Below are 72,089 nucleotides of genomic sequence, written 5' to 3' on the forward strand. Positions count from 1 at the left end.
TTTCACATGATGATTTCCATTCCTTTGAGTATGTATCCAGTAGTGGTATTGCTGGATCATATGGTATTTCTACCCATAGTTGTTTGAGAAACCTCCATACTGTTTTCTGTAATGGCTGTACTAACTTACAATCCCACTGACAGTGTAGAAGAGTTCACTTTTCTCCACATCCTCACCAGCATTTGTTATTCTCAGTGTTTTTGATAATAGCCAGTCTAACTGGTTTGATATCTAACTGATATCTCAAAGTGGCTTTGATTTACATTTCCTTGATGATTAGTGATGTTAAGCATTTTTTTGTGTACCTGTTGGTCATTTGTATGTCTTCCTTTGAGAAATGTCTATTTAGCTCCTTTGTCCATTTTTTAATTGGATTGTTTTTTACAGTGAAGTTGAGTTCTTTGTATATTTTGGATATTAATTTTTTGTCAGATGTATAGTTTGCAAATATTTTCTCCCATTCTGTATGTTGCCTATTCACTCTGTTGATTGTTTCCTTTGCTGTACAGAAGCTTTTTAGTTTGATATAATCCCATTGAAACAGAACTCTTTTAGATTAAAGAGATTTAAAACAAATAACAAGCAAGTATAATACATGGTCCTCGATTATGTCCTGGTTTGTACAAACCATCTATAAATATAAGGACAATAGAGGAAATTTGAAGATGGACTGGGTATTAGAAGATATTAGAAAAATATTATTCATCTTTTATAATTGTTAATGGTATTGTAGTTAGGTTGGAAATATCCTAATTGTTTATAATAATGAGTTGGTGAAAAGTCATGATGTCTTATTTTACTTTAAAATAAATACAGCAGCAAAAAATGAACAAAGAGAACACAGCAAATAAGTTAACATTGATAAAATGATGTGATAAATATATGGGTGTTTAGTTATGCTATTCTTTCTAATTTTCTATGTGTCTGAAAATTTTCGTAATATAGAGTGAAAAATAAAATATAAAAAGTAAATGAGATAATGTATGGGAAATCACTTTGTAAACTCTAAAAGGATAGACAAAAAAGAGATAACAAAGTGTTGGAGAAAGAAAGAAATGGTGCTTTTTCAAGCATGTGTACTATTTTGGACCACACTGCTGGAAGTCAGGCCTGGCCACAACAGAGAGGCCACCAAATGCCTCTAGAAATAGAAACCAGGAGCACCATTATAGATTACCAGATCCTGATCTTTTAACATCTCCCCTCAGACCAAGGTGACCTTTACCAAAATTGAAGACAGATGTCTTCTTGCTGGGAAAAGCAGAATAGAGCAACTTGAACTTATCCAAGGAGAACCAGAAAACCAATAACCCTACAATATTAGAGTACCTAGTGGACTATCCTTTTTGCAGAACAAGAGGATTTGGCTCCAGAAGCAGAGATCTGAAGCCATGGATGACCGCCCTTCTTGTTGTGCTGTTACTGTCCGTGGTGGTGGTAACCATCGCTCTTCTGGCTCACTTCTTAATCCCTGGTAGGTAAAAGGAGTGATCATGCTTAGTTTGATTTCATTTTTCTGCAAAGCTTCATTTGCATATGTAAATGTAATTTAACCCAAAAATATGTGTACTTTTACCTTTGAATGTCCACATCAGAATATTTTAAAATTTATTCAGTCATTTCATCAAGAAATAATTACTGAATGCCTATTATATACAATACTTTTCTGGGTACTCAGGATACAGTATTAAGCAAAGAAGACAAATTTCTTATCTCCTTGAAGTTCCCAATCCTTTATTCTTTTGAGAATCTTGACAAAAGATCGAAAATAATAATTGTCTGAAATGTACTATTAGTCATAATTAACAACTTTCATTATTCATTACATATTGAAGTGAAAATTGTGATAAATTAGTTATTAAAACTGGGTCTTTTATTCATGACCATCATTTCTGTCCACCAACATTTCTAGGGCAAAAGAAAATCACATGTCTAAAGAAATAATGAGTTTCAAAATGACTGATAAACTATAGGTATGACACTATTATCATTTATTTTTAAAGAGAAAAAATTACTTTTCCCAAAACAATATTCAGGAATTGTTTTTATTGCCTAATATATTCATAATCACACAATGCATTTCAGAATTCTCTCTTTTTATATTGCATCTCTCTGTGCAGAGTACAAATCATTTACTTATTTGACAAATCTTCACAATGTCACTCTCACATGGATGTATGTGATAAAATGACTAACTCAGGCTGCTAACTCGAATGGTCTTATCTGTTGTCACCTTCCATAGACTTGATGGGGGAGTGAAGATTCTATTAGGAGCTTTAAAGGGCTTAAGATCATAGTCCTAGTCTGCATATGACAACATCAGTTGTAGTATATGCCAATGGCAAAAGATTCTCAGGTCAGTGAATACAGTTGCACAAAAACCCCTTTAAAATGAGATTAAGGTTTGATAACAGTATGGATAATACAGATAAGCAATTGAGGGACCAAAAAGCGTCAGAGGTGTTCCGCTTAGGAACTACGCAGTTCTGAGCTCCCTCTTTCTCTCTTAGGTCCACAGTTGGGAAACCCATTGCTTCCTCCCTGAGTCAGCCTTCCAAAACATGATGATTGTTTTGTGGTTGCTCCATTCTCTACTGTTAACTCTGTGTAGCTTTCTTTCCCCCTCTGAGCCGTATTCCTAAGATTACCAAATTCTCAGGAGTCTCCACTGCTAACTTTTTTCCTATCTTTCCTGATAGCCAGCCAGATACCTTGTTGACTTGTCTCTGTGGCATGCTATTCACACCTTCAACCCCAGGCAGCTTTTCCCCTAGACTTTCTTTCATGGTTTTTAGTGTATCTTACTTTCTCATTACAAATAAAAATTTACGAGGACGTATATTTACCTCTCCTTCCAGTAGAGTATATGGTGGTAAACATTTCAACTCAGCAAGGGGCAATGTAGTAATGAAATGTTTAAGCTCTAGGACTGGAGTGTCTGGGTTTAAAACTTGGATAGGTTACCTATTTGTTGTATAACATAGAGAAAGTTAGTTAACACCTCTGTGCCTTACTTTCCTCATCTGTACAATGGAGGCAAGGCCAGTCTAGGAGAACTTTTGTGAGGGTCAAATGGGTTAATGTATATAAACTGCATAGAACAGTTCCCGGTATATAGTAGGCACTCAATAAATGCCAGCTACTATTATAAATGTAAAACATTTGTTATTTTTTTATAAAATTCAATTAGATAGAAGCTCAGTGATATAGTCAAGACTTCATATTAACTCCATTATAACTAGGTCTTAGATCCTGAAATCTTTTTCCATATCAATTTCCTACTTTTCATTTTTCATCACAGGCCAGAAAATGGAGTATTATCATGGCACCTTCAAAATTTCAGATGTACGAATCAATAGCAATTCTGGACAAAACAGCACATATCAACTTAAGGGCTTAAGGGAGATAAGTGAAAATTTGGTAAGTTGGCAAATTTATTTTTATTGTACAATAATGCAGGTGGAAGGGATTTTCTGGATCATTACTCTCATTTCTAAAAACATGGTTTTCGGACCACCTAGATTGGAATCATCTTGCAGATTCCTAGACTCCACTCCAGACCTGCTTAAACAGTTTCTGATGGAATGGGTTGGTGGGAAAAGGGGAGTAAGAAAATCTGCCTAACAACTGAATGTTTCTGATAAGCCACTCTTTCTAACTCAAACATCTCATTTAAAGGTGAGAGAACTGAGGCCATGATACCTTAGCCGATTGCTCCCCCAATTTCAGAACAATATTTCCCTAATGGAAAAGCCTAACCATACCAGAACTGGTTATTTATAAGACCACATGCTTTTTTTTAAGACCACATTTTAAGATTTTGAGTATTTTTAGAGTATGTGAGAAAAGAACGACCAAAAATGTTATTTTTATCTTGCAAATGTATTAATAAAAACAAAAACTTCAGACCTATTATATAATATTCAAGTTAAAATGCTAACAATTTTGTTCAAGCTAAAATACAAGACTGCCCCCCTCAGTTGTGTAATAGTTCTGCCCATAAACTCTCATTCAAAAACTAAGTTCAGATTAACTTCCCTGACAAGGAAGCACAGAGGTATGGTTATTTTAAAATGGAAAAACTGACAGGTGCATTGGTTTATTTTATTTTATTTTTTTCCTTTAAATTTTTATTTTGTCAATATACAATGTGGTTGATTATTATGGCCCGTCACCGACACCTCCCTCCCTCCTCCCTCTCCCCCCTCCCACCCAGTAATGTCCTTTCCGTTTGCTTGTTGTAACAACTTCAAAAAAAAATTGTAGTTGTTATATCTTCCCCACCCCCCGGTTATTTTTTGTGTGTGTGAGTGAATTTATTTATTTATTTTTAGCTCCCACCAATAAGTGAGAACATGTGGTATTTCTCTTCTGTGCCTGACTTGTTTCACTTAATATAATTCTCTCAAGGTCCATCCATGTTGTTGCAAATGGCAGTATTTCATTCATTTTTATAGCTGAGTAGTATTCCATTGTGTAGATATACCATATTTTCCATATCCACTCATCCGATGATGGACATTTGGGCTGATTCCAGCTCTTGGCTATTGTAAAGAGTGCTTGCATTGGTTTATTTTAGTCAAAGAACCATTTTTTTCCAAACCATTATTTTTTTCTCAAATCAATTATCATTTTTTCATGTCACCATTTGCTTTTATACATAGCATACTCAATTGCAATATATAGATGGTGTTTATAATCTATATTTTTAATTAACATTAAATCATTTACATTTTATCTTGCATTCTCATCCATCCCAACAAATAATTAATGTTTACAGATGGATATGCACCCTCTCATTCTTTAATATTCAGAGAATCTTAGAAAATAGCATATGCAGTCAATTCTTGAGGAATGCCAGAATGAACCTGGAGCCTGCAGATATACCCCAATATCTCCTCTACCTTGACCTTAAGTGACTCCACATAACCTCCTCAAAGTAAAAAAAAAAAAATCTAAACCTGTCTTAGTTAAAAAGATAAACAAATTCTTTGAACAATGAAAAATGTTAAAATTTATTGTGAAGGTTGAATTCTGATAACATTATTGTTGTTTTAAGTTAAATAAGAAATTCTTTCTTTACCTAAGTAAATGGACAGGAATGCAATCGGTCTTAAAAGAAGTGAGAAAAATGCAGAGGTGCATCTGTAGCAGAAACTGTTTGAAAGTGGGCTTTTGGGCCGGCCCGGTGGCGCACTGCTACAGTGCGCCGCTTGGGAGCGTGGCGGCGCTCCTGCCGAGGGTTCGGATCCCACATACAGACTGGTTCCCGCTCACTGGCTGAGCGAGGTGCGGGCGCAACACCAAGGGTTGCGATCCGTTGCCTGACACGAAAAACAAAAAAGAAAGTGGGCTTTTAAGTTTTAAGTTTCAGTTAAGCATGTGTTTCTAGGAGTGAAGGAACCTCTGATACAGAGGCTGAGTTAATCAGTGACACATTATCATCATGGGTCAAGGTCTTTCTCTGGTTGTCATTGTTTATTTATTCTCCTTTATACTCATAACATTAGCCCATACCCCACTGCCTTCAGGCAACCATTCTTTTTCATGCATATTATTTTGTTTGTATTTACTACTTCAAAAATATAGTTTGTTGTTTTACGTACACAAGCTTATGACTTATCTTTTGTGTTATAAATCTCTTTTGTTTCATCCTTTTTTACTCAGAACTTAAAGATCTGTCCATTTTGCTAAATGCACATCTAATTCATTGCTATTAAATGCTACATGATGATTCATAGTGTATATGTACCATGTTTTACCTGCGTACCAGCCAGTCACCCCAATAAATGCTACACTAAACAGATTCCTACTTTTCCCCTGATGAACCCATACAAATACTTCTGGGAGCAGAATTACTGTGTCACTGGGCATACATATACTTAATTTGACTAATTGGTATAGGATTGCTATTTCGAATGGCTGAATCAGTGTGCACTCCTATCGGAGTGCATGAGGGTTCCTATGTCCCCACATCTTTGCCAGCATATGGTGTCTTAGTCTGTTAAGGATGCTATAACAAAAATACCATAGACTGGGTGGTTTAAACAGCAAACATTAATTTCTCACAGTTCTGTAGGCTTGCAAGTCCAAGATCAAGGCACAGCAGATTCCATGTCTGGTGAGGGCCTGCTTCCTGGCTCATATAAGACCATCTTCTTGCTGTGTCCTCAGATGACAGACATCATGAGAGAACTCTCTTTTATAAAGATTCTAATCTCTTTCATGAAGCCTCCACCCTCATGACCTAATATACCTCCCAAAGTCTCCATCTCCTAATACTATCATCTTGGGGTTAGGATCTCAAAATATGAATTTGGGGAAAACACAAACATTCAGTCCACAGCCCTTGGTATTATTTCACTTTCTAAGTTTTGCCAGCCTAATAGACATAAAGTAGTATCTTATCCATGATTTAATTTGCACTTTTCTAGTTACAAATGTGTTTTTGCATCATTACATATACTTATTAGCCTTTTGAGATTTCATTTCTATAAATTTCTTGTACATATTCTTTTTCTGTTTTTCTATGAAGAGTTGCTTTTTTATTTTATTTTTATTGCTTTACAGGAACTCCTTATGTTTTCAAGATATTAATATGTATTGGTTGTAGACATTGTACTTAGCTATTCCGTCTTCTATTAATTTTGACCATGTTGTCCTTCATAAAACAGAAATTCATAATTTTCAAGTAATCATATTCATCAATTTCCTTTGCTGTATGATAGTGTTTTGAAGGGTTTTTTTTAAGTCCTTCTCTCTATCTAAGTCACAAAAATATTTTACTTCTATTAATTTTATAGTTTTACCTATTACATGAGGTCTTTAATGCATTTGGAATCCACCTTTGAACGTGATGCTAGGCAAGGATCCAGTGTTTATACTCCATATAGTTAGCTGGGGTTTTTTTTAATATAACCAACTAGACAATTGGAGCTTTTCCCAATATATGGTGTGAGTATTGAACTTATTGCATTTCTCAGCACCTGCATCTTGCAGAAGAGGAAACCTGATCTGTCTCCTCAAATTGCTCCCGATCACTTTGGTGAGATATGAGTAATGCATGAAATTGAACAGCATGACATGATATAATTAAGGACTAAATTGTATGTTGAGGACAGTAAGTATGGAAGAACTTCAAATAAAATGAAGATCAACAAGGGTTCCCATGGTCAGGAAAGGCTTTGTATTATTTTACCCCTGTTTAAATGAAGCAGGCATTCTTCACTCTCCATCTCCCACCAAATTAGCTTTGGAAGAATTACAGGAAGGGTTCGTGCCTCTTCCTGAGCCACTCCTGTTTATCATTGCCAAGTCCCAGTGAAAAACCAGATTCTTCTCTCCGTTCTCTATGGGTGCTAATTAGACAGAAGAAAGACAGGTTGTAGGTCCTGTTCTTCCTCATAACTTGGGCTTAACAGATTTGAATGCAAACGGAGATGCAAAAGTAAAATGAGTTTATGCTCAGATACTGCTGAAACTCTTCCCAGTTCCCTGAGGCAGTGGGACAGATCTCATTTTTCATATCATCCTTCAGAGAAGATTCCAGTAACCATACACCTATAATTCATGATACTCCCAAATAGGTAGATCACTTTTATTATTATTCAGATTTTATAAATTTGACTAGAATCACTGACTGAGGAAGTGCTTCACCTGGAGAATACATTTTAGAAATAACAAAAATATTTTAAATCCCAAAGATCGTTACAAATATGAAAGTTCTAAATTTGTAATACCATAATAGTAATAGCTAACGTATATTGAATGCCAAGCACGACACTAAGCACCTTATATGTATTATTTTAGTTAATCCTCAATAACAACCTTATGAGGTAGGTGCAATTACTATCCCAGTTTTACAGATGAGAAAATCAAGGTACAAAAAGGTTAATTTGCTCAAGGTCACAGAGCTAGTAAATGATACAGTTAGCATTTGAATGATAACATTCTGATTTTAGCATCTCTGTTTTTAATAAACTTCTGTCCCCCATAACGCTTGTCATCCAAAGGAATCAACTATGTGATTTTACTTTTCATCTACTATCTCACAAAATACCAGAAGTCAAGTATTTATCCCTGGTACATTATTCTCTTTCAATTTATACTATTAACATGGGCCAGTGACCCCCATCTACCTTAACAGTGGTACCAGCTGGGAATTTACTAAGAGTTTTCTCCCCCCACTAAAAAAACACTGCTCCTGTGCCCAAGGCATTCTAAATTTTATCTTCTTTGTATCAGAAACACCAGAAACAAGACCCAAAATAATCCTCAAAATATTCTTGAGACTATTTGTCTAAACTTGTAGAGACAAAGAATTTGGAAACAGGAAGTTATGCAAAGAGATAAATGTAGTTTAGGAACACTCTCGAAGAAAGTTAGAAGGCAATCACAAGTGATTTGGCTCTGATGGACTCTGCAACAGGAAAGTCAACTGAGAAAAATCAGCTGGGTCAAGGTGAACTTAAACTTAGCAAAGCTGTTAAAGACTACCTGAAATTTGGAATTGCACATGGGAAGAGAAGTAAAAGGTGCCAATGCTTGGAGTCAAGCTATGGCCCTATGCCTAGAGAGAAGAGATTGAATTTGGAAGCTTTGAGGGAGGGAAAAAATAAGCAGAGATTAGCAAGAAACTTCATGTTCAGAGTTTTAAAAAATTGGATATAGAACACGGCTGAGTTCTTACTCAAGCGCTCAGAGTTCTGTTCATTCTGTAATTGAAGATTAGGTATGACTGAAAGGAGATGTGTATCACCACCTCTGCCTTCAACATGTTTACTCTGAATCCTGAAAGGAAGCGCTAATTGTTGTGTATTTCATGTCTAATTTGCCATGTAACACTGCGAGGAAGGCACTGTTGTCCCTACTTTACACATAAGAGAACCAAGCCTCTGAAGTTCAGGTCCACGGCTAGTAAATGATGGAGGGGAAGTTTGAAGCTCTATAGGGAACTCCAAACATGTGCTCTTTCCACTAAATGCTCTACCTGTCAGGAAGGGACCCTGAAAGATAGTATAAATTTATCAAAACCTATACTAATTTTTCTTCCATTTAACTTTTTAACACCATAAAGATTGCAAATCCCGTATGCTGTGCTAGATCGTGTTTTTTAACCAATACATTGGGCATACTTACTATCTAAAGTTCTCATCTTCATTTCCCCATATCAGTTTTTGATGAGGAAGGCACCAGTAGAAGCAACTGCAATAGACAGAGGAAGAGGGATGTTGATTTGCAAATATACGCCACGCATAGCAATCTATACTTGGAGGAAAGATGTGAGGGGTATGCTTTTTGAGGGAAGTTTTTATTTCCTTTTATTTAGTTAAACATAATTGATAGTACATAACTGTGGGGTACAGCACTGAATATCAGTAACTGCATGCAACGAGATGCTGCAATCAGGATAATTAGTATATTCAACACTACACAATGCAATCTTTCTTGTGGCACTTCACAATTTCTCACTAACCTCCCATCCTCCTTCTCCTTACTCACCTCTGGGGGCTCAATTCTCTTCTCTCATTTTGAAAGGTCAACAAATTATTGTGACTGTTGTATCTTTCTTGTTATTATTTATTTGTTTGTTTTTTTAGCTACCACTTATGAGTGAAGACATGCAGTATTTGTCTTTCTGTGCCTGGCTTATTTACTTAACATGATTTTCTCTAAGTTCATCAATGTTGCTGTAAATGAGAGCATTTCATTCTTCTAATGGCAGAGTAGTAGTCCATTGTGTGTAGTTACCACATTTTCCTTATCCAGTCACCAGTCGATAGACATTTAGGTTGGTTTCATATCTTGGCTATTACAAATAGAACTAAGATAAACATATGAGTGCAGGTATCCCTTTCACATGATGATTTCCATTCTTTTGGATATATACCTGGTAGTGGGATGGCTGGATCATATGGCAGTTCTATCTGTAGTTGTCTGAGGAATTTCCATACTATTTTACATAATGGCTGCACTAATTTACAGTCCCACCAACAGTTCGGAGGATTCCCCTTTCTCTGCATCCTCTTCAGCATTTGTTATTCTCTGTCTTTTTCATACTGGCCAGTGTATCTGGCATGAGATGCTATCTCAGTTGATTTGGGTTCACATTTCCCTGATGCTGAGTGATGCCAAGCATTTTTTCAAGTGTCTGTTGGCCATTCACACATCTTCCTATGAAAAATGCCTATTCAGTTTCTTTGCCCACTTTTTAGTCAGGTTATTTGTTTTCTTAAACTTGAGTTGTTTGAGTTCCTTGTATATTCTGTATATTAGTCCTTGTCAGATGCATAGTTTGAAATATTTTCTATCATTCTGTAGGTTGTCTTTTCTCTCTGCTAATTGTTTATTTTGCTGTGCAGAAGCTTTTTGGTCTAATGCAATCCCATTTGTTTTTCTATTTTTTCTATTGTTGCCTGTTCTTTTGTGTCTTATTCATAAAGTCTTTGTCCAGTCCTACTTCCTAAAGGGTTTCCCCTATGTTTTTTTTGTTTTGTTTTGTTTTTAGGAATTTTATAGTTTCAGGTCTTACATTTAAATCTTTAATCTATTTTGAGCTGATTTCAGTATATGGAGAGAGATGCAGGTCTAGTTTCACTCTTCTGCATATGGATGACCAGTTTTTTCCAGCACCATTTATTGAAGAGGCAGTCATTTCCCCAACAATGTATGTTCTTGTTGCCTTTGACAAAGATCAGTTGGCTATGAGTACTTGGGTTGATTTCTGAGTTTTCTATTCTGTTCCATTGGTCCAAGTGTTTGTTTTTATGCCACTACCATGTTGTTTTTGGTTACTACAGCTTTGTAGTATAAATGGGGTTTTTTTATTTTTTATTTTTATTGAAACATAGTTGATTGTACATATCCATGGCATACAGAGTTCAATATAAACATCTGTATGCTATATGTGATGCTCAAATCAGGATAATTAACATATTCAACATTATACAAAGCAATCAGTTTTCATGGCTGTTTACCAATTCCCCCCTTATGTCCCCTCCCCCTCCCCATTTCCCACATTTGGTAGCTTCAGTTCTGTTCTCTTCTTTTGAAAGTTCAACTTATAATTGTGATTGCTATTTCTTTCCTTCTTTCTTATTTATTTGTTTATATTTTAGCTGCCACATATGAGTGAGGACATGCAGTATTTCTCTTTCCATGACTGGCTTTTTGCACTTAACATAATTTGCTCTAAGTTATCCACGTTGCTGTGAATGGCAGTATTTCATTACTTTTTATGGCAGAGTAGTATTCCATTATGTAAATATATCACATTTTCCTTATCCAGTCATCTAATGATGAACATTTAGGTCAGTTACAACTCTTGCCTATTGTAAACAGAGCTTTGATAAGCACAGGAGTGCAGATATCCCTTTGGCTTGATGATTTCCATTCCTTTGGGTGTACAACCAACAGTGAAATTTCTGGATCATATGACAGTTCTATCTATAATTGTTTGAGGAACTTCCATACCATTTTCCATAAATTGGCTACACCAATTTACAGTCCCACCAACAGTATTGGAGGGTTCCCCTTTCTCTCCATTCTTGCCAGCATTTGTTATTCTCTGTCTTTTTGATAATGGCCAGTCTAATTGAGGTGAGATGATATCTCAATGTGGCTTTGGTTTGCTTTTCCCTGATGCTGAGTGATATTGAGCATTTTTTCATTTGTTTATCTGTTGGCCATTTATATATCTTGCTTTGAGAAATGCCTATTCAGCTCCTTTACCCACTTTTTAATCAGATTACTTTTTTTCTTTTAGAGTTAAATTGTTTGAGTTCCTTGTGTATTCTGGACATTAATCCGTTGATGGATGCATAGTTTGCAAATATTTTCTCCCACTCTGTAGATTGCATTTTTGCTTTGTTAATTGTTTCTTTTACTGAGCAGAAGCTTTTTAGTTTGATGTATTCCCATTTGTTTATTTTCCTTTTGTTGCCTGTGCTTTTGGCATCATATTCATAGTGAAATATTCTAAGTCATATTCAAAATGTTTGTCCAGTCCTACTTCCTGAAATGTTTCTCCTGTGTTCTCTTTTTAGGAGTTTTATACTTTCAGGTCTTGTAGTTAAGTCTTTAATTAACTTTGAGTTGATTTTGGTATATGGTGAAAGGTATGGGTCTAGAGTCACTCTTCTACATACGGATGTTCCGTTTTCCCAGCACCATTTATTGAAGAAGTCTTTTCCCCAATGTACATTCTTGGTTCCTTTTTCAAAGATCAGTTGGCTGTAAGTTTGTGGGTTGATTTCTGGGTTTTTTTATTCTGTTCCATTGGTCTGAGTGTCTATTTTTATGCCAGTATCAGGCTGTTTTGGTTACTATAGCTTTGTAGTACAATTTGAAGTCAGGTAGTATTATTCCTCCAGCTTTATTTTTTTTTTTTACTCAGGATTTTTTGGCTATTCAGAGTCTTCGTTGCTCTATATGTGTGTTAGGATTGTTTTTTCTAATTCCTTGGAGAACGTCACTGGTATTTTGATGCAGATTGCATTGAATCTGTGGATTGCATGGGTAGTATGGACATTTTTGCAATGTTAATTCTTCTAATCCCAGAGCATGGAATGTCTTTCCATTTTTGTGTCTTATTTAATTTCTCTCAACAGTGATTTGTATTTCTTGTTGTAGAGATCTTTTGCCTCCTTGGTTAAACTTATTCGTAGGTGTTTTATTTTTCTAGTGACTATTGTAAATGGGCTATCTTTCTTGATTTCTTTTTCTGCTAGTTCCTTGGAGGAGTATAAAAATACTAGTGATTTTTCTCTGTTGATTTTTTATCCTCCAACTTTACTGAAATCATTATCAACTCTAAGAGTTTCTTTGTAGGCTTTAGGCTTTTCTATATATTGGGTCATGGTATCTGCAAACAGGAACAGTTTGACTTTGTTTTTTCCACTCTGGATGTCCTTTATTTTTTTCTCTTGCCTGATTGCTCTGGTTACTACTTCCAATACTATGTTAAATAGCAGGAGTGAGAGTGTATTATTCCTGTTCTTCAGGGAAAAGCTTTCAGCTTTACTTCATTCAGGAAGATATTGACAGTGGGTTTGTCATATTTGGCTTTTATTATGTTGAGAAACTGTCCTTCTATACCTAACTTGTTTTTTCTGTGTCTATTGAGATAATTGTATGGTTTTTGTCCTTGATTTCATTGATGTCACATATCAAGTTTATCGACTTGCATATGTTGAACCATCCTTGCATCCCTAGTTTGAATCCCACGTGATCATGTTGTATAAATTTTGATGTGTTGCTGTTTTCTGATTGCTAATATTTTATTGAGCATTTTTGTGTCTATGTTCATCAAAAATATTGGCATATAGTTTTCTTTTTTTGTTATTTTTGTCTGGTTTCAGTATCAGGATGATGCTGGCTTCATAGAACGAGTTCAGGAGAATGGCCTCTGTTTCAAGTTTTTGGAATAGCTTGTAAAGAATTGGTATTAATTCTTTAAAAGTTTGGTAGAATTCTGCAGTGATGCTGTCCAGTCCTGGGCTTTTCTTTGTTAGGAGATTGATAATTAATGCCTCAGTCTCATTGCTTATTATTAGTCTGTTCAGGTTCTCTATTTCTTCTTGGTTCAGTCTTGGTAGCTTGTGTGTGTCCAGAAATTTATCCATTTCCTCAGGGTTTTCAAATTTGTTGACATATAGTTGTTTTTAATGGTCTCTAGTGGTTCTTTGTATTTCTGTGGTATCATTTGTAATGTCTCCTTTTCCATTTATGATTTTTGTAATTTGGGTCTTCCCTCTCCTTTTTCTAGTTAGTCTAGCTAATGGTTTGTCTATTGTTTATCTTCTCAGAAAACCAACTTTTTGTTTCAGTGATCTTTGCATCATTTTTCAGGTAGTATTTCATTTAGTTCTGCTCTGATATAAATTATTTCTTCCCATTACTAATTTTGGGATTGGATTGTTCCCATTTTTCTAGTTACTTGAGGTGTAGCCTTAGATTGTTCATTTGAAATCTTTCTACTCTTTCCATGTAAGTGTTTATAGCAATAAACTTCCCTTTTAGCATGGCTTTTGGAGTATCTCTCAGGTTTGGGTATGTTGCATTTTTATTTTCATTAGTTTCAAGGAATTTTTGATTTCCTGTTTAATTTATTCTTGGACCCACAGGACATTTGGGAGCATTTTGTTTAATAGTCATGTGTTTGTATATTTTCCAGAGTTTTGCTTGTTATTGATTTCTAATTTTACTCCACTGTGGTCTGAAAAGATACTTAAAATGATTTCAATTTTTAAAAATTTGTTGATACTTGATTTGTGACCTAAATGTGTTATATCCTGGAGAATGTTCCACGTGCTGATGAGAAGAATTTATATTCTGTAGTTGTCTGATGAAATGTTCTGCAGATAGCTCCCAGGTGCAATTGTTCTAAAATGTAGTTTAAATATTATGTTTCTCTGTTGATGTGTTGCCTAGATGATCTGACCAATGCTGAGAGAGAGGTATTCAGGTTTCCTACTATTATCTTATTAAGGTTTATCTCTTTTTTTTAGATCTATTAGTGTTTGCTTTATATACCTGGGAGCTTTTGTGTTGGGTGCATATATATTTATGATTTTTATGTCTTCTTGCTGGATAGATCCCTTTATCATCATATGTCTTTTTTTGTCTCTTTTTTGGTTTTTTGGTTTAAAATCAATTTACCTGATATAAAAATAGCTACAACTCCTTGTTTCGGGTTTCTATTGGCATGGTATATCTCTTTCCATCCCTTCGTTTTTAGTCTGTGTGTGCCTTTACAGGGGAGGTGAGTATCTCATAGACAGCAAATAATTGGGTCTACCTCTTTAATCCAATCAGTCTGTGTTTTTAAAGTAAGAAATTCAATCTATTTTCATTTAGAGATGTTATTGTCTTACTTTTGGTATTTTATCAATTTTCATTTAGATGTCTTAAATATCTTTTGTTCTTTTCTCCCCCTTTATTGTTTGTCTTATGCATTAGTTGTCTTTTTGAGGTGGTAAGTTATAATTTCTTTTTCTTTCTCATTTGCATTTTTTTTACCACTGGGTTTTGTTCTTTCTTTTGTATTCATGATAGTGATTGTCATTTTTCAGACTCCATATGCAGGACTCCCTTGAGGATTTCTTGTATGGCTGGTCATATGGTAGTGAACTCCCACAGATTTTGTCTGTCTGGGAGGTGCACTATTTCTCCTTCATTTCTGAAGGATAGTCTTGCTGGGTATAGTATTTTTGGCTGGAAGTCTTTTTCTTTTAGTATTTTAAATATATCTTCCCATATTCTTCCGGCCTGTAGGGTTTCTGTTGAAAAGTCTGATGGAACTCCCTTACAGATGGCTTAATACATTTCTCTTGCTGTTTTTAGGATTCTCTCTTTGTCTTTGAGCTTTGCCAGCTTGACTATAATGCATTTCAGAGAGGACCTTTTTGGATTGAATCTGTTTGGGGATCTTTAAGCCTCCTGGATCTGAAGGTCCATTTCTCTCCCTATACCTGGGAAGTTTTCAGCTATTATTTCATTGAATAGGGTTTCAATGCCTTTTCCTTTCTCCTCCCCCTGGAACACCCATGACTCAGATATTTGTGAACGTAAGGTTGTCTCCTAACTCTCTTAGATTTTCTTCATGTTTTAAGAATCTTTTTTCTTTTCTTTTCTTTTCTTTTCTTTGTTGTTGTTGTTGTTGTTGTTGTTGTTGTTGTTGTTGTTGCTATTGTCTGCCTGGGTTATACCAGAAAAAAAAAATCTTCAGGATCAGAATTTTTTGCCTCTACTTGCTCTAATTTGTTTCTTAAAATCTTGGTTGTGTTTTTTATTTTGTTGAATGAATCCTTCAGTTCCAGGGGTTCTGCTACAGTGTTTTTTACAGTATTAATCTCTTTGTAAATTTCTTCTTTCATGTCCTGGACACTTTTTCTCATTTCTTTGTGTCATCTAACTGAGTCTTCTTGTATCTTACTATTTTCCTTAAGATTGATCAGAATTCCTTTCCATCATTTCAGAGATTTCTTGCTCTATAAGGTCTAGTAATTGAGAATTATTGTATGTCTTTGGTAGTGTCATATTTTATTGGGCTTTTTGTTTGTTTGTTTGGGGGTTTTGTTTGTTCATTTGTTTGTTTGTTGTATTTCTAGCGTCTCTATGTTCATGTCTGGTTATCTAGTAGAGCAGCTGCTTCTATTACTCTGGAGCGGGCTTTGAGGAGAGAGATTTCCTCCTATATATGTGTGTTATACTAACGATTGATTAGAGTGTTTTAGTATCTGCTCCAGGTAGATGCAGTCATATTCAGTGCTGGAGTTGCATGTGAGTGCCTCTGTGGCTTAGGCACTGGGTAGAGCACTTAGTGATTCCTTACTGAGGTTAGCAACACGGTGTTGGTTCATTGAGGATGTGAGTGAGCTCTCAAGATCTTGAGAGAAGTGCCTGCATGCTTTGTTGCTCTTTGGCTGGGGTGGGTGACCCTGGGATGGCTTGTTGGCATCCTAGCTAGCCTCTCTTGACCTTGATGGGTGTAGTGGCATACACTGGAGCTTCTCAGTTTGAATGGGTGACCCTGGGCAGGGTTTCTCTTCCCTCTTTCCTATAGGTGGAGATTCCTCCTGGGTCCATGCTTCCCCCAGTTGGGGAAAGGGTTGGTGGTGATAGGGAATTTTTTTCCTTACTCTATTTGGGTGTATTGGGTTTCTGCATTCTTTGGGGTTCTGTATGTATTTCTCCCTGGATTATGGCAATCATGTGTGCTACTCATACCTCCCACCCCCAGGTGTGCTATCTTGTGTGGCAGCATAATTCCCCCTGTGGATTGAGCGACTGGGTCACAAGTCTGCTCTTGCTCACATCTTTCCCCAGGCTCTGCTGGTGACTCTCCTCCTGTCAATGCAATTGTGTGGTCAGGGGGCCACCTGCCTTGTGGCCATGGCTGCTGCTATGGCAGCATGTCACCCTTACAGTGGCAGTGGCTGTGGCAGACTACCCACACAACAGCAGTATCTGTGGTAGTGGCAGAGTTAAATCTAGAGTTTTAGATAGATAAAATAACAACTTCAAAGGTTGCAATAAAAACTACCAAGATTATGGTTCTTATTTTTGGAGGACAAAGCAAACAGGTTTCCTTTGGAGTGGGGTAGGATAGTTTCTGATCCTCTTGTGCATTGCTCATTGCCTGTCAGTGGGTAGGGCTCCTAGAGAGAAGCTTGTGTGCTTACCCTGAAGTCAGCACTCTGGGGCATTAACACGCTCTGAAGCTGGAGGGCCTTGGCTTCAATCTTAGCTCTGTGGCTCACTGCTATGTCACTTTGGGCAGGTCACTTCCTCATCTATGTAATGCAGATGATAATAGTACTCACCTCAGAGAGTTAATGTAAAAAGCAAATGAACTCAAATAGAGTTTGTGCATGGTGCACAGTTCCAGACAACAGTGATAACTGTTCCTCGTGTTATAAGTATTGTAGTCTCACCATGAAAGAGCTTTTCACAAGGAATCAAATTACCTAAAAATGTCCAAGACGTGCAAAAAAAAAAAGTCCCTTCAATAATTTATGTGCAATTTTCTTTTTTCTCTTTTTTCTTTTTTTGTGCAAATTTCTTTTTTCATTTTTTGATCTGATGTAAAACACATTAAAAACTCTTGTAAAAGTTTCCTCGTAAACGCAAGACTTTCTGATAAATTCTCATTTTCTTTTATTTATTCATTCATTCAACAAAAATGTGCTGCATATTTACAGTATGCAAAGTACTGTGCTAGATATTGTAGAGTATGAAAAGATAAATCACCATCTCTATATATAAAGCATTTGCAGTTTAGTAAAAGAGATAATATATTCACATAAATAACTGTGTTAAGGAGTAGAAGGTATAAGAGGGATAAGAAAAATTAAGACAGAAGGAGGAAAGATTAGTCTGAGAATCAGGAAATAACCCCAAAATAGGTATTTTCTGAGATAGACCTTGAAGGATAATTGTGATTCAGAAAAGCAGCAAAACGGAGAGGGTGCTACAGACCATAGAAATTGCCTGAGAAGGGCAAGTACACAGGAAAACAAGGCCCATGCCTGGAAGGTACTGGTGGTGTTGACTGGGCCAGCAGGTTAGCAACATGTGGTAAGGACCTTGAATGTATGCCATTGTGAACAGAGGTTCAAATGCAATTGCACTCTATTCTCTATTTCTGCCTTGACTTCGGCCCGTGTAGCATGTAATTTTGATCTGGCCTTATTTAAGGCTAAAGGTGCCTATTAAAAAGCATCTCTATATAACTCTTTGCACAGAAAGCAACAGAATCTGAAGTTTTTTGTGGCATGTTTTTGGTTTCTTTAGTTCTTAGGAGCTCATCTGGTGTTATTTCAGAAGAAACAGCTTTTATGTTCTATTGGCCAATCTTCAGTGGCATATCTATCAGAGGTTTGCAATCTCAACCTGAAAACACCATTACATGATACATAGATTGCTGTTAAGGGGAGCTGGTTAGGAGGCATCTGACAGAGAAAGGCATGTGTAAACAGAGGTAGTTCGGGAATAAGAGCTGAATGGCTGGGCGCGTCTGTTTGTTTGAGTTGACAGCCTCTCCCTAACTCTTTCATTAAACACCCAACTAACCTTCAATTGCCCTCTTAGAATTTAATCTCAGTGCAATTTCCAGCATTTCAAAATCATCAAGCAGAAAGAGACACAACCCTAAAAAGGGGTCTTTTGTTCAATGTTAGGAGACTAACTCCAACTACAAACCTCTACAAATGCCTTCAAGTAAGAGGTAGGATGTATAACACACTAACTCTATTAGGTTGTGTAAATAATAATAAATTTTTAAAAAGCTGGCATGCAGCTTTAAAAAAGAAATGTCCTCAAAAACTTCTGGGAACTTGGAATGCCAGAATGTCGGCAGAGAATGTTTCTGGTAAGCCTTGATCTGACAAGGGAAACATAATTTCAGGGTCTCTAGAAAGCTGGCGTATACATAAACTCCATCCAGCAATAAAGTTTATGTTCCTGTTTTCTACCCACTGTGAGTTCATTTGTATCGGAACTTTTTTTACCAGTCCCTTCATTCCATTTCTCAAAGTGCTGTCCTTGGACTACCTTTAACACCTGAAGTTCCTGGGCCTCATCCCAGACCTAGCAAATGAGGCTTTCTAGAGACAATGTCCTGGAATTTTAATTAGAAAGAAGAAACTATTTTATTATTTTGATCACCAGAGTTACTTCTACCTAGATTCTTCTTGCATTATTCTTTTAGTTCCAATCTTCCCAGACAACCTAACCATTCAAAGATAGAATTGGTGTTGGGTTTGGATATTCTTCTCAGCAGGCATATTGCCAGATGAATGATGTCATCCAAAAAGTCAAAAACTCAATCCAATGCTTTCACCAACAAGTTACAAATGGCCAAGAATCAATTGTGGGTGGAACTTATTCAAAGGATAATTATAAACCAAACTTCTTAAAATACCCAACTGCTGTTTACTTTTTTTCTTTTTAAAATTTGCCACTTTCCCCCTTTTTCCTCTTGTTTGCCTTTTCTTTTCGATCTTCCGCCACAACCAAAACCCCCAAATACTGAATAACAGTAGAGTCTGTGGATGGCAAGTACAGAAATGATTGTAATAATGTCACTCTTGCAAAAACATGTCTTTCAAGACAGTTCCATTTCTAGCATATAAGCCCCACATCACCTCAGCCCATTTAGGGTCTCCTTACTTAAGTACAAATCAAAGCATATTTTGGGTACCAGCAATTTCTCTATTTTCTAAATCCTGCCTTCAATCTTAAGCTTAAAGCTATTAAATATATACCTTTACAAGTTTTATAAATTATCTTTAGGTCAATCAACTATTTTCTTGATAACTTATTGCTATGTGTTCTACAAAAGAAATTGAAGTAAAATTTATATCACATTTAACAGGGAGGTTGTGTGATGGAGAGGGAATAAATGGACCCTATGATAGAAGACCTGGGTGTAAGTCTCAGTTTATTAGTAACTGTGTGTGGTGCCAGGGAAATTCACATAATGCCTCTGAGTCACAGTTTCCTCTTCTAGTAAAATGGGGATCAAAATGATTCTTATTTCACAGACTTATTGTGTTAAAGGAAAATGAATATTTTGATTCCTGATGAAGTATTTATGGATGACTGTTAGTTCTAAGAAAGTCCTAACTTGTCTCTTGATCCCTAAACCAACCTTCCCTCATTTTTATCTTTTGTATTTTTCAAAATGAGAGTTGGTTTTCCTGCCCCTTCCTTAAGGATTTAGGATTCCCCGCCCCCGTTTATTTGACTCATCCACTGTTCATCGTCAACTGTGGTACGTGCATTCAGATGACAGTGATGCCACCAAGTGGTTATTCGGAGATACTGCAAGCCAAACATTAGGTGCAATAAATCACAGCACCATGAAGGTGTGGCAGGCAATTAAAAGTGTACATATTAACCAAAACCAGTAGCTTTTTATTCTTCCTTGGCGATACAACTGTGATCTAATCCTGCAGCACCATCTTACTCTTTCTTCCTCCCTGATTTACACTAGAGTCCTCAATCAAAAACAATTTAAAAATCTTTGCCTTTCTCCTAAATCCCTAACACTGCTCCCTTGTACCTTACAACCAACAACCTGCAGAAAAAGCCAAGACCTGAATGGCAGGATGGGGGCTAGAGAACCACCAGCAATTAACTGCTAAAACATACCCAGCATTTTATGTGTTTTATCTTTATAACCTTGTAAGTAGCATATAAATATCTTTGTTTTATAGGTTAGAAAACTGAGGCTCAAATTGGCTCAGTAACTTTTCCAAGGTTGCCCTGTTTGTGTGCAGAAGGATAGGCTCAATCCCGGGTCTGAGCCAAGGATCTCTCCATCACCTCTCAAAGCCTCCCTCCACGACCATCTCTGCCCTGTGTCTTTCAGCTACTACTTCTATGTAGTTTTAGGAAGATATCTTCTACTCCAAATACCTACAGCATGTCAGAATAATCTGGGGAGATTTTAAAAATATGAATACCTAGGTCCCTTCTAGGCTAATTGAAATCAAAATTCTTGGAGAGGGACCCCAGTATCTGTAATATTTTTTTAATTCAGCAAATAATTCTGTTGTTCTGTGAAGGTTGAGAACCACTGATTTAAATAATTATATCATGCCTATGAAACTTTTTTTCTATTGCTTATTATAAAATATTCTTATAAAATATCTTATTAACACATGGTTTCTCTCTTGTAATAACAGGTGGATGAGATATTTATACATTCGGACTTGAACAAGCACTATATCAAGAACCGAATAGTCAGACTGACGTATGTATGTGTGGGAAAAGGTGGAGTCACAAGCCTGGAGGGAAAAAGGGAAAAGGAGACAGGGACACTTAGATACTGTGTGTCTCTATGAACTAAGCTCTTGCCTAGGATTATTCATAGACATTAACTCTATGACAGTTTCAAGAAATAGGGCTGGCCACATTTTGTAAATGAAAAAATATGATCTGGGGAGGGTAAGTGACAGTTTCCCCAAGTGACAGAACCAGAACTCAAACCCCATCAACAGACTACAAGGCCTGGAACCCACCAGTACCCATAGTCTGGCGAAAGCCCAGCAGCATGTCATTATGTACACCAAGTTGTATTTTTTCAACAACTACATCATTTCAAAAATATCAAGAAGACAAAGTTGAAAACAAAATGGGATCACACGTTTTACCTGTAATGAAGCCCTAGTGACAGGTGGCATGCCAAAACAAAAAGATGTCTCTGTTGTAATAAATTTTCTTTCTGTTGTCATGTGGGTGGAACACTCATATCAGTTGCAGAAAATGCTCAGAGGTTTCAATCATTATTTTGAAAATCACATAGCAAAAAAAAAAAAAAAGAAAAAGAAAAAGAAAATAAAGACATCTTATATATTTAAAATAAAATAAAATTTAGTTTAAAATATATTTTAAAAAAGAAAAAGAAAATCACATAGCAGAACACATATGTCATAGGCACAAACCCTCGAGCCTTTATGACTCATCTTCTTAAAGATAAAGAAAACAAATATATTCAGAATCATATTTATTTGAGGGAAATAATAACTGCTTTTCTTACTAGTAGACTAATGTCTTACTGGCAGACTTACTCCAAGTTCGTAACATAATTGTTCAGTAACAAGAGACTTCCATAATGATTTTATAATATGAATTGGATAATTTTTATAATATTTAGGAGATAAAAAGCATCTAAATGTCGGAATTTTCTAGAATTCATGTACTCTATTTTTAAATTTTAATTTGCCATAGCATTCTAGCAACATTATCATAGTCTTATGAACTACTTTGTATTTGTAGCCATTATCTCTGTGTAATTTTTTGTGTGGGTCCAAAGAAATTCTACTTGGTAAACAATGTTAATTTCTCTGATTTAATAGGAAAAATTACTTGGTTGTCTGTTTGCCAATTTGCCATAAAATTTTGATTATTTATATCTTTATATTCCAGTGCCTAAATGGACCACAATAAATAAAATCTCTCAAAATTGATATAATTTCCTCTTTTTAGTCAAAAGCTTCAGAAAGGTAGGCTTCTAGTGTTTTTTAGGGTTTAGATTCTTTGTAGTGTAAAAATAGGACATCTGGCAGATCAATATGTATTGGTTCCAACTTTTTAAAAAAACTTTTAATTGTTTAATTTTTCTATTTTAAGAGTATGTAAAAATTCAGTCCCAAGGGTGGAGGGACTTGAACCTATTTATGTGAAAAAAGTTCAAAGAACTGGACATGTTTAATCTGAAGAAGATTCAGGGCCCACAATATTGTTGTCTTCAAATATTTTAGGTGGAAGAGGGAATTGATGTATTATGTATGTTGCAACTGGTAGACCTAAGCTTTATGGAATGGAAAATACAGGGAGACATATTTCAACTCAAAATCTCTCTTAAAATCAAAGCTGACCAAAGAGAAATGAGCCTCTTTAGGAAAGTAGATTTCCTCTCATTTTAATTACTGCACTGGTGTTAGAGGACCACTCATCATGGATGCTGTAGAGGTGATTCAGGTATCAGATATATGATGGATTAACCTAAGAGAACACCAAGGTTTCTTCCAACTGTCAGAGTTTATGATTTAGGGGATGACTTTTTATGTCTGAGTCTTACCCAGTTGCTTTAACAAGCCTTCCAATTAATGGGGAAAATGCACTCAAAATGTAATGAAAACTAGAAAAGGGAACATATGAAATAACCTTTGGTCACAAGTGACATATAGAAAAGTATGAATGTGAGAACATTAGCCCTTGATACTGTCAGCAACTGAAGCTTAATTCAGGGGAAGAAGATGTAGGAAAGAGTAGAACAATATCAGATGTATTCTCTGAATATGCACCTTTCTCTTGTATGTCACAGTCCAGAGGAAGATGGTGTGAAAGCAGATGTCATTATGGTGTTCCAGTTCTCCTCTACTGAGCGAAGAGCAGTAAGAGAGAAGAAAATCCATAGCATCTTAAATGAGAAGATAAGGAATACAAGAGCTTTGTCAATAAATGCCTCATCAGTTCAAGTTAATGGTAAGTAGCTGTCTTTGCATGTGATATCAACTTCTCCATTAGGTCCATGTTTTTTCTAATATTAAACCTACTCACCATTATTTCCATTTCAAATAATAGCTAGAATTCAGATGAAATAAATTTCAAGTTAAAGAAGTGACATTTCGAGGTTTTATTATTCTCTGATGAAAGCCATGTCTAAAGATAGTCATCAAGTAGTTTTCTGAGTAGCAATTGATTGCCAATGATCCCAAAATAGAGACAAACCTTTACCACTAACAGAGGATTAATCTGACCCAGCCACTGCTTTCATGACTAAGCAAGTGAAAATACCAAGAGTTTAGCAACAACTGTATTTCTGGGTGGGAATTTCCTAAAACACAAACTTATTTGTTGCCTTTGAAAAGTATGGGTATTTACTATATACGGTGATGTTATGAAATTTTGTTAGCTTTTTTCCTATGGGCATTTGGGAAAATGGTAAACCAGCTTTGGAGCCACTGAAGCCATCTTATAGATAATGCTTTAAAAATCACTAAACTAGAAAAAAAAATCACTGAAACCATATATACATTATTCCACTTTTCCTGTTCACCCTTAGCTCATTATACTGCTATCACTTTTGAAAATTAAGGACAACCAACTCTTCTCAAGACCCATCTCTATGCCCCTTACACACAGTATCTAATTTAACTTTTATATTCCAATGAAGAAGGCAAATTCACCTTTATAGTCATCAAAGTCGGGCAAAAAAAAGTGAAGGAATCTAATAATTAAAAAGAGCTAAGGTTCAAGCCTAGATTTCTAATTTCTCAAAAGGCTCCATAAAAAAGGGGGTCTGTGGTCAAACACATTCTAGAAATTCCGTTTATGTTATTTGTCTCTTGGAATGTCATCTCTTATATTCACATATTAAAGACTCTGAGGAGTCCAGTTAGACAGAAACCTGTTTACCCTTGTACACTAAGCTGCTTTCACAACATCTACTTCCAACAGACAAGAACAAATTTCCCCTAAACATTCCAGGGGACACCCGACTTAAGAGAGTCACAGAAGAGTCAGAGCAAGTGTTTTATATGGGACATGAAACAGGTTGCCCTGCCCTCGTAAGGGTCTAGCTGACTCTTCAGAAGGAAACCCGAATCAGGAAGTGAAAATCTGAGGTAATGGAATGTACAGGAATTTGCTGTTGTGACAAAGAGTCAGCTCCTCAGGGAATAAAGCTGCAGACCTCTCCCATCCGGGAGGGAGGAACCTGTCAAATGCTTAATCTGCCTTCTTTGTGAGATGGGGAAGCAAATGAATTCAGGTTGTGAAATAGTGGCCATTCTGATAAGTTTATGATGTGTTCTATGCAATTTCCAATAACCAGTTAATTTACCAGGAACTTAAAAGCCTGAGTGATCTGAAACCAGAAATGAAGCATGAAATGGTCATTGGCTGCATGGCCTTTTTGTTTCCTACAGGCTCAATTTGGGGTCTTTAGTTTATTTCGATGATTGTACTAAATTAAAAGGCAGGATGTGCTGATGGAGAACCTCATTTTGGAGTTACCTGATTAATTCTAACTCCACTTGGTCACTGCAGGATCATCCAAATAGTGGGCCCATGCCTCCATTATTTCACCTGTAAAATTGCAATGGTAATGTTCGTTCTTTCTGAAATCATAGAAATATTATGGATATACACAAGAAAACAGAAAACATAATGTGGAACATAGAGGCTCTTACTACTAAGAAAGCTATTAAATTGTACATATCCTTTGGAAAACTGGCAGCATTAATGTAAGTCACTGACTGGTAAAAGGAAGAGCTAGAACTTGGAAGGTTTCTGAATTTCCAGATGTAAAAAGAGTAGTGTTGACTAGCATGCAGGAAAGGCCCATTCAGTGGGAAGCTCAGTAGAATCCTTAAGGCAACAGGCAAAAACATTGCTCTCCAGGAACACTTACATTTGGGACTTCCAATAGAAAACTGCAGAGACTATAGATCAAGTCTAGAAATAATGCTGATCAAGATTTATCCATAATTTGTCAAGAATCTGTGTTTTGTTTTAACAAATAACCGTGTGGTGTGGGTCCTTCATGAGATGCAATGGATCAAAGGAAAGCTGAATTTGACTTCTTTGCATTGCAAACATGATGGCCGGTGAAGCAGCTTCCATGCCGACCTCCCATCATGATGCTTGTAACATGTAGACCCTGAATACTAACTAGATTTCTCTCAACTCTGAAGTGAGTCAGGGGATGATCACTTTTCAAGATTAAGATGTTAATCTTTTGTTGATAGAAGTTCCTATATCTGAAAAGTAAAAATATTTGGTCAAAATTAGAAAACTTCAGCAGTTACTTGTGTGTTGGAGGTTTACGTCTAGGTGTAGTCATTCTCCCTAAAAATCCAATTCTCAAAAATCCAATTATGCTCATGTATTAGTCCATTTATGTTGCTTATAACAAAATACATGGAACGAGGTAATTATAAAGAAAATGAAATTTATTGCTTACAGTTTCTGAGGCTGGGAAGTCCAAAGTTGGATTAATAATGGTGGTCAGGGGTGTGGATCTGAGGGCTTTAAAGGAAGAGGAGAGTCTGTCTCTCTTCCTCTGCCCTCTCTGCTTCCACCATCTTGCAATGTGAGACCCCTGGGTCACTACAGTTTCTGAGGCTGGGAAGTCCAAAGTCCATCTGGTGGTGGCAACGGTGACCCAGGGGTCTCACATTGCAAGATGGTGAGAGCAGAGAAAGCAGAGAGAGAGACAGACAGACTCTCCTCTTATTTCAGAGCCCTCAGAACCACACCCTTGACCATCATTTTTAATCCAGTCACTATTGCACGGTCCTACAATCCAATCACCTCTTCAAGGATCCAACTTCCAAGTATCATAATAGGATTTCTCACCTTCTTTACAGTCACAGTGGGGGCTAAGTTTCTAATACGTAAAACTTGGTGAACATAATTCAAGCTTCTGTGAGTTTTGGGGGGACATAATTCAATCCATTGAATCCATAATTCAGCTCACAACCATTATGCTTACCCTGGTATCACTCCTGGAAATGGATGACTTGCATTTTGCTCAGACTAAGTTGACAAAGTTTTAACTGAAGAATTCTACTACTATAGAATTTTCCATTTAAATGTATTACTAATGACAAACTAGTTTTTTTAAATGAAACAAGAAATCTACTACCTTAAACTACATTTGACAGAAAATTGAATTTCTTCCATTGAGTAAGTACTGAAAATCTGTCCTGAACAATTGATTCTTCACCATACAACGATTTGGGGATGCCTTGAATTGGATATTTTCAAAAGCTCCCACTGGGTAGTGTTCATTATCACTAAATTCCCAAATGAGATTTATAGAAATTTAGTAGAATAAAACATTCTTATTTTGCACAGTGGGGAATAGGATGCTGAGGATATGAGTCTGAGAAGCATAGCACTGGTAGAAAAGGGTAAAATAGTTTATTCTCATCTGCTCAGTAAACCATTTAAACTTAAAAATCATCACAGTTTTCATGCAACCTTCCACCAATTTATTTTCCCCCAGCTTTATTAAGGTAAAATTGACAAAAATTGTATGTATTTATGGTATACAACATGATATTTTGATATATGCATATGAGTTTACATGTTTGTGTTTCCTAAGTCAGATTCCTAATTTATTTATTTATTTTTATTTATTTATTTTTTTTGGAAATTGACAGAACTTAGCCTTAGGTTATGTCCAATAACTGGCCTTTACCAATATTCAGCAGATGTTGGATAAGAACAAAGTTTATTCTTCAAAAAAAGTTTTTATCATTTAGGAACTGTATGTTAGAAGCATTTTAAATATAGTTTATGTGGGAATTTTCAAAGTTTTTTTTCATCCTGAACACTTTGACCAAAAAAAGACTTATGTGAAATCTTAAGTAAACAGAAGAGGTAGAAGCGGCCCTGTTCTGGTGGAGGCTGAGGCTGAGGCTGAGGCTGAGGCCTGGAGCCCATCAGCTTCCTCCCTCTTTCTCCACTTTCTCATCTCCTGAAGTAGAATCCAAAGAGGCTTTATTTGTACCCCTGGAAAACCACAGTTCTGTACTAATACAAACTACATTCATGCATCACTTAACGACAGGGATATGTCCTGAGAAATGCTTCATTAGGTGATTTCATCATTGTGCGAGCATCATAGAGTGTAGTTACACAAATTAAATGGCACAAGCTACTACATACCGAGGCTATGTGGTGTAGCCTATGGCTCGTATGCTACAAACCTGTGCAGCATGATACCATACTGAGTACTGTAGGCAGTTGTAACACAATGGTGAGTATTTATGTATCTAATCATAGAAAACGTACAGTAAAAATACAGTATAAATGGCCAAAAATGGTACACCTGTATAGGGCACTTACCATGAATGAAGCTTGCAGGGCTGGAAGTTGCTCTGGGTGAGTGAGTGAATATGAAGGTCTAAGACACCACTATACAATACTGTAGACTCTACACTTAAGCTACACTAAATTTATTTTACAAATTAAGTAATTGCACTATGACTTTATGACAGCTTTGATGTCACTAAGCAATACGAATTTTTTAGCTGTATTATAATTTTTTGAGACCACCATCATACATGTAGTTCATTGTTGATCAAAATGGTATGCTGCACATGACTGCATTTGTGGGTTTTGATCATCCATTGCTTATGCTTTACCCACTCCTTGAGATATTATCCATCTAATTACAGGTTGCCTAAAAATTCTCTGCAAAAATTTCACTCATATATTCTTTTTTAAAAAAATTTTTATGGATGGAATCGAAATTGATTATACAAATCTTTGGGGTTCAACATTGATATATGTTGATCAAATCAATATTACTAGCATATATATATTGTTACAAATCATACTTATTCTTTATGCCCTTTGTCCAATCTCATCCCATCCCCCTCTCCCTCCAAGCAACTCCATCTGAAGGGCACAGCTGCAGCTTCTGCCATCTTCTGCTCTGTGCGCTCAGCAGTTTCAGCCTTAAAGCAGCCGTGGCATGAAATGGTCATAGTAGTTTTTTCTTTCTCTCATCATGGCTTCTCCCACCTTCATGCACTCCGTAGGTCTCTCCTCCTCAACCCCTGAGCTCTAGCGGCCCCAGCTGGGCTGTTCTTGCTTTTTTTATGTAGTTATAAATTGGTTGATTTCTGGGAGAGAGTGACACTGGGGACCGTCTATTTCCACCATCTTGACTGGAACCCCACACATACATTCTTATATCATATATAACATTCTCCTGACTGATCTATATTCTTAACTATCTGGAATCCAGACGTGGTCAGTATCCTCTGATAATTCCTGGTTATTGAAACCAACCAAGAGAATGTCAAATTATCGTTCTTTATTCTATTTTGTTTTTCAGCAATGAGCTCATCTACAGGGAAACTAACTGTCCAAGCATGTAAGTCTAGTGAGCTTATATAAACAAGTTCAATTTCCACATCAGAAAGAACTTCTTCAAATATCAGCTCGTCATTTTCCATCTAGGTCCCACATTTTCTTTGAGAGAGAATAACAATTGGTCAATAAATACAAATACTTCTAAGACTGATCTTTTAGTCATATTCATGAAAATAATTTTACATGATGAAAACTCTGGGATGATTAAAATAAAGTATGTATTTCTGGTTTGGAATAAATGAACTTGCTTTTCTAACACTTAAAAATGCTATTAAATGTGCTTTCTGCTGAGAAATAAAATAAGGAGAAAGTGTTACATGGAGAGAAGATAAACCCCATTATTTGTCAAAATATTCTTAATGTAATCGTCTTTAAAGCTGACAGCAGTTTCACTAACTCACTTCAAACCACTGTGACCTAAATGTTGACAGATTTTACAAAGGTGGTGATGAATTTGAGCAGTGGTGTTCATGCATTTGCCTCTGTGTTTTGAGAATACCCTAAATTTTCTTATGCATTTATTCATTCATTCAACGAATATCTTTTAATGTCTACCAAGTACCAGAAAGTGTGCCCAAAGCTGGTAGTACCATTGTAAATAAGACATGATCCCTGATGTAAAATTAGAGCTTGAAGGTAGGGGAAGACATAAATACATTAGGAAATATTAAAATAGTATGATAAATGCTATGGCAGAGAAAGTGCACAGTGCTATGATCAAAGTCAATCAGAGAGTCAACTAACCCTGTCTTGGGGGTCAGAAAGTGATCCCTGAGATAGGAGAGGGGAGAAGCCATAAATCAAGTGACAGGTGGAGTAAGTGTCCTGGATAGGAGGAGTAGTAAATTAAAATGTCTCCAGGCAAGCAAGAATGTGATAATTTCTAATAATTGAAAAATGTCAGTATGGCTGGAATGTAGAAGGGAGTCTGGGGGGCATGAGAAAGGCTTGGGATTAATGGTAATCATGAACCAGAACCACGCCGAAATATTTTGACTTTATCGGGAGGGCAATGAAGAGTTGCTGAAGGCTTCACAGATTACAGAAAGATCACTCAGGTTTCAGCATGGAGAATGGATTGGAGAGGCAAGACTGGAGTCAGGGAGATGAATTGGGGAGATGCTGCAGTCCTTCAGATGAGGACAGATAGCAGCCTAAACTAGAGACTAGGATAATGCCGGAGTGATGGGGGTTTCTAAAATGGCTGGCTGCAGCTGGAGTGTAATCAATACCAGTAAAATGAATTTTCTTTTTTGATACCTAATTAGTTGCAATAAGAACTGAATCTATCATATTTTCTTTATAAGCACCATGCTCTAAATAGGCTTAATTCTTAGTAGGAATCTTAAGTAGCAAAGTAATCTCTGATCTGATGCACCAAATAGAGTAAATGTTTTTCCCAACAATAGCAAATGTGGGAACATGGAACCCTCCATCCTGAAGAGTGAGAGACTGGTCGTGATACATACATCCATGCACATTTTAGGAACTAGTCACTCAGAAAAATGAAGGGGAGAGGGGATTCCAACAAATGGGCAATTACTTATCTGGCCAGGGGGAGTTACTTTCCTGGACTGAGGGGTGAGAACGTCGTGTCAAGGTAAAACTGCTGGATCAACTAAACCTAGGAGACAATTATCTTAGTGGGAGCTCCCAGGATATCTGGATAATTTACACTGCAAGTACTCAGGGCTCATTTGACACTTTGTGGTGTGTCAATCCTTCGCAGCTTAACACAGCTTCAGCAGGCAAAATACATCCACATCTACAAAGATAGGAAGTGAGCAAAAATCAACATGTCAGGAAATACACAGAATGGATAGTGATATAGTATATGCTTTTATAGTAATAAATGTAAATATCGCATTGCAGCTCTCTATTAGCTTCTCTGCATCAAGATTAGAGAGACATTTTTTATAACTTAATGATCTCATCTTTTTCAGGTTGTGGAAAACGAGCTGTTCCATTAATAGTTAACAGAATAATGTCTGGAGACATTGCAGCCAAGGCTGCCTGGCCTTGGCAAGCTTCCCTTCAGCGTAATAACATCCATCAGTGTGGGGCCACCTTAATTAGTAATATGTGGCTTGTCACCGCAGCACACTGCTTTAAGAAGTAAGTTGTTGACCTTAAGTTGGACCCTATTACTACTAAAAAGTTCTGAATTTTATCATGTTTTGAGTGATGATCAATTTCCCAAAATCTTCTTTCAGGTTCCTTTCTAAAATAATGTTACACTTGCATACTTATTTGGAAAGTTTGGTGGGGACAGAAGGAGTAGTAATCATTATCCTAGTATTCATCCATCAAGTCCTCAGAGTTTTAAATAAAGAATCATGTAAGGAAGCAGAAGACACCCTAACACAAAGTATTTACTAATAACAGACAAAATGTTCTCCACTTGATACTTGTGTGTGATTCTGCCAAACATTTGGGCCAGTCATAAATAATCAAATTCATAGCAAAGTGAAATTGAAATCTTCAGTAGAAGATGATGCATGAATTTGCTAACTGTGATAATATAGAACTACTCAAACCAAATTCACAGCACTGACATAAAAATCTGGTGGAATTAGGGCAGTTCACAACCAAAATGAGAAATTACTGGGATGATGATAAATACAGGTACTTCAAAAGAGATTTCCTTAAGTATCAAAGATTTATGAGCGGCCCTAATCTATTCCATGAGACCTTCTTGTAATAGAGAACCTCTTGACAATAAATAATGCTAGAAAAGACAAACCTGAAATAAAGAACAGCATATTGTGCTATCATATAATTTTTCAGATAAACAGTTGACACCAATTAATTCTTTATTCATTGTGAGCATTTTTGCACAACACAAATTTTATTAAATGTAAGATAAAAATCACTTTTTAAATAATTTTTACTTTTAAGGTAATAACAAATCAAATCTTTTTATCACTATTACATTTAAAATTGGGGGTTTCTTTCTAAAATGATTACCTTTATGGCCTTTCTCCAGTACCAATTATTATGGTTATAACAAGGGCTTCCTGAATATCTCTGTAAAACAGGTGGCAGCAGGATTTAGTGGGCAAAATATGCCTCAGCCAGCAAGAGAGCTGGTTCAAATGTCTGTGACCTTGGGTAAGTTACTGAACCTTGGTGTATTATACTTGTGGATGAACTAGATCTTCTCCCATTCCTTTTGACCTATAAAATTCTGACTTTTGTTACCATAATAAATTCCATCTATCTAAGAAGGTAAATCTATATAGAGATTCTTAATGTAGAATATATATATACACACATATGTGTGTGTGTGTGTGTGTGTGTGTGTGTGTGTAGATTTTTAATGTTTTAAAAATAGGAGAACTCAATAGATTGATATATTAGAAAGGCAGAAATCCCTTATGCAGTTTCGGCTGAATACCTCAAAGTACAGTAGTCCCCGCTTATCCATGGGGCATATGTTCCAGGATCCCCAGTGGATGCCTGAAACCACAAAGAGTACTTAACCCTATATATACCACAGACAATTTTTTTTCTTCTTCTCAATTTCACAAATAGAAGATTTGTTCTTACCATAGATCTTAGCAACCTCAGCTTTTCTTCTTTTCTTATTAAGTTGAGAACTTTGACCTTTTCACTTAAATGAAGCACTTTACAGCTTTTCTCTGGCATAATCCCAATTGCCAGCATCACTACTCTTGTGCTTTGGGGCCATTAAGTAAAATAAGGGTTACTAGAGCACAAGCACTGCGATACGTCTATGGTCGACCTGATAACTGAGACCAATACAAAGTGACTGAAGGGCCAGGGCATCTACTGCGTGGATCTGCTGCACAAAAGGAGGATTCACGTCCTGGGTGGGATGCAAAGGGGTGGAACAAGGTTTCATCACGCTACTCAGAATGGCACAAAATTTAAACTCATCAAATGTTTATTTCTGGAGTTTTCCATTTAGTATTTTCAGACTGTAACTAACCTCAGGCAATGGATAAGGAAGAAAATGTAATGGAGAGCATACTTTGCCAGAGTTAGCCAATTTTGTGGAAGATAGTTCTATTTTTACAAATGTCTTTATAACATCGAACACCAGATCTACACTCTATTAATCTCCACCACTGATATTCATTGTTTCACCTGGAACTACTTATTTCTTCATCCATATAACAGCTGTTCTTTAGTTTCTCTTTTTTCACAGCAAATATAGAGTGAGTGAGAATCTCCAAACCATACATGAAAATAAATATCATTACTTTATTTTCACAGCACAACTTCCAGATGTCCTACCATGTTGGTTCTTCTACTCTGAATGTTCTAGATTTTCTCAGTGTTTCCCTTAAAATATGCTTACATGAACTAAACACAGCAAGATAGATAATATGACTAATGTCATATATGTCAAAGTAAAATGGGAAGGATTCTGGAAAAAAACAAATAATAGAAACTGAATGCAAGGTAACCGGTGGCATATTAACCAAACAACTCAACACAAAAGGTGATGATTAAGAATGTCTGTTAAAATACTGAGGATATTTTTATGGCCTACTAGAGATATATAACCTCCACTATGTCCTGGACAGTATATTTTCTAGACTTGACAGATAATGTGGAAATTATGCTCATCGAATTAGCTGATTACATAAGCCTGGAAGAGAAATGGATGTGTTGGGTAAGAAAAACAAAAAGTTTAAAAGGACCTTAATTATCTTAGAATAATGAGAAAGAACTAAATGATTAATTTTAGCAGGTATAAATGTAAGGCTCTAACTTAGATACAAAAAAAAAATCCAAGTATAGCACAGAAAGAAGAAATGTGTTTAACATGTGAAAACTATTTGGAAATTTTTATCAGAAAATAACTCACTTTGAGTCAGTTGTCCCCAAAGCCATACAGTAGTCCTTCTGTATCTGTGGGGGATTGATTACAGGATCCCCTATGGATACCAAAATCCAAGGATGCTCAAGCTTCTGATGTAAAATTGTGTAATATTTACATATAACTACACATATCTTCCCATATATTTTAAATCATCTCCAGATTACTTATAATGCCTAATTCAATGTAAATGCTATTTAAATAGTTGTTGTATTATTTAGGAAATAATGACAAGAAAAAAAAGTCTGTATATGTTCAGTACAGATGCAACTATTCTTTTTTTTTTTTTTTTTTCCAAATATTTTAGATCCAAGGTTGGTTGAATCCATGGATGTGGAAGCCACAGATATGGAGGGCCAACTGTATTGTGATTTAAATTGCATTGGAAGAAATGTAGAAACCAGAATAAATGAGATGTTAGACTCTTTGTTGGTCAGATCCTACCTGGGACAGTGAATTCTGTTCTGGATGACATGCTTAAAAAGAACTCAACAAAATGAAATGCTCTTAAAGAGTCTTGAATGGTAAAGAAAAAGGCAAAATATATCCATACACCCTTGCCACTCCTAGCATGGTCCATGGACTAGCAGCATTCACATCACTAGGGAATTTGTTAGAAATACAAGAATCTAAAGTCCCATCCTGGACCTACAGAATCAGGAGCTGCATTTTTATAAGATCCCCTGATTATTTGTATGCACATTGAAGTTTGAGATACACTGTTCTATGAGACAAAATTTTACTATGAGAAAGCTCTGGTAGAGATGATAGTTGTATTCATATATCTGAAGTACTCTTATGTGGAAGAGAATTAGAGAATCAAGAATGAACTTGCCAACAACAGAGTTGCTGCAAGATTAAATGATTTCCAAGATGAAAAAAGGGATTCTAAGGCAAAGAGCATGCCCGCATCTGCAGAAGTGTTCAAGCATAGACAATCACCATTTGGGAGTGTGTTTTGAACAATTACCACAATTCTTAAGCTTTTATTATACAATTATTAAGCATTAATAATAATATTATTATTATTATTATAGGTGCTTAAGATTTGTTTTATATAATTCTTATATCCACACCATTTGGCAAGCTTTTTTTAACTAGGGGATAAGAAAAGTTAAGAAACTTGCCAAGTTCACAGTGTTAGGAGATGGTGGAGTTGAAAACAAGCATATGTCTTCCTCAAGCCAAATCCCATTCCTCAAACACTGGATCAGTGAGAGGACTAAATGACTTTTTATGACCTTTCCTATCCTGAGATTGTTTAATATTATTGCAGCTTAATATTGAGTTAAAACTTAAGAAACCTCATCAGATGTTTGATTATTTTTAAGCTAATAATCAACAAAATTTCCAGATCCTTTCTTTAGGGATGGCTTCCAGACCAGGTGTCACTACTTTGAATTTTTACGATTTACTTTGGAATCTAAATTACTATTTTATATTAATCACCATTAAATTTCATCTTGTCGATTTGAGCCCAGGTTAAAAGTTTAGAAAGTTTATTCTTAATCTTGATTTAGCATCTCTCATGCCAGGTATTTCTTTCAGGTTTGTTATCTACACATGTAATAAAACAAGCTGTATTAAATAATATCAGATCTTTGTTTGAAAGTTCTAGAATGATCATTCGTACTTGAGTAACACGGTTCAACGTCTGACCTTTACATTTTCAAGTCCTAAAAAATTGATTTATGTTAAGTTAATCTAGGTATAATTAAGTTGAGAGAATAGCTTTGCACCAAGAAAACTCACAAAAGACTGATTTATAAATGAAACCGTCAGTGTATCTCTGCTATATGAACAATTGTGTTCACAAATCAATTTTTATCTAACTTTTCTCATTAGAGTATTTGTGCACATCAAGATGGTGTATGAAAACAAAATTTTCAAATGGCAATGATCCCAGCACAATTAAAAACTGTCAAACTGGATTTAAACCTCATTGATATGTTTATATGCTCCTTCCATGACTAAAGCTATCTATTAAGAAATGATTAGGTTGATAAACAAGTATCTACATGTTCATATCTGTTTCTTTGCTTATCCTTCATGAATAATGGTAGTTCAATTAATTACTTAAGGATCATCAATCTTGCTATTAATGGATAGGTTTTGGTGGAAGACAATGTTCTGTACAGAAAACAGCAGAGAGAAGCAGATAGACGCATGAAGATTTTAACCCACCTAGCCTTATTTCCCACAAGTACAAATCAAAGGCTTTACAAGATGATCTTTCAACATTACTAAATGGTCTTTCTAATCCTTGTATGTACCATAATCCACCAGTTGCTCAAACCCACAATCTAGAAGTCAACCACACATGATCATCTGAGAGAGGATACTGCAATTATCTTCTGACAGCTTTTACCACATCTACTCTTGACCTTCAACAATCTATTCTCCAGAAAGAACCAACAGGATTTTTAAAAAATGTAAATGAGACTACATCATTCCTCAACTTAAAAACATCCAGTGGATTTCCTTATCACTTGAATAAAATCGAAGCACTTTATAATGACCTATAAGAAACTCTAAAATCTGGTTTCTGCCTGCCTCTCCAAACTCATCCACTGTGCTTCCCCCCGTGTCTTGACTGCAGTCCATCTGGCCCGAGGCCTTGGGACACTGGCCTAAAACTTGTCTTTCTGATATTTTTCATGGCTGTCTCCTCATCAGCCATGTCTCAGCCCAAACGGGTTGATCTCAAAAAAGCCTTCCCTAATGATCCCTTAGTAGGCTATTCCATTACCCTATTTTATTTTAATCATAACCTTTATCACTCTTTGAAGTTTTTTATTAGTTTTTTATTATTGAAGTTTGTTAAATTGTTTTGATCTTTTTCCTTCCCTGGAATTTAATACTCCTTTAGCAGGACCCTTATCTTGGGGTCTTGCTCACCACTTTATCCCCAACATTTCAGATAAGGGTCAGCACATAGATGCTCAATAAACAATTGCTGAAGGGATTATTAAATGATATTTTGTGTGCCTTACAGCTCTAAAATTCAATAATTCTGTATTGAATTTCAGCTCTAATATGCTGTTTGTATATATTATTTCTTTCAAAATACTATAAATAGATTATATTTAAACAGTCAGAGAAAACTGTAATTGCAACCAAGTATTCTCAAGATGGAGTTTTCTCTTTTTTAGCCTAAATGGAGTTGATGTAGCTCATATATTCTGTGCAGCTCATATATTCTGTTATTTCTAACTTTTTTCCAGTAAAGTAAATCCACATGAATGGACTGTTAGCTTTGGAACAACAATCAAACCTCCTTTAATGAAAAGAAATGTCAAAAGAATTATTGTCCATGAGAGGTATCACTCCCCAGCAAGAGAGTATGACATTGCCGTTGTGCAGTTCTCTCCCAGAGTCACCTTTTCAGATGACATACGTCGGATTTGTTTGCCAGAAGCCTCTGCGTCCTTCCGACCAAATTCAACTGTCTACATCACAGGATTTGGAGCACTTTTCTACGGCGGTGGGTATCTCAGAAGAGTAAACAGAGCCCTAAACCCTATTTAGTGCAGTGTGATTTAATTTCCATCAGTATTAATTTCCATCAGATTTAATTTCTATCAGCCATTTCCACATAGCTTGGTTGGAAAAGTTAAGCCTTTTTTTTTTTTTTGCAAGTGACAGAAACTCAACTAAAATTAACCAAAGCATAAACAAAAACAAAAAACAGCTAATTTGGCCCTTGTAATTTGGAAGTCAAGAACTGTGATGAGTCTGGCTCCAGACACAGCCAGATTCAGGGGTTCTTATAACGCCATCGGGCTCTGAATCTGTATCTTTTCCATCTCTTGGCCCTGCTTTCCCCTATGTTGGCCTCTTTCGGAGGGATTCTAGCGCCACATAGCGGCAAAGGTGGCCAACAACAACTCAAGGTTCAATCATGCTCCCCAGTAAACAGAGGGAATACATTCCCCTCTCTTCACCAGAATCCACGTTCATCCCCGAAAAAGCCTCTAATCATCCCAGCTTGTGTCCAGGGGTATTCGGATTGACTTCCTAAACAAAATACTCTTATGCCCATGCAGCAAAATTTGTTTCAGTACTAAAGAGGCAAATTTAAGGGTGATCATGAATAAAAATAGAATAGAGATAAATCATCAATGCATTTTGCCCTTTCTAAAATGATTCAACTTGATATACTAACTTAATCTCCTAAGAAATAGTAACAATTTAGTTATAGGATGTTTTAGGCATTCTCAGTCAGGCACACTCTATATTCCATGATGTGGTCCAGATGAAAAATGGCTTTCCGAGAATGACAAAACCCATTCACAGAACTCTATATAATTTTCTTATATACAACAAACTGTAAAGAATAAGCCTTTAATTCCCAGTCTCCAGTAAGGAACTAGTTATAACCTTTTACTAAAGTAGCCAGGAATACAGATTTTTTTTCCAGATGTCCCATTTTGTTTTGTTCCATCTCATACTAGCTATGCATTGCTTTCTTTAAGGTCATATTACCAATCACAGAAAATATTACCCATAATTTATTAATCCCAGTAGAATAGAGCTGCTGTCCTAACACCTACATCTGTACTCGCTCTGATGGGTTTTCTCCTAAGATAGGACTTTCAATCTCTGCTTCATAATGAAAGGAAGGACATCACAAATCCTTTGGCTTGGTGGGAAGAATTTTTTTTTTTTTTGCCAGGAGGTTGGGAAAATACACCTGCCATAATGCTTTGTGAGTAGCAATAGAATCTGACGTTTACAGAACACTCCATTCAACAACAGCAGTATACACCCTCATTACAAGCACCTATAGATAACTCACCAAGACAGACCATATCCAGATCCATAAAACAAACCTTAAAAATTTAAAAGAATTGAAACCATACAAAGTATGTTCTCTGACCATAATGGAATTAAATTAGGAATCAGTAACAGAAATAAAAGAGTAAATTCTCCAAATGGTTGGAAATTAAACACACTTGTAAATAAAGACGAAGTCCTTAAGAAAAATTTAAAATACATAAAAGTGAATGAAAATGAAAAATACGTATAGAAATGCATGCAGGATACTCCTAAAATATGGAGTTCTTTTAAGTTCATGGAAAAATAGAATTAAAAGATAATACACATTTTTCCTTGAACTTTTTGAAGACCCCTCATAGTGTGAAGGGGGAAATTTATAGCAAATGCATGCATTATAAAAGAAAAAAGATCTAAAATTAATAATCTAAGTTCCCATTTCAAAAAATTAGAAGAGAGAAAAATAAACCTAAAACAAGCAGAAGGAAGGAAATAATAAAGAGTAGAAATGAATGAAATTAAAAATAAGGAAATAATAAAGAAGATTAAGAAATAAAAAGCTGCTTCAATAAAATTAATACTTTGTAAGAAATGTCATGAAGCATTCCCAGAGTAGATATGTTCAGAGATGTCCAGAATTTATGTTATGCTTTTATAACTTGAAATAAATTTATCAATTAGTTTGCTGAAAAGATTATAAATTTACACTATCACCTGCAATACGTAGATTGTCAATTTCACCTTGCCCTTCTCAGCATTGGACATGAATTTTTTTAATTGATAATGTAGTAGGCAAAAAAAAAATGTATTTAGAGGGCAGCATAACTTGAATAATCTCTTAGCACATTTCTGCATTTAACACATATTTTCTGGGCACTTTTAAATTTTATTAATATTATTTTTTTACATTCTAGGATGTTGTTGTAGAGCAGTTGAGAGGGAGGGGGCAAGGGGAAGGAAATGGGATGGAAGGTGGGGTGGGATTGAGGCCTGTGGCACCTCCTACATTCCCACAGGGGAGACCGGTGGGCTTCCAGCGGTGAGTTGGTTATTGCCGGGCTAGGTGAAGATGTCAGGGATGTGTGGCAACAGCCCTCGCTCCCCACCACCCCAGCTCAGGAACCCGGGGCCCTTCTTGCTGAGGTTTGCTGGTCGTCACTGGGCTAATTGAGCATGGGGAGGGGAGTGGACAAGGGCCTCGCCCCCAACCGCCCCAGCTCAGGAGAGCCCAGGTCACCTCCTGAGGTGGTTCAGTGGTCGTCGCTGAAGTGGATGCACTTGTCAGGGGTGTGGCCAAGGCCCAAGGCCTCCATCCTTGGAACTGGTTGCAGGTGTCAGGGGGCATGGCTGAGGCACCCTGCCCTCCCCACTTCCTGGCTTGGTAGCCCAAGGGACTTCTGGTCCTTGTAGGTGTTATAGATGTTCTTTGGTGAAATGAGACCTTTACTAGTTATCAAAGTTTGTCTCTGGTTGTGGGGACTTTGATTTTTCTTTCAATTCTGTGTTGGATTATTTGCTGTTCCCACCACTTAAACTCTGCACTGGAACTAATTTGTTGTCCTTTGCTTACTTCTAAAATGGGGGAACTTCCTGTGGGGACTAGTACTTGAGCTCTGTGGTTGGGCTAAATTGTTGCTTTGCTACTGATTCCCTAGGGAAGGCTTTTGTGCAGCTCAGGTTTCAATGGTTGACTTTGGTACTTCTGGAACTGGTGAAATCTGGTGCACCTGGGTTGTGCAGAAACACTGGTCTGGGTCAGAGTCTTTTCACCAAACTGCACCACTTGCAATTCAGTATTCATGACTAGTCTCCTCTCAGTGGTACTGCACTGATTGGGGTGCAGATCAGCTGTCCTTGCTGTGCCCCAGTGTTCCCCCCACGGGCCCATCTCCCCCACCTCCTGTGCTCCAAAAACTTCCCATGGGACTGTTGTGGCTCCTCAGTCTTATGTGGGTCCACAGGAATGCTGTTGGTGGTACTGCTGGCTTGGGGCCCACCAAGTCCCTCTTCTCCCCTGCTGCCTCCAAGAAACTTCATCTGAAGGACACAGCTGTGGCTTTGGCCGCCTCTTGCTCCATGTGCTCAGCAGCTCCAGCCTTAAAACAGCTGCAGCACAAAACGGTCGGAGTGGTTTTTTCTTTCTCTCATCATGGCTTCTCTGATCTTTTTGAACTCTGTAGGTCTCTCCTCCTCTTCCCCTGAGCTCCAGCAGCCCCAGCTTGGCTGTCATTGCTTTCCAGTGGTTGTAAATTGGTTGATTTGTGGGAGAGAGTGACACTGGGGACCATCTATTCCACCATCTTGACCAGAAGCTTCCTGAGTACTTTTTAAAATGTGTTTGCAAACACCTCTCCAGAAATAAATCTTGAAATGGTCTTCTAAAGAAATTGGTGTCTATATTAATTTTGTATTACTGTGTAACAAATTACCAGAAACTTAAGAGCTAAAAACAACATGTATTACTGTTTCACAGTTTTCCATGAGTCAGAAGTTCAGACACAGCTTAAGTCCTCTTCTCAGGGTCTCATAAAATTGCAGTCAAGGTGTCAGATGGGGTTGTGATGTCATCTGCTGCTCAAGGTTCTCTTCAAGCTCACTGGTTGTTGGAAGAATTCCATTTCGTGCAGGTGTAGACCACATGGCAGCTTACTTCTCCACCACCATTAGGAAAGTATCTCAGGAAAGGCCTAAGCCCTCTTTGAAGAGGCTCACCTGATTAGGGCAGACCCATCTTGGATAATCTGCCTTTGATTAACTCAACGTCAAACTGATTAGAGATTTTATTACACCTGCAAAGTTCCCTCTCCTTTGCCATCTAGCACAACCATCATATTCACATATCCTGCCCATATTTGATGGGAAGGGAATCACACAGGAATTTGGGGGATCATCCTAGAATTCTTGCAACCACAGTGTCATGATTTCCCAACCAGTATATGGTTTGGTATAAAGAACCCCTGATGTCTGTGCTATTCTTAGTTTTCTAGCTAGTCTGCCTGCCATAACATTGGCTTCTACAACTCAGGATCTAGTTTACAATCTGGAGCCTCCAATTGTAACACATAAGAAGTGAAATAATAGCCATTTAATGCCATTATGTATGCAAAAGCTCTTCATAAGATGTAAAGGATAAAATAAATGTACGTAATTTTATACTTATTCAATTGAGCGAAGGGAGAAAACTATCAAAGCATGCAAAATTTCTGGGGACAATCTGGAATCCACAAATACAAACTTTATAAAAAATGGAATGATGGAGCTGGCCAGTTTGCTCAATTGGTTAGAGCATGGTGCTGATAACACCAAGGTCCAGGGTTCGATCCCTGTACAGTCCAGCATGAAACAAAAACAAAAAGGAATAAACTCATTGAAACTCATTGTTTTTAAAATAAAGGTACAAGAATTTTACAGAAAAAGAAACCAAATGGTTTTCTTGCCTGTAGAGATATTTATAAAAATGTGACAAGACAATAATTATCCTTAAGTGTTCCAGATTTTAACCAGAAATTCTTTTCTCTAGGAACTGTTAATATTAACCTCATTCTGTACTGACAACTTTCGTATGAAAAAGATTAGGAAAAAACTCTGCTCACTTCATTCTCACTGAGGATGCTGACTGTAAATACTAAAATGACTATGTTTTTTCCTTAAGGGGAATCCCAAAATGATCTTCGAGAAGCCAGACTGAAAATCATAAGTGATGATGTGTGCAAGCAACCACAGGTGTATGGTGATGATATAAAATTTGGGATGTTTTGTGCCGGATATCTGGAAGGAATTTACGACGCCTGCAGGGTAAGTTGGAAAGATTATTTTGATATCACTGAGTTAAAAACTTTTATCTGGTCCAGGAAATATTCTATGTTGTTTATGTTAGTACAAATACAGATATGGTGTCAGCTTGAAAAAGTTACAAATGCAAATTTTACAGCACAAACATATTTTTAAATGTTTTATTAAGCAAAATGAAGTAAGCACAGCGTTTCTTTGATGCTACCAAACTAATCAAAAAAATTAAAATTTCTTCTTTGTATATTGATTGTACATATTTATGTGGTACAGTTATATTCTAACACATATATACAATGTATAATGATCAAATCAGGGTAGTTAGCATATTCATCATTGTATAAATTTATCATTTTTTATGATGAGAACATTTGAGCTCTTCTGTTCCAACCATTTTAGAACTTACAATAAATTATTGTTAGTTATAGATGCCTAGCCCTACTGTAGTCCACTAGAATTTATTTTTCCTATCTAGCTGTAATTTTGTGTCCATTAACCACCCTCTCACTTTCCCCCAACTCCACCCTTCCCAGCATCTAGTGACTATAATGCTACTCTCTACTTCTAAAAGTTCAACTTATTTTTCTGACAAGGGATTAATATCCAGAATATACAAGAAACTCAAACAATTTAACAGCAATAATAATAATCTGATTTTTAAATGGGCAAATGACCTGAATAGACATTTCTCAAAAGAAGATATACAAATGGCCAACAGGTACATAAAAAAATGCTCAACATCACTAATCATCAGGGAAATGTAAATCAAAACCACGATGAGATATCATCTCACCCCAGTTAGACTGGCTATTATCAAAAAACTAAAAAATAGCAAATGCTGGCGAGGATGTGGTGAAAGAGGAACTCATCTTATACACTGTTGGTGGGACTGTAAATTAATACAGCCATTATGGAAAACTGTATGAAGATTCCTCAAAAAACTAAAAATATAACTACTATATGATCCAGCAATCCCACTACTGGTTAGCATATCAAAAAAATATCTGCACCCCCATGTTTACTGCAGCACTATTTACAATAGCCAGGATATGGATTCAACCTAGCTGTCCATCGACAGATGAATGGATAAAGAAAACATGGTATATAAACACAATGGAATACTACTTAGACATGAAAAAGAATGAAATCCTGCCATCATGAGCCTAGAAGACATTATGTTCATGAAATAAGTCAGGCACAGAAAGATGAATACTACATGTTCTTACTTATATGCGGAAGCTAAAAAAAAAAAAAAAGTTAAAATTTCTTAATAACTAGAAATCCAAAGATTAAAGCAAAGTTCTTTTCCTTAAAGGGTTCATATTCTAGAAAGGAAACAGTCATGTATACTAAACTATGAAGTGATGTTATAAGTGATATAATGGAGGGCAAATATTTTTTTTCCTTCAAGGGAACATTTTTGAAACAATATCAGAGAGATGATATTTAAATGAGGCCAGAAGAATAAATAGCACTTACCCAATAACAGAATAAGAAAAGAATATGATAGAAAAGAGAAGGAGCATAGCCAAAATTATGAAGATGTAAAATCACAATTCATATCTGAGAGAATCCTAAATAATCTATTGGGTCTCAGCGTTAGAGGTGAGAGAAGTACTTAACTCCGAGAAGGTAGATTAGGCCATGCTGTGAATAATCCGGTGTCCTTCCCAGTGTCTTCCTCTGTCATCCAACATCTATCCAGCATGTGTATTTTCCAGCAAAGGCAGGAGTGTGTTTCTTCATGAGGCACCTGCATTTTAACATGAGATTCCTGAAAACTCCAAAGAGGTGACTCTAGGTGATGACATGATGGGAATGCTATTGATATCAGGTGGCAGAACACCCTTCCCAGAGTCCCTCAAACTATATGACAGAGGCAACCTCTCCTAGAAAAGGAACAGGGAGTTCTGTAGCCTATAGCTGGCGGGAGCAGGATCTGGTACACAGCTCAGCTCAGTTGCCAAGAATGTAGAGACCAGGGACTCCAGTGAGAGCCGCACGCTGTGGGAAACAAGTGGAAAGTGGCGGCAGGAGTCTTGGAGCACACAGGATATGGGAATCCAGGCAGACCGTGAGATTGGTGATAAGGCTCAGAAAGGATTGGTGGCCATAGAGAGGCTTCCCTGGACTGGGGAGCAGAGATAGGATTCCTGCCTGACTGTGTAGGTGAGTAACAAGACAAAGCTCTATGCATAGAAAATAGGGGAAGTTATCAGGTGAGTGACTGAGGCACAAGGATCCAACACAGGGGTACAGTGATTATAGTTGGGGCACATGGTAAAGGGCTTAGTCTGTCTGATAAAACAGAAGTTCAAACCACCAATATCAGCTTGACTTTTTTTTTTTTTGCTGTTTTTGGTAGCTGGCCAGTACAGGGATCTAAACCCTTGACCTTGGTGTCATCAGCACCATGCTCTAACCAATTGACTTTCTCAAATTTACCAAATATTGATCTAGAACTCAATAAACCCTTTCTTATATATTCAAGATTGGTCCCAGAGTCTGCTGTGGGAGAAAAGAAGAGAGAGAGAGAGAGCACTTAGATTTTCAGCCAAAGGTCCAGCCAGGCACCTTCAAACACAAATGACAAAAGGATAAGAATTGCTGAGACAAAAGTCAAAAATGAAAGGCTTTGACAGCTTAGTCCAGATTGGTGATTCTGCTGCTGTCTAGTTCAGTCAAGAGTTTACAAAAAGAAAGATCCCTAGTTATAACCATCACACAGGCAGCAGCCACACTTATTGGAAAGCTCTCCCAAGATGGCATTCAAACACCCACTCACTACGTGAGTGTTTGCAACATTATTCTGGAGGACCCATAATTTAAATTCATGTAGTTGGGAACATAATGTGTAGGAAAATTAATCCAGAATTGTCCCTGGTCATTGTTTTATTCACTCTAAGTCTCTTCGTTTATCCATTCAAAAAATGCCTAAGAACCCTACTATGTGCCATGTACCATATACTCAGGGTACTGGAAATACAATCATGAGCAAAAACCTGCATGGAACCTACTTTCAGGGAACTACTCTAGTGGACCAGATTTGCATGAATCAAAAAATTATACTATAATGAAAAGAAGATAACTAAAAAAAAAAAGAATGGAAGGAAAAAGTCATGTTTCTACGAGTATACATGAGAAATGAACATGGCTAGCAGGAGTTGAGCCGAAGGGTGACTGGAGCTTAGCTAGTACCTAGCAGAGAAGTAGGAGTTAACTAGGAAGACTGCACGTGAGGATGGGGGTAGCGAGAATTCTAGGAACTAAAAGAAGACCGTGTGGTGGGACACAGAACGTGTGGGGCCCATGGTGCAGGGTGAGGCAGGAGAGTTGGTATGAGGCCAGACTGTGCAGCGCCTACGAGCCACGTTAAATATTTTGCTCTTTTTCCTAAGGGCAATGGAAAGCCATTATAAAGTTATAATCAAGAGAATTTTGTTAAATAGGTTTATATTAAATTAGTTAATACGTGCAAAGCTCTCAAAACACTGTGTGGCTTACAGTAAGTACTAGTTAGATATTTGTTAAATTCAAGCGGTGGTAAAATCAAATTTGAATATTGTGAAAATTATCCTGGTCACAATATGGAGAAAATTTGGAGAAGGGCCATAGCAGATCAATCAGCACAGATTGCAAAAATCCAAGTGAAATATGGTAATTTGGACTAAAAGGTGGCATGGAGACAGAGATAAATAGAGCATTTAGGAGGTGAAATGGATGAATGAAGAATAAATTCCATATGGTTGGAAAGAGGGGGAGAAGTGCAGCAATATATATATATAAATTTTGGGGTAAAAGAAATAAAGATAAAATAAATATCTGGCTTGAGTAACTGCAGAGATTGTGGTACCAATCAACGAGTTAAGGAAGCATGGCAAAGTCCCGATCCAGGGAGAGAGATCATGACTGCAAGTCAGCCATGTCAGGTTCGAGGTGCTTTGAGACACACAAGTGAGTGTCTGCTGGATGCGTGCCCACTCCATTTCCTCATCTACAATGTCAGCTGACCTCCCACCCATTTACAGCCCAAGTTTTAGCTTGATTCCTCCTTCTTTGTTGTGACAGCTTCTAGGCCTGTCCCCACTACATCCCTTGTCTCTGTCCTTTTGTATTATTAGCTGGGCCCTTCGTTTGGCACTCACCATTTTCTGTCGTGATGTAGCTGCTTGGTGCCCTTGTGCCTGCCTCTTCAGATAGGCAATAAGGACTGCAGAGGCTCCTTGGTCATTGAATTATTCTTGAGTGATTGATTACTTAATTAAGAGGAGATGAGAATTAGTGAAGAAAAGAAAGAGAGGAAAGAGTAATACTATTGAGCCATAATCTGTCTATAATCTGTATAAACTCACAGTTTAAAAGTGTACTGCCGATGACCTCAACAGAATCTATTGGGGTATTTGTTAAAAACACAAATCCTGAATCCCACCCTCGGCCAACAGAATCTTCAGAAGTGGACATCAGAGGTCTGCATTTAAGGAACTCCCCACATGGTTTTTATTCACAATAAAGTTTGAATTTTTGTGTTCAAACTCATTCTGCTACTTTCCAAAACCCACTAAAATTAGTTTAAAGGAAGACAAAAGTAGAACAATCATTTTGAAAAACTGTTTTGTATTATCTACAAAACACAGCTTTTTGTATACCTACAAATTGCACTTAATTTTTTTTTAAAGATATTAACCTATAAGAAACAAAAGGGGGGGGCGACCCCGTGGCTCACTCAGGAGAGTGCAGCATTGGGAGCGCCGAGGCCGCAGGTTCAGATCCTATATAGGGATGGCCGGTGTGCTCACTGGCTGAGTGCAGTGCGGGTGACACCAAGCCCAGGGTTAAGATCTCCTTACTGGTAACAAAAAAAAAAAGAAACAAACAAACAAAAAGTAAGAAAGCTGAAAAGAGATTCCAAGAAAATTTTGAAAGAGGGAGAGAAGATGGAGGAGTTTTAACTGAGTTAGCACAGGAGAGATTAATACATAAATGTCTTGGTTGGAGAGGGTATGGAATACCAGTTTTAAGTAAACATCAGCATCTTGAGAGATCACATAATGCTGAAGGTTTGGACGTGTGTGTGTGTGTGTGTGTGTGTGTGTGTGAGAGAGAGAGAGAGAGAGAGAGAGAGAATCTGTGTGTTGAGATGGGGGGACATCTTCAGTGAGAGTAAAAGAACTGACAAATTATCTAACATCTTTCAGCATTAGTAACAATTATTATTAGACCTTGGTAGATCTTTTAGAGCATTCAACATTTGCCACAGGCACATAGAAAACTCACCAATCTAGCTGGCTGGTTAGCTCAGTTGGTTCGAGCATGGTGATGGTAATAACAAGGTCCAGGGTTTGATCCCTGTACAGGCCAGCAAAAAAAAAAAGGAATGAAAACTAGCCAAATAAAAAAGGGTGTGCTATCAATTCTAGGAAATCAGAGTCTTCCAAAGAAAGGTAACATGATCCAAATATGTTACTTGACTTATTAATAAATAGAATTTACAAAATGACATCAGTGTAAACACTGGCTGTTAATTTAACCAAAAGGGAAGATGCTATAATGTAAAGATGTGGTGAGAGAAAGTTGCAGAGGTTGTAAAACAGCTTAATCCTTACCTACATAGCAGGAAATCAATATATACTATCTAAATCTAGAAAGCAATTTGAGCAAATTATTTAGGGATAAGGATTTAGATACCATAAGAAATTATTAAACAAGCATGAAGCATGACTACCTTTGGGGAACAGACTAGATGAGGATATATGGACATATGATGGATTTTTTAAGCCTCTTCATATTTTTTCCCTTTTTCTTTTTTTAAAAAACTATATGTTGTTTACTCTAACAAAAATAAGATTTAATTTAAAAATGTGGAAAATTCATCTCACCCCAGTTAGACTGGCTATTATCAAAAAGAGAACAATAAAATCTGGTGAGAACACAGAGAAAGGAGAACTCTTCTACACTGTTGGTGAGACTGTAAATTAGTACAGCCATTATGGAAAATAGTACAGAAGTTTCTCAAACAACTACAGATAGAGCTACCATATGATCCAGCAATCCCATTACTGGGTATATACTCAAAGGAATGGAAACCATCATATCAAAGGGAAACCTGTACTCTCATGTCCATTGCAGCTCTATTTACAATAGCCAAGATATGAAACCAACTTATATGTCCATTGATGGATGACTAGATAAGGAAAATGTGGTATATATACACAATGGAATACTACTCAGCCATAAAAAAGAATGAAATTCTGCCATTCACAGTAACATGGATGAGCTTGGAGAAAATTATGTTAAATGAAATAAGCTAAGTCCAAGAAAAGAAATAGCACATGTTCTCACTCATAAGTGGGAACTAAGAAGGAAGTGAATGGAATAGAAAGGAATGGAATGGAATGGAAGGGAGGGAGGGGGGAAGCGGGGGGAGAGAGAGAGAGAGAGAGAGAGAGAGAGAGAGAGAAACCACAATACAATGAACTTTCAGAAGGAGAGAACAGAGCTATGGTTACTAGAGGTGGAAAGAGGGGAGGGGGAGAAGGTTAGGGAGAAATTGGGTGATGGGAATAAAGAATAATTATGAATTATAATAATGAATATGCTAATAATACTAATTTGACCACCACATACTGCATACAAATACTGATAGTCAACTTTGTACCCCATGAATATGTATACTCAATTACTCTTCAATTAAAAAATAAAAAAATAATTAATTAATTAAAATGTGGAGATTCGAATCTTAAGGCTCTTTATAATTTTGAAATCTATGTTTCAATTAATTATTCTATATTGGTAATCTATGCATATACTGTCTAGTAATAAAATATTTGGTTCATCAAAATATCTTAAACAATAACCTTTATGTTCAGCTGATTTTCTTTCTCTTTTCTTTTTTTTATTTTCAGGGTGATTCTGGGGGACCTTTAGTTGCAAAGGATCTTAAAGATACCTGGTATCTTATTGGAATAGTGAGCTGGGGAGATAACTGTGGTCAAAAGAACAAACCTGGAGTGTATACACAAGTCACTTATTACCGAAACTGGATTGCTTCAAAAACAGGCCTCTGATTCACCATAAACGTTAAAAAATGAGAGCTGTATGCAGGTCATACAGGCATGAGAATCCAAATATTTGGTGGGTGTTGTACAGTGAAGTGAGATTAAATCACTGGACCTGGCAACACAAGACACATAACATGATTTATTTTAGAATCACCTTAATCAATCAATAATCCATAGCCAATTTATAAGGGATTTTTATTTGTAAAGAAATGGGTCAGTTTAGCCTGGTTTGCAAAATACAGCGAGCTACTCAGCTCTTGAAATCACAAAAGTTGGAGTATGAGATGTAATACAAATTTTTGAAGACAGTTTGTAAGATTTTGAGTGCCTTTGTCAGGGGTTTCCCCTTAAGTGAGAAAGTTTTTGAACTCTCAAAGAGTTTATGAAACCCTTTTGCAATTCCCTAACATTTCTCCACAGCTCACAAATATTTTTATTTATTTTTCATTATTCTTCCAGATCTTACAAAGAGTTTTCCACACAATAAAAAATAAATTGGCTATTTCTAAACCCATTTGAGGGACACTCGAAGAAAGTTATATGTAAGAAACAAAGTCGTGATAAATCAAGCCAGAGCTCCTCTAAACTTTTTTAGTTGTGAAATCTTTCTAATTTTTTGGTCGATTTTTTAACACACACATACACATACAGTTATCCCCACCTTACAAATATATACAGAGAATGTCTGATATATATAGTAATTAATTAATCAAAAATGTATTTTTGTCACAAAAATTTTGGGGGAGATGATGGTAATTTCATGAGCAGCCCCAGCACAAGGGCACACAAACTTGACATTTTATAGATGTAGTTACATATTTTGCCCACCAGAGAGCAATTTTGTACATTATTATTGTAAGGTTAAATACCCGCAGAAAAAAATTGAGAATTTACTACCTTGAAGAATCAAAGAGCACTGTCTTTCTCCTTAAAAAGAAACTTTATTTTCTTCTGTTGCTACAGCCAATTAGCCCCTGAGGCTTTTGGCAGTAGCTTGACTACTGCAACCATGAAACCCCAGTTTTTAAAAAAACATTTTTAAATACATATAAATGTTGAGCCCCTGTAACATAGAGCACATGAACAAGGTGGTCTGAAAGAGAAAATATAGTCCCTAAGTAAAGTATCTCACGAAGTCATTAGGAGAGTGAGACTCATGTATTCCATAACGCAATTAAATGAAGCCTTTTTGAAAGCTGTTACTCTGCTTGGCAAGGCCCAGGACACATCAGGGTGTGTGGGCTGGATAGACATTTACTCGTGTAGTCCAAATATAAGTCAAACCATTGGAACTATTGAGAAGGCATGAAAATAATCCTAAAATAATCTGAAAGAGATTTGTAATTCATTCACAAAAAGAAATTGATCCATAATTTAGACTCATAGAAATTAATTTAGGAGAGATTACACAGACATACAGGCCAACTCACTTATGACTAAGAGAACTGAAACCAGTAAACATAAATAACTTGATTGAGCTATAGATATTTTACATCACCAATGGGCCTGGAACCTAGGTACCAATTTCACATTCTCCTTTCCTTATAAAATACCCTTATGACTGTCTACATTTATTGAATCATCAGATCTGTAAAATTTTCAGTAAGTGCTATTGAATCTGCTTTAAATTAGGGCAGTCTTAAAATGAGAATTTTAAATGATGGGATTCACTTAGGTAGCTGGCTGCCAATCTCTGAACTCACTTCATTATAAAGTTGCTTCTTCATATATAAATATACATAGGCATATAAATTATTCTATTTTATGGTGGTAAGATATAATTCTGACATTTAATGCTATGATTCAGGAAATGGTCTTAGAGTTGTAAACTTTGTATTTCTAAACTGTTTCATGCAGCATTTCATTGTGGGTCACATATAAGCAAATATTGATATATACATCATTTTAAATCAAATAAAACTGGTGATCAGAGCATTCTACAAACAATTTCACTGAGTTTGTGTTAGTCCAATAGCATAAATCTCTCAACTGTTGTTAAGAATTACATTTCTTTTATTTTTTGTTTGGTTTGGTTTGGTTTCAGTTTTGGTTTTGTGTCGTTCTTTGTTTTCTTTCTTTTTTTGTTACATTTCTTTTAAATAACTAGTTTGGGTCATTCTGAAGCAGGGTTCTAAACCTTGGCACTGTTGATATTTTGACATTTTTATCTGGACAATTCTTTGCTGTAAGGGGGCTGCCCTGTCTTGCAGAATATTTAGCAGCATCCCACTAGATGCATGCAGCATACCCCTTCCCAAAAATATGATAACCAAAAATATCTCCAGACATTGGCAAATGTCTCCTATGGGATAAAATTGCCCCCTGTTGAGAATCACTATTTTAAAGTCATTTGATCATTTTTAGAAATATGAGTGACGCCTCAAATTTATGACATTGAGCATTCAAAAACTAGTTTACTGATCAAACTGAATATTCACTATCATGTTTCTAAAAGAAATAGCAGAATAAATGGCTGATGCTGGCTCAGTCAGTGGCTATTTTAAATACAGACTGATCTCCCCAACAGAGAATTTCTCTCATGCTCCTGCCTAAATTAGAGTATAGTCTAGAGAAACATTAACATTACTGTGAAGACAGGATTTTATGAAAACCACCGTCTAGTAGTTTCTTTTATTTGACCATAAGTCACAGTAAGAAATATATTTTACATCACAGCTCTGTACATATACAACAAAATACATACATAATAAAAATTGAAACAAAGTTTCATAAAGCAATACTTACCCTTATTAAATGCAATGAAATGTAATATTTTCTGTTCCACTTTTTAAAAACTGCTTACCCCAACCAACTAAGCTAATTTCACACTCTAATAGGTCATAGCCTGCAGTGCCTATGAAACTTCCTGGAATAATCATTCACTACTATTAACATTCAATTGTTATTAACTCTTCTACTCCCACCACTCTCCTCACCGTCAACCCCTCTACTATATTCACTTAGTAAATTGTGGTCAGATTATAATGCTACTTGATAAATTTATTCCCATGCTCTATAATCTTCACTGATTTCCTCCTTGACTGAAAAACAGAGCTTAAGTCCATGTCGCTATAGCACTTAATGCCCTTTACAATCTGCCAGCAGCCAATAGAATTTTTCCTTTGCTTGTACTCTGTGCTTTATAACAGCGGACTTTACTATTACCTGAACACTTCCTCCCCTTTAGTCATAATGTTCTCTTCACGCTACAAGATAAAGCTCAAATGTCACCTCTGCTGACAATACTTTTTTTATTATCCCAGACAAAATTACTCGGCATCCAAACCTCTTGGAATATTTTGTTCCTGCTCTAACACTTCTGATACTTTACTCTGTATTGTACTTTTTATGTACATGTATTATCTCTTAAAATATCTTAAGCTCCAAAAGGCTAAAGACAGCTTTATTCATTTTTGTATCCCCACAGTATTCAGAACAATATTTTATATATATTGTGTTTTAGATAAATGTTTAGTGAAAGAGTAAATTAACAGAAGCTAATTATGATGCTCTCAAAGTCAAGAAACCTCATCCACAGTTGTTAGCTGTTTCCCCATGTCACTTTCCTTTATACCACTCTCCAACCTGTATGGTCCCACTTTGCCCAAATATCACCTCTGTCAATGTATTAGCCTGGTTCTGTTGCTTATAACAAAATACTTGAAACTGGGTGATTTATAAAGAAAACAAAATTTATTGCTTACAGTTTCTGAGGCTGGGAAGTCCAAAGCCCCATCTGGTGGTGGAGACAGTTTCCCAGGGGTCTCACATTGCAAGATGATGAACACAGAGAGAGAGACTCTCCACTTCTTTTAAAGCCCTCAGAACTGCACCCTTGACCACCATTTCTAATCCGTTCACTACTGCATAGTCTACAGGCCAATCACTTCTTCAAGACTCCACCTTTCATCTATCATAATAGGATTTCCCACCCTCTTAACAGTCACAGTGAGGACTAAGTTTCTAGTACATAAAACTTGGGGGATGCAATTCAAGCTTCAGGGAGTTTGGGGAGACATTCAATCCACTATATTCTGCCCCTGGCCTCCCAAAACTCATGTCCTTTTCACATACAAATATATTCATTTCATCCCTAAAGTCTTAACTTGTTTCAACTCAAAAGTCCAAAGTTCAAAGTCCCATCTGTGAAATCAATATAAGTTACCTACTTCCAAGATACAATAATGGTACAAGCATGGGGTACATATTCCCATTCCATAAAGAAGAAATAGGCCAAAAGAAAGGGGTAATAGGTCCAAAATCCAGCAGGGCGGGCGTTACATTTCAAAGCTGGTGAATCAGGTATTTGACTCCACATCCGTCATCCTCTGTATGCTAATGTTGGGGTTGGGTCCCCAAGTCCAGGCAGCTCCACTTCTATGGCTTTCCCAGTCTCAATTGAGGCTTCAGCTCTTCCAGGCTGGTGTTCTACTCTGGTAGCTCCACAATTCTGGGGTCTCCATGGCAGTCCCTCTCTCATTGCTCCACTAGACATGGCATTGTTGGGGTTTCTCTGCTGCAACTCTGACCCCATGTTTCTGCTTGGCATTGCTCCAGTGAAGTCTGTCTGTAGTGACTCCATCCCTGTGGCCAATCTCTTCTTGGGTCTCCAGGCTTTTCCATACATCCTTTGAAATCTGGGTGGAGGCTCCCAAGCCTTCAGAGCTCTGGCATTCTGTGAGCCAACAGACCTAATACTATGTGGATGCCACCGCCAAGGCTTCTGGCTTTTATCTTCTAAAGCTGCAGGTCCAGCCCCACCTGGGACCAATTTAGCCACAGCTGAAGCAGCCAACACTGCTGGGGTGCTGGTGCTGGAAGCAGCTTCCCGGGGTGGCCCTGAGCAGTGAGCCTGTGGAGGGTATCTCAGGCCTGTTCCCCAAGACCATTCTGTCTCCCTAGGTCTTTGAGCCTGAAATGGAAGGGTTGGCCCCAGAGGCTTCTGCAATGTCTCCAGGGCCTTTTTCCCCTTCTCTTGATAATTCCTTTCTTTTGTACTAATTTTCTTAGCACCATTGGATTTTCCTCTGAAAATGCTTTCTTCTTCTCAACCACATGGCCAGACTGCAAATTTTCCAAATCTTTACACTCTACTTTCCTTTTAAATTCTGGCTTTACATCATGCCTTTTCCACCATAATTTAGCATAAGCTGTTACAAGCAGCCATACCACTTACTGAGTGCTTTGCTGCTTAGAAATTTCTTCTGCCAGATACTCTGGTTCACAACTCTTATATTCCAACTTCCACAAAGTCCTAGGGCGTGGACACAATGCAGCCAAGTTCCTTGCCAGTTCACAGCAAGGTTGATCTTTGCCACAGTTTCCAAAAAGCTCCTTTTCATTTCTATCTGAGAACTCCTTAGAATGGTCTTTACAGTCCATATTTCCATAAACATTCTGGTCACCACCATTTAACCAATCTCTAAAACATTTTGAACTTTCCCTGGTTTTCTTATCTTCTAAACTTTCACCAGCATCTAGGTTTTTTCTAGCCTGTTCCTCCAACCTTTGCCTAACACCCAGTTCCAAAGCTACTTCCACATTTTCAAGTATTTGTTGTAAGCAACACCCCACTTCTCTAGTGCTAATTTCCTATAATATCCCAGGGCAAACCAGAGAATTTGGCATTCCAGTTGGGGGTCCTCTCAGAGACTCAGGGGCCAGTGGCATCAGTGCGGAGTGAACAGTGCAGCTTGTGGCTCGTGTCCATCTTCCTCCACACCATGACTGGGGTTTCGGAGATGACAGGGGTGGAGAATCCTCCAGGCTCTTAGGAAATTTCACTACACTTCTCCTGCTTAGTGGTCTCTTTGGTTGGCAGGAGTTCTTCTGAGTCTCCATTTTCTTCAGCTTGGCCTTATTGAAGCTGGAGATTTCCTCCATGTCCAACTTGTCTGCCGTTTTCTTAAAACAATCCGAGGCATCTCGCTCTGAGCCTGGGTTCCTGGAGCTCCCATTCACATTCCTAAAAACCTCCTGCTCTTTACCTTCACCAGAAGTAACCAAAATACAGGCAGGCCCTGATGAGTGACAGTCACCTTCCAGGATCCCTCTAATTCAAAAACTTTCCCCATATACCATTAAATAGAACATCCCAAACCCATAGGTATATTTGGAAATAAGGCCAAAAGCAAACCTCAGCCATGCAGCATTTCCCATTCGCTTTTTGTTTATATTTGATCTACCAGTGTTGTCCTTTCTTTCTCTTTTTCTGATGGACCTCACAAATCTGGGCACTTGCAAATGGCCATGTTAGATAACCACGATTCTATTCCTCTCATTGAGGCCCTCCGTGTTGAATTTGCCTAATGGGAAACAATAGAGATGGAACTAAAAGTTAGACACAATATCTACTTTTACAAAACTCACAGAAATAAGGTAATTTGAATTTCATTAAAAAAATGACATTTGATTCATAGATTTCATTTATCCATCTATGACTATCCTTTCATTTCAATTAGTAATTAAGAATTAACTGGTAAATTCACTCTTTCAACTGTTTTATTGTTTTCTAAGTTCAGGAGAATCCTCCCACACTAGAAGTCACTAAATTAAATAAAAGGGAAAAATCTTAAGTGTCACGCTCTGATCCAAAAATATACTAATGGAAATGATCTGGAGCTCATGAGCTTATAAACAGTTTGAGAAACAGTGTTACTCTCCATATAAGTAGGTGCCTGGAGCATCCAAGCTTGGATAAAGGCCCAATAACTAAAAAGTCACTTGTACATGAACTGTAACAAGTTAAAATTTCTGAGATCCTGTTTCAGGGAGAAGCCAAGTCAAAGCCATTTTACAGATTTTTAATCTGAAGATTTTAACGAGTGGGAAGGGGAATCTAGATACAAACCTACTTAAATAGAAAGAAGGAAAATCTGAAAGAGAACAGGTTCAAAGGAAAGTGTGGAAATTTAGTACCTAATTCTCAGAGCAACTAATGGTAACATTAGGCCGATTTTAGTAAAGTAACTATATGGTTGGCAAAAATAAGGATGGAAGAGTTAAAGATACCATCTCAGGTTCATTCACTAAAAGACCCAGATGTGTCTGCTACATTTCTGAGATGGGAAGTGGGTTACTACAATAACGTCTCCCTCCACCTGTACACTTCTAAGTAGACAAAAATACTAGTCAGCTGGGATCCTCTTCATACGTGGGTTTTCTGCCTCTGGTTAATGTTGCTTGAATGTGGAGATGTAAGTTAGAGTGTGTTCTTAGTAACTGGGCGCAGGCAAAAGCTGTCACCTATAGATTGATGTCAATGGAGGGAGAATTTGAAGCTGAAAAGTATGAAAGAGATATTAATAGTTTCTAGCAGCTCAAAGGGACCCATTCAGCAAACCCCTAGACCCTGGCATTGTCCAGAGACAGTTAGAGACTATATTCTACACAGTGGTCTTCCCTAAGTTTATGCATATACAATTTTCACCTGATCTTGGTACCCCAGAGACTACTTTGGTGGTACTCCTAAACGGCTTGTAGGTTTTTCAAGGTCTGAAAAGCTACCAGGGGAATGCAAAATGGTACAGCCACTTTGGAAGAAAGTTTCACAGTTTCTTACAAAACTAAACATACTCTTTACCATATTATCCAGCAATTGCTCTCTTTGGTATTTAACCAAATAAGTTGAGATTTTATATTTATACAAAAGCCTGCACACAGCTATCATTTCAAAACTTAAAAGCAACTAAGATGGCCTTTAGTACATAAATGGATAAACAAACTGTGGCCATCTAGACAATGTAATATTATTTAGCACTTGAAAGAAATGAGCCATGAAACCATAAAAAGACATAGAGGAAACTTAAATGCATATTACTAAGGGTAAGAAGCCAATGTGAAAAAAACTATATACTGTATGATTCCAACTATATGACTTTCTGGAAAAAGCAAAGCTACGGAGATAGTAAAAGGATAAGTGGTTGCCAGGGGTTAGTTAGTGGGGAAGAGGAAAAGATGAATAAGTGGACCAAAGAGGATTTTTAGGGAAGTGAAACTACTCTGTACAATACTTTAATGATGGACACATGTCACTGCTTATATGTCAAAACCCATGGAACGTACAACACCAAGAGTGAATTGTAATGTAAAGTATGGACTTTGGCTGATAATGATGTGTCAATGTAGGGTCATCAATTGAAACAAATGTTCCACTCTGGTTTGGGATGTTGATAGTCAGGGAGTCTGTGCACATCTAGGGGTAAGAGGATACATGGGAACTTTCTGTACATTTCACTCAGTTTTGCTGTGAACCTAAATGGCTCTAAAAATTAAAGTCTATTTAAAAAATTTTTTAAAAACTACCAGGGCCTCAGGGGTCCTTGCAGATGTGGTGGAATATAGAGGTAGAATATAAAGTTCTGGGTGAAAGAGAGCAGGGGTTAGCATAAGAGAATTAATACTTCTATAGCTGAAGAATTCTTCTGTGGCTAAATTGTGCTGCTGATAGAAAATAGAAAAATTTTGTAATTATCAAGCTGAAACTTTTTGTTAAAAGTTATAGGCAAAGAACAAGAACAAAAAGTTTTTTTCTTAAATAATTGAATTGCTGAATATCATGTAGCTTAAAACTCAGTGGAAACTGATGGTGGTGATATGGATAGCCCTGCGCAGAGACTAACAACTTCATGAGGGTGTTGGAGACCTCCAGGCTAGCGTTATATCAATGTTACTGGGGAAAATCGATAACAAATAGGCTTCAGGATTTAGGAAAAGAAAAAACAAAACAAAATTGCAATTCCTCAGATATCTAATCTGTCCTTAGCCTTGAAATAAGTGTTACAGGTTTGGACATATCAGATGGCATGTAGTATGCAAGATCACTGAAAATCCCTGCATAAATCTGTTGTATATTTTGCATGGGCTATAATGATCAACGAGGGTAGCATCACAGCATAGAAAAAGTACTAGGATGAGCACCTCCCTGACCAAGTTATGCAGTCACTGTCCTCAGAATAGATCACCTCTGAGTTAGGGGCCTTCCAGGGCCAACCTTAAATGTCTTTGATCAACCTTGAAGATTTCCACTTATAAAACTGCTGTCAGTTATTGTGCTGGGATCAAGACCTAGACGGACAGAGCATTCAGAGTTCTTATCAGTGCTCTCCTTGAAACTGTACTAAAAGTAGTAACATAACCTGGCTTCATCATATACCACTCTGTCGTGGTCCAGCTCAGTTTCTTACCTGTGCCTTCAACACTCAAAGCTCCTTCTGCTTTACCAGAGTCTGGATGGGAAACTGGAAAATAGGATGGAGCCACTTCCAGGTCACCAGTCATGCTCACAGCTGGCCACAGCTCTGTTTACTCTCCCGCACTATGTCTGAAGGTGCAAAAAAAAAAAACCCAAATTACTCCTGGCTTTTCATAAAAACTACTCTAGAACTAGCCTAGCCTTCATATTGCCTTTCATTGGGCCATTTTAAGGCTCTAACAACATACTTTGTGGACTACATTCTGACTACACTGCCTCTTATTTGATTCAAATTTCTTATTTATTTCCCATTTTGAATTTTCTCTAAAAACTCACATTAACAGGTTATAGCCCAGGACAAATAATGAAAGACTGGATTCCAGGGTAAACTGGATAGCTTCTTCCTTTTCCATGACTACAGACTGTCCCTTAATCCCAAACAACTATTATAGTATTAAGTGTTCTTGTTTGAAAGCCTTGAAACACAAATAAGGATGAATCAGTGAACACGCATCAGTATCATTCAAAACAACTCAAGTACATATTCTTCCAACAGTAAATGAAGGTTGTTATCTTTGTGTGGGAAGGATGTTACGATACATTTTCATGATTCCAAATAACCTCAAACCCTGTTCAAATACCTTTCTAAAGTCACACATTTCATAGTTCAGTGAAATAGCAAAACACTAATACAAAACCTGGTCATTGATGCTCATTTGAATAAATTGAATTAAAACTATTTAAATTTCAAATAGTCTTTTAAAATATTTTTAAAAGATTACACTACCAAATCATACTTTGCTGGATAATGGGTAGTATAACCTAGAAGTAAACGGTATGGAGTTAGAACTGATTTGAATCCCAGCTCTACAACATACCAGATGAGTGGCTATGGGTCTGTTATTTGACCTCTGTGTCTATTAATTTTGTGTGTCAACTTGGCTGGGCCACGGTGCCCAGTTATAGGATTAAATATTATTCCGGATGTTTCTGTGAGAGTATTTTTGGGTGAGGTTAACATGTAAATCAGTGGCTTTTGAGTAAAGCAGATTGCCTTCCATAATATGGGTGGGCCTCCTCCAATCAGTGAAGGTCTGACTAAAACAAAAGACTGACCTCCCCTGTGCAGAAAGGAATCTGCCAGCAGATGGCCTTCAGACTTGCACTGAAACGTTGGGTCTTCCTGGGTCTTCAGCCTGGAAGCCTTCAGATTTAAATTATAGCATTGGCTCTTCCCTGGTCTCCAGTCTACTGGCCCACTCTGTAGTTTTTGGACTTGCCAGCCTCTATAATTTCATGAACCAATTCCTTAAAATAAATCTCTTTCTACGTATATACACATCTTAATTGTTTCTGTTTCTCTGGAGAACCCTGAGTAATACAAAAAATCTTTGTTTCAATTTCCTTAACTGAAAACTAGAGACAAATATATGTATTTCACATCGTGGTGATAGGATCAATATTGGCATGGCAATGTGAATGTGAACTTGCCAAAACCATAATCCTGGGAAAATAAAACAGTTGCTTAAAGCCAGTAAGAGAATATTTTAAGTTCCGCTGAAAAATCCGTAACTTCATTCATTCTTTGCTACTCCTTTGCATGGAACACTGTTCCCCTAGATATCTATCCAGTTCACTCCCTCGCCATATTCTAGGCAGGAGGAATGGAAAATAAATAAAGCGGGGCAGAGGGATAAGGTGGAGAAGCAAGAAGATTAGCTAGCAATCATTTCCACAATCTAAGTGAGAGATGATGGCTTGGACCAGAGCAGCAGCAGTGAGGGCGTGGAAAGTAGTCAGATTTGGGATGTTTTCTACAGAAGGAACTGAGAGGATTTGCTCATGGATTGGGCGTGGGGTGTGAGAGAATGAGACCTTCAGCCCCCTTCACAACAGCCAGAGCCACCATGTTAAAGTATGTCACAACATCACTCATTTTCTCAGAAACCCCAATGACTTCTCATCATCCATCATAAAATCCAAAATCCTTCATAACTGGTATAACCTGGTTCCTGTCACCTCTCTCCCTTACCCTTGTCCTGTCCCTCTCCCCCACGTACACTGTGCTCCTGCATTGCTGCCTCCTTAACATGCTTTGAACACACTGGCACTGTTGGGATCTTTGAGCTGGCTGTGTCCTCTGTCTACAATGATCTGTCTCTAGATATCCAGTGCTTTTCTCTCACTTCCTTCAGGTCTTTAGTCAAAAGTCACTTTCTCAGAGGAGACTTCTTTATCCACCCTACCTAAAATTCCACATATCTATATCCATTTCATGCTTTCTTTCCTTTTAAAAATTTGTTACCATCTGTGATAAGTAAAATTATGGGACCTCTGCTCTCCATCACTGGTGTCATGCCTATGAGTATGTTATGTTACATAGCAAAAGGGACTTCACAGATGTAACTAAGGTTGCTAAGTATTAACACAATAACCCTGAATTATCTGAGTGGGTCCAGTGTAATAACATGAACAAAACATAGAGCTAAACAAATTTTTGCCACCTTTGAAAGGCATTGTTGAGACGGACCACCTTAACATGTAGGCTACATAGTATACATACAACTTACTCTGAGGATCACCAGGGCCAAAGCAGGAAAAATCCAAGTTCAGTGAAAGGTTTATGTAAGTAAACGTCTAGTAGGGCATGTTATATATATTACAAGTAAAACAAAAATAAAGGCAGCATTTTCAAATACAAACCCAAATTGAAGATCATGTTTTAAATTGCGGATCAATTTACAAACCCTAAATTGAAGATTACATACTTTAAACTGCAAGTGTTTGGTTTGTAGTTCACATAAGCAACCCTACATAGCTTGTTCTAAGAGAAAATAGACCCAGGTTTATATTTATTCCAATACAGTTAATAATTCCTCAGAGCTGGATTAATCTATTTCTTAGTGTTCTGTCAAGATTTTTATTAACCAAGATAATGTTAGCATTATAAAATTAACTGAAAAGTTTTCAGCATGTTCTATATTTAAGAATAGTTAAAATAACACAGGGAATAACTGTTTCTTTAAACATTAGGAGTCCAGGTGCTTTTAGGAACCTTTTTAGGAATTTTATGTATATGTATATATATATATATAATGCTTTCTATTTCTTCTGTCATTATTTTTCAGTTCAAGTTTCCTACTTCTTTAATCAATTTCAACAATTTACATTTTTTTATAAAGTTATTTATTTTCTTGAGGTTAAATATTTTTAGTACAGTTTCACTTAATATCATCATTTCTTATCTTTTCTTGATATGTTGTTACATTATTTTTCTCATTTTTAAATTGTTGAATTTTTGCGTACTTTTAATCAATACAAATTACCCTCTTTATCCTGGTAATATTGTTGCTCTTGACCTCTATTCATACTGTCTCCATATATTTGCCTGCTATCTTTGTTCTTCCTCCTGTCTTTAACTTCGCTTTTGTTTTACTTACATATCTGTTAATGCATAGGTATCTGATAACTGGGTTTCTTTTTAAACTCATTAGAAGAAACTTTGTCTTTTATTACATCTGTTGAAACCATTTATGAGATTGGTATCATAATTATACTCCTATAGTTAAAATTTTGTCACCTTTTTTTCTATTAGTTTCTTATGTTTTCTCACTAGCTTCTTAATTATCAATATTTTATTCCCCAAAGCAATTGAGAACTTGGTAAATATTTCCAGGTACTTTTCTACCTTGGTGAGAGGTTTGCTACATTTTATTCATAATGTCTCATCACTCTATTTTAAACAGATATTGGTAATTTTGTCTAAAGCATCTAAAAACAAAAACACAGTTTTTATGCCGATACTTAATGTAATTTTATTTCCCGCAACACTCCCACTCGTCCTTCCTCTCCATGAAGCCCCTTCTTTGCCAGAGGCCTGGTTTATGCTCTTGCATAGGAAGCCATGGCAGCTCCTATCAGGATACTAAAAAGAGCACCCACCATGGGAATTTATACCATGGGTTCTGATAAAGAACAAGATTACAACAAATTTAGTTAAAGATTTCAGTTGGCTTTATTGTGATTTGAGAATCAGGCAACATGTTATCCATAAACTGGATTAAGTGTTCCCATGAACCAAGCAAAGGAGATTGGTTTTATAGACAGAAAAAGGCTGAAGAGAGCAGGAACGAGAAACAAAAAGTGGATTGGTAGTTTCAAAGTTACTTTTCTTGAAAGGTGGGGACAGCAAGATACAACAATCGAAAAATAATATCAGGTTACTTCACACTGTCTCTTTCGTGTAAGGATTAAAGCAGAGGGAACTTCATCATCACACATACTAAAGATTTTAACTGGCCTATGCAGGAAATTAGCTGTTACATCTCTTTCCTGACTTCATGGAAAATCAAATCACAGTCCAAGTGATTTATAGTCTGGTCTCTTGGGGCCAACTGCAGGAACTTAGTCCAAAACAGTGGCCTCATAATTTTTATTTAACAGTTCGAAGACCCTTGAATTATGACACTGCACAACTTTAGAGATATTTTTCAAAAATAACTACTTTAAAAATATCACTATATATTCAAGTCGATATATAAGGCACTGTCTCTGACTATATAAGAACATTAAAATAAAACTCTTTCTATTTTATCATGATCTTTGCTATCATTCATGTCATTAATGATGTTAGAAAGAATCTCCTAACTAAAATTTTGTGATACTGAGCAATAATAATATCCAAATGTTTGTGGGATTTTTATACTGTCTTTGATTTAATTAATATCATTTAAAACACCAATTCATGGTTTTATTAGTGCTCAAGAATTCCTTTAATATGAAAAGATACAAAAGGCATAACACTGAAAAAAAAAGTCAATCCCATGTCACACTCAAATTACACTTAGTTATAAACTGAAAAGAATGTACTTGATAGCAAAAAATAAATAAAAAGCAAAAAACAAAAAACAAAGAACAACAACAACAACAACAACAAACCCTGTGATTTCTCTGGATTTTGTCTCTACATGTCAAAAAATGAAAAAAAAAAAAAAATGACAGGTGATATTGCCAGACTTTCTCATTACACTTCCAAATGAGCAGGACAATATATGGTATTTTTAGTGACTTGTAACAATAATTATAAAATCCATTACTAAAGAAGTATATTGGGCAGGGAAAGACTACTCTTGATTAGAAGAAATCTACTCAGTTAAAATGTTCACAACCCAAGTAGTGCTGCTTGCTAAGGCCCTCTAGGCAAGCAAGACAAACCCATACCTGGAATAAGTGTCTACTCTTGTGAGGAACAAAATGGCTGGTCTTTCCAGGATGGAAGGTGGTCAATGCAGTCAACTTCCCACCAACTGGCCAGTTGGTCTCCTTGAGAAACAGTCTTATCTGATGGCCGCAGTGTTGGTCTCTATTGATGGCAGGTTGGGCATTGTGAGGAGGCATTAATTATACTGGTGCTGGTAAATGGGAGTCCCAGCTGTCGGGCCCAGGCAGGACCGCCATCTCTTCCACTGTGGCTATGTCATTTAGGTGCTCATCATGACAGCACTTTGTGATACTGGTCTAGGGTGACCAGTTATCCTAGGACCCAGGGGGTTTCTAGGATCCTAGACTTTTAATTTTAAAGCCTGGATAGTCCCAGGCAAAGTGGGACAAGTTGAACCCCTACTAGTGCCCCTCTCACCACAACATTACTAATGCTTTTGGTGAGTTTATTATCTGGAACTTCCATGGAACATAATTTTCTGATGGATTTTCCATCTTCATATAATATATCCATTCCACCGTGCTCATTTCTCTGAGCCTTTTAATCCCTTCCTCTACTGACTCCCATAACAATTCTGGCATTTCAGCCTGCTCAGCATGGGCAGTCCCTTTTTCCAGACATCTAGGAGCCACTCCAGTAACAGCAAGTTTACACCATTCCCTGCGCATATTGTCAGTATACAGTATACTCAGAGAATGCTCCCAAGTCAACAAACTCTTCCTTATCCAGCCTTGTATTCCTGCTCCTTTGATCAAGCACCCTCAGAATCCATTCCCGCAGAAGGTTTCCCCACAGTCTCTGCTGGTACCTGCTGGCTAATAGATGCAGCTCCTTTGGGACATAGATTCTTTTCTCTCTCTTCAGGCCCGACATATTCTCAGCTGGTTATGCCATGACTTAGCTTTGATAATAGCCTGGCAGCCAGGAGAAAAGATGCACACAGATTCTGGAAAAGACAGCTATTTCCTTGTGGGGAAAAGGCATCTGCAGTGTCTCTTCAGAGTTCTAGCTCTCAAAGGAAAGAGTGGGGCCACTTCTGCAAGGTTACAAGGTTCAATAGAAGTATACAGAGTTAAAACCTTCAGGACAACTAGACAGATGTCCACTTCCCATTCCACGTTTTCCCAACTAGAGCCCTGACTCTGGAATAACAGACTCGTCTCAGGTGAGTACTCAACCATCTTTGGAGTTCATCCACTCTATCCAATCCTGTACTTGGTATTCAGCTTTTCATGCTTCTCCACTACATAAAATTAGAGATTCTTAATAATCTACCAAAGAGAGTCTCTGGAACTCATACGCAGCTTTTTCAATTGTGTTAATAATCCTCAACTTTTCATTAACTATGTGTTGGGTATAAATGCAACCTAGTAGCAAACATGCAATTCCACTCTCTTCGTGTTACTCATCCCCCTTCCTCATACCTTGCACTAGCCTGAATCATCACACTGGCCTGTGCATTCACCTCTACCAACATGCCAGCCCAGCTCACTACTAGCGAAAATTTTAACAGTTAGATGCCACCTTGTGCTAGAGGCTGTCAGCATGCCACCAATCACCAAGTCCTCATTACCAGTTGGGCAATGAGTGATCCAGTCTCAAAACCTCATAATAATGCCTGTTTCCTTAGAGCCTTCTTGGTACCAGTTATCACAAGCTAAGATTTCTGCATTGCAGACACTTAGACAAAGTAAGAGTGCAAAAGTTTATTGAACAGCAACACCAGTTAAAGGAAAAGGGAGAAAGAAGGATTAGGCAGGAAGAATTAGGCAGGATTATCACTGACATACAGCAGTGATAATCTGACAAAAACTCTGCGAGACAACAGAGAACTCTAAAATAAATATTTGAGAGAAATCTGCACTGGGTAGAAATGGCTAGACTCTTTCTATTAGTCTACTTTCTGTTGCTTATAACAGAATACCTGAAACTGAGTAATTTATAAAGAAATAAAAATTATTTCTTATAGTTTTAGAGTCTGGGAAGTCCAAGGTCCAGGAGGAGGCACGTCTGGTGACTGCCTTCTTGATAGGAACTCTCACCAGAGTCCCTTGGTGATGCAAGGTATCAAATAACAAGGGCTGAGCAAGAGCACATTTCCACACGTTTCTTCCTCTCCTTATAAAGCCTCCAGTTTACTCCCTGGCAACCCATTACACCGTTAAACCATTAATCCATGAATGGGTTGATCCATTCATGAGGGCATGGTCCTCACGATTCAATCACCTCTTAAAGGTCCCACCTTTCAAATACCATATTGGGGTTAAGTTCCTACATGAGCTTTGGAGGGGATAAACATTCAGACCTTAGCACCCTTGTATTGCCACCTTGCTCAATCACTGGCAAGAGACTACACAGATAAGAGTATGGTCTTGGATTGAAAACTGAGGCAGACCCTGACAAAGCTAACAGCAAAGACTGTCAGATGTATTAAACCTGTCTTTTTCTTCTGATGCTTTCTCATCAGGGGCCTTATTGACATTGGAGGGACTGTCTATTACAGGGTTAACTCCTAAACATGCATATGCAAACAAACCAATCCTGAGCTCTTACCCCAACCACTTTTTTTTATTGAAACATAGCTGATTGTACATATCTATAGGGTACAGAGTTGAATACCAATACCTGTGTGCAATATGTGATGCTCAAATCAAGATAATTAGTATATTCAACATTGTGCAATGTAATCATTTTTCATGGCCCTTTACCAATTCCTCCCTTACCCCCTTCCCCTACTCCTTTCCCACCACTTATAACCTCAGTTCTGTTTTCTCCTTTTGAAAGTTCGAGGTATTATTGTGATTGTTGTACCTTTCTTTCTTTTATTCATTTCTTTATTTTTTTTTAGCTTCCACGTACGTGTGAGGACATGCAGTATTTCTCTTCCTGTGCCTGATTATTTTGCTTAACATAATTTTCTCCAATCCATTCATGTTGCTGTGAATGGCAGTATTTCACTCTTTTTTATGGCAGGGTAGTATTCCACTGTGTAAATATACTGCATTTTCCTCATCCACTCATCTGTTGATGGGCATTTAGGTGTCCAACTCTTGTCTATTGTAACTAGAGCTGCAATAAACACGGGAGTACTGGTATCCCTTTGACGTGATAATTTCTATTCCTTTGGATATATAACCAGCAGTGGAATTGCTAGATCATATGGTAGTTCTATCTGTAGTTGTTTGAGGGAACTCCATAATGTTTTCCATAATGGCTGCACCAATTTACAGTCCCAACACAGTAGGAGGGTTCCCCTTTCTCTGCATCCTTGCTAGCATTTGTGTGTATAATTTTTTTGATGTTTTGCTGTATTCTATTTGCTGATATTTTATTGAGGATTTTTGTGTCTATATTCATCAATGATATTGGCTTATAGAATTCCTTTTTCTTGTATCTTTGTCTGGTTTGGGTATGAGGATGATGCTGGCTTCATAAAATGAGTTTGAAGAATGACCTCTGTCTCAATTTTCTGGAATATTTTGAAGTGAATTGGTATAAATTCCTCTTTAAAGGTTTGGTAGGATTCAGCAGTAAAACCATCCAGTCCTAGGCTTTTCTTTGTTGGGAGATTGCTAATTACTGCTTCAATCTCATTGCCTCTTATTGGACTGTTCAGGTTTTCTATTTCTTCTTGGTTCAGCCTTGGTAGTTTGTATTGTCCTGAAATGTATCCATTTCCTCCAGATTTTCAAATTTGTTGGCATGTAGTTGTTTTTAATGGTCTTTAATGATTCTTTGTATTTCTGTGGTATTGATTGTAATGTCTCCTTTTTCGTTCTTAATTTTTGTTGTTTGGGTCTTCTCTCTTTTTTTTACTTAGCCTAGCTAATGGTTAGTCTATTTTGTTTATCTTTTCAAAAAACAACTTTTTGATTTATCTGTTGTATCATTTTTGCTATCTCTATTTCATTTAGTTCTGCTCTGATCTTAATTATTTCTTTTTGTCTACTAGTTTTGGAATTGGATTGCTCTTATTTTTCCCAGTTCTTTGAGGTGTAGCATTAGGTTGTTTAATTGAAATTTTTCTATTCTTTTGATATAAGTTTGATTGCCATGAACTTCCCTCTTAGTACTGCTTTGGCAGTATACCACGGGTTTTGGTATTATGTGTCTTTATATTCATAAGTTTTGAGAAAATTTTGATTTCCTGTTTAATTTATTCTTGGATGCATGTGTTGTTCAGGAGCATGTTGTTTAATTTCCATGTGTTGATATAGTTTCCAGAGTTTCCCAGTTATTTATTTCTAGTTTTAATACACTGTGCTATGAAAGATACTTGAAATGATTTCAAATTTTTTAAATTTGTTGAGACTTGATTTTTTAGAATTTTTATTGAAACATAAGTAATTATACATATTTGGGGGGTACAGCATTGGCTGCCATCACCTGTGTACAACATGTGATGATCCAATCAATATTATTAGCATATTCATTATTATAAATCATAATTATTCTTTGTGTTCCTTACCAATATCTTCCCAATCCTCTTCTTTCTCCCTTCCCCTCTCTAGTAAACATAGATTTGTTTTCTCCTTCTGAAAGTTCAACATATTATTGTGATTTTTTTCTTTTTCTTTCTTTCTTTCTTTCTCTTTCTTTCTTTTTTCTTTTTCTTCCTTCCTTCCTTCCTTCCTTCCTTCCTTCCTTCCTTCCTTCCTTCCTAGCACCCACTTATGAGTGAAGACATGTGATATTTCTATTTCTGTGTCTTATTTCACTTAACATAATTTTCTCCAAGCTCATCCATGTTGCTGTGAATGGCAGAATCTCATTCCTTTTTACAGCTGAGTAGTATTCCATTGTCTATATATACACCACATTTTCCTTATCCAGTCATCTGTTGAGTAACACTTAGTTTGGTTCCATATTTTGGCTATGGTAAACAGAGCTGTTATGAACATGGGAGTGTGGGTATCCCTTCAACATAATGATTTCCATTCCTTTGGATGTATACCCAGAAGTGGGATGGCTGGATCATATGGTAATTCTATACGTAGCTGTGTTGAGACTTGATTTGTGACCTAACATGTGGTCTATCCTAGAAAATGTTCCATGTGCTAATAAGAAGAATGTATATTCTGCAGTTGTCGGATGAAATCTCCTGCAGATATCTGCCAAGTGCAATTGGTCTAAAGTGTGGTTTAAATCCTGTGTTTCTCTGTTGATTTGTTGCCTCAGTGCTCTGTCCAATTCTAATAGAGTGGTGTTCAGGTCACCAACTATTATTGTATTTGGGTCTACCTCTTTCTTTAGGTCTAATAGTGATTGCTTTATATATCTGGGTGCTCTGATTTGGGGTGCATGCATTTATGATTGTTATATCTTCTTGCTGGATAGATCCTTTTTTATTATATGGTTGCCTTCTTTGTCTCTTTGTCTCTTTGTCTCTCTGATATAAGAGTAGCTACTCCTGCTCATTTTTAATTTTCATTTACATGGTATGTCAGTCCATTTCTGTTGCTTATAACAAAATACTTGAAACTGGGTAATCCGTAAGAAAATGAAATTTATTGCTTATAGTTCCTGAGGCTGGGAAGTCAAAAGTTCAGGGAACATATCTGGTGAGGATCATCTTTGGTTGTGACTTTATAAAAATGCAGAAAATGGCAGAGCAGAGAGAGAGAGGCTTTCACATGCTGTCTTTTTAAAGCCGTCAGAATCAAGCCCCTGACCACCATTATTAATCTATTCACTACAGTATGGTTCTACAATCTAATCACCTCTTCAAAGCCCCACATTTTGATTACCATAATAGGATTTCCCACCCTCAACAGTTACAGTGAGAGCCACCTTTCCAAAACCTGGAACTTGGGGGACACAATTTAAGGTTCAATGAGTTTGAATGGGATATTCAATCCACAGCACATAGTATATCTTTTTCCATACTTTTACTATTAGTCTGTGTGTGTCTTTACAGGTGAGGTAAGTCTCTTGTAGATAGCATAAGTTGGGTCTAGCTTTTTAATCCAATCAGTCAGTCTGTGTCTTTTGAGTGGAGAATTTAATACATTTACATTTAGGGTTGTTATTGAAAGGTACTGTCTTACTCCTGGCATTTGTTGATTTTCTTTTGAATGTTTTAAATATCATTTGTTTCTTTCTTTCCCTTTTATTGTTGCTGTCAGTGTTTGTTGGGTTTTGGAGGTGGTAAGATACAGTTTCTTTCTCTTTCTCATTTGTGTTTTTCTTCTACCAGTGAGTTTTGTTCTTTCTTGTGTACTCCTGGTAGAGATTATTATTTTGGGGGTTCCAAAGGCAGGATTCCCAAGAATTTCTTGCAGGGTAGAGTGTGTGGTGGCAAATTCCCACAGCTTTTGTTTCCTGGGAAATACACTATTTCTCCTTCATTTCTGAAGAAGGATAGCCTTTTGGGATATAGTATTCTTGGCTGGCAATATTTTTTTTTTCTTTTAGTATGTTTAATATATCTTCCCATTCTCTTTTGGCCTGTAGAGTTTTGTTGAGAAGTCTACTATTAGTCTGATGGGGGCTTCCTTATAGGTGACTTGATGCTTTTCTCTTGGTGTTTTTAGGATTCTTTCTTTGTCTTTAAGTTTTGCCAGTTTGACTATAATGTGTCTCAGAGAAGACCTTTTTGGATTGAATTTGTTTGGAGATCTTTGATCCTTCTGAATCTGAAGTTCTCCCTACACCTGGGAAGTTTTCCACTATTGTTTTGTTTAATATTTTCTCAATGCCTTTTCCTTTCTCCTCCCCTACAAGAACACCCATGATTTGGATGTTTGTTCACTTAAGGTTGTCTGCTATCTCTCTTAGATTTTCTTCATTCTTTAAAACTAATTCCCACCCCCCTTTTTTTTAACCTGAGTTATTTTGAAAAGACTGTCTTCAAGATAAGAAATTCTTTCTTCTGCTTGCCCTAAAAACCTGCTGCTTAAACTCTTGGTCGTGTTTTTTATTTCATTGAATGATTCCTTCAGTTCTATGAGTTCTTCTACATACTTTTTTAAAGTATCAATCTCTTTGTAAATTTCCTCCTCCATATCCTAGATAGTTTTGATCAGTTCACTGTGTTGTCTAACTGCATCTTCTTGCATCTCATTGACTTTCTTTAAGATTTTTACTTGGAATTCCTTTTCAATAATTTCTAGGGTTTTCCTGTTTTATGGGGTCTAATACTTAAGAGTTAATGTATTCCTTTGGTGGACTCATATTTTCCTGTTTTTTTCATGTTGCTAGCATCTCTACATTGATGTCTGGTCATCTGGTCAAGCAGTTGCTCCTTCTATTACTCTAGAGTGGGCTTTGAGGAGAGAGAGACTCCTGTAGATGTGTTTTATATTTACCACCAAGTAGGGTGTTTTAGATTTGGTTTCAGGTAGAGGCAGCAGTGTAGCCTCTGTGTTGGTACTTCAGCCATAGTCAATGTCAGAGTTTCATGTGAGTGCCTCTCTGGCCTAGGTAATGGAGCAATAAGTGATTCGTTGCTGAGGTTATTGATACTGTGTTGGGTTGTTGAGGATGTGGGCAAGATCTTGAGTTCTTGGGTGAAGTGCCTGGGTGCCCTGTCACTCTTTGGTTGGGGTAGGCTTGTTGACACCAGCTAGCATCCCATGACCCTGATGTGTGCACCAGGAATTTTCTTTCTTACTGTGGCTATCCCAGGTTTCTGCAGTTTCCAGGGGTTCCACATGTGTCTCTCCATGGATCAAGGCAGCCACATGGACTGCCCACATAGCTCCCACCCCCCAAGTGTGCTACCATGGGTTCAGTGTAGTTGCCCCTGTGGGTTGGGCCACTGGGTTATGGGTCTGTGCTTGTTCACCTCTTCCCTGGACTCTGCTGGTGACCCTCCTTCTGTGAGTGCAGTTGAGTGGCCAGCAGTCCACCTGCATGGGGGCAATGGTGCTGCAGCTGCTGCTGTGATGGCAGGCCACTCTTGCGGTGGCAGTGGCTGTGGCTGTGACTTTGATGGGCTGCCCGCATGGCAGCGGTGGCTCCAGCAGCAGCTGGCTGCTTGCACGATGATGGTGGTTGCTTGGCACTGATGATGGCAACTGCAGCACTAGCAATTGCCACAGCCACCTGCTTGGCTGTGATGCACACAGTGGCAGCCTGCCCAGCTACAGTGTTCTTGGTGGCAGCAGGGTTACTTCGCAGTGGCAGGGTCAGCAGCTACTAATGCCTCCCTCACATCTGTGGTGTCCCTGATGGTAGCAGGATTACCTCACAGTGGTTGCATTGGCAGCACATCTACCTCCCTCGTGCCTGCAGTGTCCATAGCTTTAGCGGGGTTATTGGCAGTGGCAGCAGTACCATCAGCTGCATCTGCTTCCC

The 72,089-nt window shown here is 37.2% G+C and overlaps 1 protein-coding gene across 1 annotated transcript; it reads left to right on the forward strand.

The window, feature by feature from the left end:
• Positions 1-1,395: 1,395 nt before the first annotated feature.
• Positions 1,396-49,383, forward strand: TMPRSS11A (transmembrane protease, serine 11A). Its single transcript, XM_008580879.1, has 8 exons — positions 1,396-1,474; positions 3,302-3,420; positions 21,192-21,259; positions 23,336-23,496; positions 30,849-31,020; positions 36,979-37,238; positions 42,183-42,325; positions 49,222-49,383. The coding sequence occupies exons 1-8, from the start codon at positions 1,396-1,398 to the stop codon at positions 49,381-49,383; spliced, it is 1,164 nt and encodes a 387-aa protein (XP_008579101.1).
• The last annotated feature ends 22,706 nt before the right edge of the window (positions 49,384-72,089 follow it).

Source organism: Galeopterus variegatus, unplaced genomic scaffold (genome assembly GCF_000696425.1).
Source record: "Galeopterus variegatus unplaced genomic scaffold, G_variegatus-3.0.2 Scaffold2189, whole genome shotgun sequence".
Lineage (NCBI taxonomy): Eukaryota > Metazoa > Chordata > Mammalia > Dermoptera > Cynocephalidae > Galeopterus > Galeopterus variegatus.

What these genes read in the sequence shown, in the direction of transcription:
- TMPRSS11A (XM_008580879.1), top strand. Translation starts at nt 1,396, where the DNA reads ATGACCGCCCTTCTTGTTGTGCTGTTACTGTCCGTGGTGGTGGTAACC. An exon ending in GGCTCACTTCTTAATCCCTG is followed by an intron (nt 1,475 to 3,301) that starts GTAGGTAAAAGG and finishes TTTTCATCACAG; the next exon opens with GCCAGAAAATGGAGTATTAT. An exon ending in TGGAGCACTTTTCTACGGCG is followed by an intron (nt 37,239 to 42,182) that starts GTGGGTATCTCA and finishes TTTTTCCTTAAG; the next exon opens with GGGAATCCCAAAATGATCTT.